Below are 72,089 nucleotides of genomic sequence, written 5' to 3'. Positions count from 1 at the left end.
TGCAGTGATGCACATGTAATCATCGCCTGGGCCACTGGTCCACATGTCTGTTGTCAGATGTATTGTGTGAACAGCACTCTTCTGCAAAGCTGCCCCAATCGCCTGCAGCACATCTTCATGTAGTGCTGGAACCGCAACTCTGGCAAAATAGAACCGGCTCGGAACCTTCCATTTAGGGCAGAGCGTTGCAACTAATTCAAGAAAACCTACCGCTTCTACAAAAGAAAAAGGTAGAAGGTCCACAGCTAGCATTTTAGCCAGCTTAGTGTTATACAGACGCGTCAGTGGGTGGTTGCGTTCATATGGCACGTCTGAAGTAAGCATTGTTCTAATGTTGGCCTGGACCAAGCATTTACGGGCTGATAATGACTTCGTTGACCCAATTTTGCTCGCTGGTGAACTTTTGTGCGTTGGTGTCTCACTCGCTCCAACACTCTTAGTGTGCCTCACATTGGGTGTGCTGCTGAGAGGGGTACTGGGTGTAAGGGAAGTGTTTGACACATCTTCTTCCTGCTCGTCAACATCAGATGAAACATCAACGTTTCCTTGATTTTGGCCTTTCTTGATCGCAGCTAGGTGCGCAAACCATTGGACACCGTGCTTTCTGTCAAGATGACCACTCTGGCCGCCGGTACCATAGTTGCTACCTGGCTTACCACGACTAACTGCAAGCTTACAAAGGGTACAAATGGCAAACCTTGGATTTTTGGGACAAACAGTAAAGAAGTCCCAAACTGGGGACTTGAAGTGTCTGTGGGACCTGGAGGAGGCGGCGATACTGGTGGTGGTGGTGGTCATGAAGCTAATGCCAGATGAAGTGGAGGATCTGGATTGGCCAACTTTTGTACGTTTTCCACTTTCACCGCCACTAATTAAGGTCGAGGTTGACGCAGGTCTCTTCTTGCCAGAAAGAAATATGGAAGCGGGACGAGTTGGTGTACTACTTAACTCCAATGATTGTGGTGTTTCCACTGCCTCCTCATCGACAACATCATCATCATCATCATCACGCGCAGCAGCTCTTCGGGCTAGGGTCAAAATGTCTGTTTGCTGCATGCCCGCTGGGGCTGCAGTGACCTTTATGATGACTGGGTCGTCGTTGGCAGAGTCTTCATCAGCAGCAGTATCCGCCACTTCTTGTTGAGCCTCATCACACTCCATAAGTCTGAGACTTTGGACGAGCTTCCTTTTACGCTTAAGTACCTTTGTTGGATCATGGTGTGCCTCACTCTCAGACGGCTGTGGTGCTGGTTCCCAAGTTTGATCCGTATCATCAGAAGGAGGTGTGCTTGAAGAGGATGTAGACACCACCCTTGATCTCTTCCTTGCTAGGGTTGTGGAAGACAATGAAGGATCATCAGGAGGAGTGGCTTCCTCAAATGATACCTCGCCTTGATTGTCGATTTCCTGATGTGCCCCTACTTCGGGAGGAACAACTATTGTGGGCACTTGTTGTGACCCTCCATGCACCTCTGCATGCGCATCTCCTTGCGCTGCCTCTCCTTCCACATGTACTTGGGCTTGTACTTGCACATGTGATTGTTGTTGCCGCTGTGGTTGTTCAACACTCGTCAGATGAGCTACAACAACCTGTGTTGATTGAGGGACATTGCTGCTGCTTTCTTGCGATGAGCCAACATCACTGGTCGATGGTGATTGAAGAAGTATACTGGCTGCCTCTGCAGCACTCAAGGGCTTGGACTTAAGTTGGCGTGGTGGTGGTGGTGGCACTGAGCCCAATGGAGCGGGGGTGCTGCTGCCAGCTTGGTCCCCAGCAGATCCCGCTGCAGCTGCTGCAGGCATACTTTTTTTTTTACTCACAAAAAAAGGGGCGGGCGGCACACCAGTGTCCTTGGTAACTTGCTTCTTCTGCTCCTTACTGGCACCTTTCTTGCTAGAGGAGCTACGGGTTACTTTTTTTGGGGCCATCTTCTTCAGAGCAGGTCAGCAGGCAGCAGTTGCACGAGTTGCAGAGGGTTCTGTGTCCAGACGTGACGTCGCGTGACGTTATGCTGCACACACCGCTGCAGGACTTCTTCCTGGCACTGGTGGTTCTATTGAGTCTTCTTGTGCACCTAAAAGCAATGGAAGACAGAGGAACATCAGTTCAGTTATACACCCCAAAAAATCGACAAAACACAGAAAAATGAGCACAATCCCATGCCATCCATGATGTTTACATTGAAGACACCCCACAGAAAGACTAGGGACATGCAAGTATGCAACACTCACTACCCCTGGGCATAAGGGATGAAAAGTAGGCAAAATAAGTGCAGGCCTCAGACACTGCCTCTCCTCAAAATGGCCCCCTTACACCCCAAGCACATGTTGCCTGTACCAGCCAGCACTCAAGATGGCCACCACCACCACCCACATGGCCAGTCCACATCAACAGTACACCCCCAAAAAACAGAAAAACAGCCAGAAATCACCACAATCCAATGCCATCCATGATGTTTACATCAAAAAGAGTGAGACAACACCACAGGCACACTCAGTCCATGCACCACCACCACCCCTTGGCAAGCAAAAGGCCACACCAGCAGCCCCCCAAAAACGACAAAAAACAATAAAATAAGCACAATCCCAGCCCATCCATGGCCTCAATTTTGTTTAAATTCAAGAAGACACCCCACAGAAAGACTAGGCCCATGCAACACTCACCACCCCTGGGCAAAGGGCCACACCAGCAGGCCCAAAAAAACGACAAAAAACAATAAAATCTGCACAATCCCAGCCCATCCATGGCCTCAATGGTGTTTAAATTCAAGAAGACACCCCACAGAAAGACTAGGCCCATGCAACACTCACCACCCCTGGGCAAAGGGCCACACCAGCAGGCCCAAAAAAACGACAAAAAACAATAAAATCTGCACAATCCCAGCCCATCCATGGCCTCAATGGTGTTTAAATTCAAGAAGACACCCCACAGAAAGACTAGGCCCATGCAACACTCACCACCCCTGGGCAAAGGGCCACACCAGCAGGCCCAAAAAAACGACAAAAAACAATAAAATCTGCACAATCCCAGCCCATCCATGGCCTCAATGGTGTTTAAATTCAAGAAGACACCCCTCAGAAACACTAGGCCCATGCAACACTCACTACCCCTGGGCATAAGGGATGAAAAGTAGGCAAAATAAGTGCAGGCCTCAGACACTGCCTCTCCTCAAAATGGCCCCCTTACACCCCAAGCACATGTTGCCTGTACCAGCCAGCACTCAAGATGGCCACCACCACCACCACCCACATGGCCAGTCCACATCAACAGTACACCCCCAAAAAACAGAAAAACAGCCAGAAATCACCACAATCCAATGCCATCCATGATGTTTACATCAAAGAGAGTGAGACAACACCACAGGCACACTCAGTCCATGCACCACCACCACCCCTGGGCAAGCAAAAGGCCACACCAGCAGCCCCCCAAAAACGACAAAAAACAATAAAATAAGCACAATCCCAGCCCATCCATGGCCTCAATTATGTTTAAATTCAAGAAGACACCCCACAGAAAGACTAGGCCCATGCAACACTCACCACCCCTGGGCAAAGGGCCACACCAGCAGGCCCAAAAAAACGACAAAAAACAATAAAATCTGCACAATCCCAGCCCATCCATGGCCTCAATGGTGTTTAAATTCAAGAAGACACCCCACAGAAAGACTAGGCCCATGCAACACTCACCACCCCTGGGCAAAGGGCCACACCAGCAGGCCCAAAAAAACGACAAAAAACAATAAAATCTGCACAATCCCAGCCCATCCATGGCCTCAATGGTGTTTAAATTCAAGAAGACACCCCTCAGAAACACTAGGCCCATGCAACACTCACTACCCCTGGGCATAAGGGATGAAAAGTAGGCAAAATAAGTGCAGGCCTCAGACACTGCCTCTCCTCAAAATGGCCCCCTTACACCCCAAGCACATGTTGCCTGTACCAGCCAGCACTCAAGATGGCCACCACCACCACCCACATGGCCAGACCACATCAACAGTACACCCCCAAAAAACAGAAAAACAGCCAGAAATCACCACAATCCAATGCCATCCATGATGTTTACATCAAAGAGAGTGAGACAACACCACAGGCACACTCAGTCCATGCACCACCACCACCCCTGGGCAAGCAAAAGGCCACACCAGCAGCCCCCCAAAAACGACAAAAAACAATAAAATAAGCACAATCCCAGCCCATCCATGGCCTCAATTATGTTTAAATTCAAGAAGACACCCCACAGAAAGACTAGGCCCATGCAACACTCACCACCCCTGGGCAAAGGGCCACACCAGCAGGCCCAAAAAAACGACAAAAAACAATAAAATCTGCACAATCCCAGCCCATCCATGGCCTCAATGGTGTTTAAATTCAACAAAACAGTTGTATCATGCACCCATAACCAACCCTGGTCCTACTGGATACTGTGGCTACCCACAATATAATTTATTTAATTTTCTGAAAAAGTTCCAAAATTGTACTTGCAGCAACTGTAATGCCCCAAACAAACTTACTTGTGAAAGTTGATTTCTAATCCAAAAGTGATCCAAAGACAGTCAAAAAGGCCTCAAATCCAAATATCCAGCAGCACCCACAAAAAGTAATCCTTCCAGCTCCAGATCCAAATGAAAGTGACCAGGAGATGGACAAAGCACTGGGAGGAGCCTGCTGGACAGGAACAGGAAGTTGGAGACTGTGGGGCACTTCCTTCCTTCCCCCCCCCCCCAAAATGGACTCCTTGCAAAAAAAAAGGCCATGCAAATGTCAACCTGAGGAGTGATTCTGATAAAAATCATAATTTTCTGAAGGTTTATCCTGTTTGCTGGTGATTTTCTTGTGTGAAATTGCAAAATCTCTATTTCGCAAGTGCGAGATTGTTCCTTTCCGCCGCAACTACATGTTCGCAATTGCGAACTCTCGCGAGGTGTGCTGTGCAAGGTGGCAAGCCGCGAGTACGTATTCGCGGGCGACAAACTCCCGCGGGAACACGCAGCAAGATCTAAAATGGCGCGTCACTCGCAAAGAAAAACAACTCGGCAAACGCTAAAATGACGGAAAGTGAACGCCGTGCACCACGCCGCGCGCCGCAACCAAGCAAAAAATCCGCCGCGAGCGGATTCACGGATTTTCGACAAATTCGCGAGCGTTCGCGGATTGCGGATTTGCCGAAAATCCGAAAAATCCGCGAGCGGAGCGGATTTTACGCCCATGCTTAGAAATATACAGTTCTTGCCTGCATACAAAGAGAGGGCAATAAGTAGTTAACATAGCCTGGTTATATAGCCATAAATCAAACATATGAATACATTGAAATCCTCATACTACAATGTTGGCAGACCAAAAAGGTTAATGAAAATATCATGAAATAGATTGCCGAAGAGAATAAGACAAAAACTCACTGTTGCACAAACGTGCCCTATACTAATAAAATTCAAACAGCAGGAAGCAGTTCACCAGGCCGTCGGAGGCCCGTTCTCTACTTGACTTACTGGGGTGGGATTCAGTCCCACCGTATTCGTGACGGCACAGGAGGCGGGGTCAGCCTTCCCGACACCTCAAAGGTAACTGCAATGTTCCTGCAGCAGGGGAAGCATTTCACCAGGCTGTCGGATGCCCGTTATCTGTCGGTCTTAGTGCTCATTGGCTGGCTGGGGTTGAAGAAGGCCCCCCAGCATTTGTGATGGCACAGGAGACGGGTTCAGCCCTCCTGGCGAATATGTCTCTATACCCCGCAGTCTTTCTCACTGCTGCGTTGTGATTCAGCATACCATTACTCCGCAAGTTGGAACAACGACTTGCGGAGGGGGGGGGCGCTGGATGTTGGAATAGTATAATTTACTATTCCAACTCCAGTCAAGTCAAGTCAAAGATAGCTTTATTCGACTTTACAAGGCAAGTCATATAAGCATATTTAAACATTTCAGTTACAGACAAATATAAAATCAATTCATTTCATAAAGGGCAATAAAAACAGAGTGATTTAGCATAAAAACCACACTGTAGTAAATACTAGAGGTTGAGAACTGTACAAGATAAACAGGTGTTATAAAAAGCCAACACAGGCCTAAAATGCAAAACAATACGATCAATAAGTAAAAAATACATCATGTACAGTTAGATACGGTATACAGCTGCCGCTCCCTATTGCATCGACAATCTGCATCTAATTAAATATTTTAAAAACTTTGCTGCTACTAAAATAGTCAGATCATCTTGCAGCATATACAACTTAATCAGAGTAGGTCTACACTGCCTCAGGCCCCATGATTTTATAAGGGGTAATAAATATCTTTTTCTTCCCCAGGTAAAGTATTTACAAAAGAAGATAAAATGTATATTGGGCTGTACTGAAACGTCATCACATGGGCAATTAAATAAATTGCGAGTCCAATCATTTATATTCGGAAAAGTTATCAATCTGAAAAAGCTGTCTGTTCTCAACCTAGATAACAGCGATCTAGTATAGCTCGAGTGATCTGGGGATAAATATTGGTGTAGGCCCTGTCCATGTAACACCAGATGATGTTGTGTGATACTAGGTTTGCCTCTCTCTGACAGATCACGTCTGTCTTCCAGTAGGGCCAGGCAGCTTCTCTTAAGAGACTTCTTAGAGATTGATTCGCATGAAATAGGGGAATCAAATAATTCTGGATGACCTAAAGTGGTTAGAAAGTTTCTGACGTAGGACAACCATGTAATATTATTGACCCCCTCTAATTTCATGCAGTCACCAATAATAAGTCTGTTAAAAACTGTGTCTTCTGAGGTCCATATCCTGTGCCACAACATAATTGGGCTAATTTTGATTAGATCAGATATATGGCCCTATCAAGCTCCCTATGACAAATGGTGCTAGAGGTTGACCTCGGAACAGCCAGGAGATATCGGAAAAAATAATTTTCCTTTGTCTGTATCTCTTGGGAGTTCGCCATCCCCCATATGCCAGCGCCATAGGTTGCTGTAGATACACATTTTGCAGCATAAATATCAAGAAGGGTTTGGACCGGTTTGCCACCCAGTTTGTTTGTAAATTGCTTCAATGCACCGATGGCTCAGGAAAAAGCCAGGTTGCGGGTAGATATGGCAGACGTCCATGTACTCCTGCAGTTAAACATAATGCCTAAATATGAAAATGATTTTGTTTGGCTAACCTTTGATTGATTTAAAAAAGTTTTGCATTGGATACTAGATTTCGACGAGCAGCACATGGTGAAGGTCTTTCCCACATTTATCTTTAGGCCTCTTAACCTCATAAAATCGGAAAAACTAGACAGTGATTTCTGTAGGCCTAACTGTGTTCTCACCATGATGACTGCATCGTCTGCATAAAGTAAAATTGGAACAGCACTACCATCTATTTGGGGGTAATCTACATCCAGTTTCATAAGATGGTCAGCCACGCCATTAATATATAGATTAAAAAGGAGTGGCGCCAATATACAACCTTGGCGCACCCCTTTTTTAATGGGGAATTTTGGCGTGCAGTCCCCATTTCTCCCATGTCGCACCCTCGCACCTGCCCCCCTATAAAGCTCCTTTAAAAAATCAAGAATGGTCTTATCAATCCCCAGTTCAGTCAAAGTTTTCCACAAGACATTGTGACTAAGGCAGTCGAAGGCTGAGCTTAGGTCGACAAATGTCATAAAGAGGTCACCTTTCTTAGCTGCCATATATTTCCCTGTGATTAGTGCCAAATTGAGACCTTGCTCAATGGTCCCCAACCCTTCTCTGAATCCGTACTGAAACCTGGAAAGGATACCCACATCCTTGACCCAAGATTGCAGTCTATTCAGGATGATTCGGCCGGCTACTTTCATTATTAAATCTAACAGGGAAATCGGCCTGTAACATTTGGGGTCCTGACGTTTTCCCTTTTTGAAGATGGGCACTACGACTGCCTCCTGCCATGTGGTTGGGAAACCAATGGTGTTATAGCTATTGAAAACGTTGGTCAGTAGCGGTGCCCAAAGATCTATGTTATCTTTATATATATATCAATAGGGACCCCATCTGGGCCTGGGGCTTTAGATTTAGAGCTTTCCTGTAGTGCCAACTCAACCTCTGCTAATGTAAAAACTATCTCTAGTGGGAAGGCATTTACAGGAGCGCCAACTAGTGGAGAGTCCTGATTGGGTGAGTCCGCTGGAATGACATTTTCTAAACTGCCCAGGTCATCTTTCTTAAACAGATCTGTAAAATAATTGACCCAGACAGATTCTTCGATAGCGATCTCGATCCAGTCTGTTTCTCTATCATTAAAAAAAGGGGCATTAACCTCTCTCCAAAACATAGTGGTATCTCTTAGTTCACTAGCCTTTCGCAAGGCCTGCCAAGCCGCTTCCTTAAGTTCCAATTTCCGTTTGTGTAACGCAAGTTTATAGGCTGCTCTTGCCCCCCTGACCTCAATTTTGTCTCTTGGTACCCTCTTCAGTACTTCCTTTAGATGTTGGTGTGCTTTGGTGCAACCAGAACTGAACCAGCCCGCTGTTCTATCCCTGTCACATTTCTTCCTCTTTCTAACTAGATTGCTGCTTATTTTAGATGTGATTTCCCCAAAAGCTGTTACAACCATTGAAGGATTGGGATTATCATCAAGGCATATCATAAAGGGATTGGGGTCGTCAGACACTAGATCATGCATAAACTTCTCAGGGTTGACTTTACACCACTTAATTACATAACTGTTAAACCTTGCCAGAGAAACCCCGTGGCAGTATAGCACCTCTGCCAGGTCCATAGCTTGACTATCTCTGGGGCCCATATCAAAAGTAGCACTGATCGGATAGTGATCACTCAGTGCGATTTTTTCGGTGTTAAAAGACCGAATGCTGTGATGGTAATTAGTAGAGACCAGCATATAATCAATGAGGGAAACTAGGCCCCGGCCAGTAAATGTAGGTTCAAAGTTTACCTGTGGATCGCTTAGCTCATTTGCAAATCCGAGGTTCAGGTCGTGCATCATAGTGTTTAGTAAATGACCAAAAGTAGAGTGTTCCAAATGCGTGCTGGGGTCACCATTTAGATCAACTATGCCACATGACTCTGTCCCATTTTGGGCGCACAAATGACAATTAAAGTCGCCTGTTATAATGCAACATATGTCCGTTTGCTCTGTTTCCAGCCTCTTATTAATAATTCCATTAAGTTCTTCTAAAACCAGCTTTTGCTCCTCTCTTGGGATGTTGTTGAATACATTTATTAGGAGCAAACTCTGAGACCCTATCCCCTTGATGTAAAAGGTTTGAAAAAATTGCCTATATTTGTCTGGGTAGCTTATAGTGTCCAAGTTCGTTACTGTCAAATTAGCCAGATTAGAAAAATGAGTGGAAAGGCCGCCAGAGCATCTTCCTCTGCCCGAATTACACGCCGGTACGGCGTATGTGCTAAAGCCCTCCAGGTGAGTCTCACCCTCATCTCGGGTCTCCTGTAAACAGATCATATCAAACTGGGCCACAAAGCTTAGGAAAGTAGGGTCCTTGGATTTTTTTGAAAGACCCGCGATGTTCCAAGAAAGTAGAGACAAGCTGTGTCTTTTTGTAGGTGGACCGTTTTTTCCCACTCGTAAATTCCTTCTGAACAATGGTCTATCAGACCCCCCAGGAACTTCCCTGTCGTTCTGAAACTCCACTGGTTGAATAGGTTCAGTTTCTCCCTCGGCGGTGGTGGGGCCATCCGCCTTGGTCATTAGAGACCCTAGGCTAACTGGGGTTTTAATAATGGGCGGTTTATTAGGTGGGATTGAAGTTACAGTTGGTCTATTCGTGGTCTCAGGGGATCGGTCATTAGTAGATCTTATGACTGATTGCGCAAGTTTAACATCTAATTTTAATGGACCTGCGCTGTCCTGCTCTATACATGATGATGGTCAATCGACCATTTCTAGGCAATTGTATCTGTTAGAGGTTGGTATACCCCCCCATCCTTCTCTAGGCACAGTATCTCTCCTATTGTTGCCCAGCCAATCCGCCCAATCTCTTCTCCCCTGCCTGTTGCCTACTTGGTTCCAACCCCTGTCCCAGCTGCCCGCTTGATTCCAGGACCAATCTGGGCCTTCGATGTTGCGGGCTACTGGTGGATAGAAGAACGATAAACGTTTGGTGCATATTCTGTCCTCCTTGGACAAGGAGCCCCATGAGCAGATATGATCAACAGCACGGGGATCCTCAAAATTTACTATGATACAGTCACCCATAATTTTTTTTAATTTGTGGCCAATCCAAGGAACCCTGCGCACCATGTTGATCCTGCTGACACAGTTTTGTGACAATGGTCTGTTGATGTTCAGCCAATGCTGTACTTTATTTTTTAAAGACCAAGTGGGCTCCTCAGTGTTGTGACTCAACTCAGGAACCCCCGTCATAATGACCACAAATGGACTTGCTTCGGGAGGGAGATTTATTGGGGGAGTTATGAACTGACTTCCCCCACCCTTGACCCGTTCTCCTATAAAGTGGGATCTCGAGGGTTGATTGCTTGGGGCAACAGTTTTAGGGACAGCTTTGGTAGGAATATTTTTAGGGGCCGGGGTTTTTTGCGGGTCAGGGACCTTATTGGTCCTATCTTGGGAGGGCTTCGGTTTTGGGTCTGTCAATCCGACAGATGAGTTTTTTATATCTTGCCCAGTCGTGGTAGTGGCAATCTTGTTTTTTGTGCCCCCTACAGTGGCAACCCCTCGTCCCTTTGGATTGTTTAGAGTTTTCAGGGTTGAAGTCACAGCTGCTAATTGTTTCTCGATAATAGCAAGGCTCATTTGGATTGGCTGCAATTGGATCGTAATAAATTCTTCAATCCTAGCCAGTAATTGGTTGCTGCCTTCGCCCATAATTTCAATATCTGTGATATTAACAATATCATTGGGGTCCTCGATACTTGAGGGGGAGTTAGTTGTATTATTTTCAGAGATCTGTTCATTCGGCTGTGTGTTAAATCCTGTTGACTTTGATATAGAACTTCCCACCCCCTGTGTGTTGGACAGTGATTTAGCTGCTTTATTATGTTTTCTTTTCTTTAAATTACTCCACTTAGGAATAGCACCCTCCCTTATCCCCCTTAGATGAGCCTGTACAGGATCCACCTGGGCCGGACTCGCAAAAATGACAGGCGTTGCATCAAGAGTCTGACTTATCTGTGAGTCCAGCAACGATGGGTGTTAGAAGCGGCTGTCTCTAGTTGGCAGAGGTATACACTTCTGACAAATAGGGACACACCTTTTCTAGTCAGGGCAAGAGGATCACACACTTAGATAACCCCTGCTCACCCCCTTGGTAGCTTGGCAAAGCAGACAGGCTTATCTCAGAGGCAGTGCGTTAAGCATTTATGACCACATACAGTAATAAAGTGAATACACTACAAATGGACACGACACAGTAGTATTATAAAAATAAGGATTTTTATATAAGGCTTAGCACAAGACCAAATAACGACAAAAATATACCACAGTCTTAATAAATACTCTTGGAAGGAAAAATAATAGTTCAAGCACGGTTTCTTCTTAGCACAAAGTCTTTAGTATCAAAAGCAACTCTTCTTCTCTAAAACACAGTTCTTGGCAACAATGTAACCCACACGGGAGTCACACGACGTCGAGGCAAAGTTAATCCAAAGGTTCGGCGTCGACCGTGAGGAGCGCTACGTCGAGCCCGGAGTCGCACAGACCCCCACAACACAGTACCTTGGAAAAGTGAAGCACTCGATGATCAGCGGCGTCGAGATGTCCGGCGTCGCGTCTTCGGCGTCGATCGGGCCTCGGAGTCGGGGCGATCTGCAGCGGCGTCGACCGAAGTCAGGCAGGAGCAGCGCTCACGGGATGAAGCAGGATACGACGTCGTCGATGTCGATGTTGCAAGAGTGAGCAGCGCTCACGGCGTCGAGAGGGCTCGAAGTCGATGCGATCAGCAGCGGTGCAGACACGAGGTCACTTGGAGCTGGAGCCGAACTCACTACTCACTGGCGTTGCTACTGGCGTCGATCGGGCCCGGCGGCCGGCGTCGAGGAAGCGGGACACTGGAGCCGTTACTCACGATGTCGAGCTGGATTCGGCGGCGTCCGTCGGCGTCGAGATTGCTGGATTCTTTCAGAGGTGCTGGATTCACAAATTCCAGCAAATAGCACTTTAAGCAGATGAAGTCCTTTAGCCCTGTGACTTCAACAGGAGACTGGCACTCTTCCAGCCCTTGGAGATTTTCTTAGCAAAGAGTGAGAGTACACACACAGTTCCTCTCTCCTGGTTCCTTGGCAAAAATAAAGAAGCAATGCAGGATTCCCCCAACAACAGCACTCTGGCAGAAGGGGTAGGCAGTCCTTAGATCAGCAGGCTTCTTGTCCTTGGTTCAGGTTTCCTTGTCAGAAGTGATCTGAATTCTTGGTTCAGGGGTCCTTCTCTTATACCCCTTTTTGGCTTTGATCCCTTTGTCCATGCAGGGGAATTTCCCCCCATCTTGGGTTTGTTGTGGGTGTTGCCAGGCCGAAGCACCTGGCCTATTCACTGGGCAGGGCAGAGTCCTCAGCCGCTCAGCAGGAGCGGAGCCAGCATTGTCACTGGCAGGGGCAGGGCCATCAGCTGCCCGGCAGGAGGTGGGCCAGGAAAGTCCCAGGCAAGCACAGAGTCATCAGTCGCCTGGCAGGGGGGCGGAGCCAACATTGTATCAGGCAGGGCAGGCTATCAGGAGCTACTCTTCCCCTACTCTCAATGTAAATGCCCCACTCATCCCACACTGACTCATTCAGACTCTCTGGAGCCACCCAGCTCCTGTCACACGCACACCAGAACCAGCAGAGACCGGTAGACAGTTAGACAAGAAAACAGCTACTTTCTAAAAGTGCTATTTTCAAACACAGAGTCCAAAAACCATCCACACAAATGGATGCGTTATTAAACCCTGAGTTCAGGGATACCAAACTCGACATTGCACCATGCTCCCCGAGCCCGCTAGGGTTATAGCATTAATAATCCTGGCAGCCCATTCTAACTGATGGAGAGCAGGTTACCTTACAATAGTGAAAAACGACTATGGCTGTAATTCACTATTAGGACATGCCAACCTTCTCAGGCTTGTCCCACCTTATGCTTACAATGCACCCTGCCCGTGGGCCTACCATAGGGGTGACTAACATGAAGTTAAGGGAAGGTTTAGGGACTGTCAAGTAGGTGTACTTGCGCAGTCCTCGTGACAGTCAGACTGCACGTGGTCTAGCAATGGTAGACCTTCAGACATACTTTTACTAGGCCGCTCTTGTGGGTGGCACAACATGTGCTGCAAGCCCACTAGCAGCATTTGTATTTACAAGCCCTGGCACTCCTGGTGCATGCTACTATGGACTGATAGTAAACCAAATAAGCCAAACATGGAAGTAAATCAATACAGCAATTTCACATAGGGAGCACTTGCACTGTGGCACTGATCAGCAGTGGCACAGTGCCCAAAGCATATACCAGCAAAAACATCGTAAACAGAGGAGGCAAACAGAAAAAATGGAGGAGAGACTCATGCCAATGATGCCAGGTCTAACACGTGTCCCCTCCAGCTGAAATGTGGGGAGAACTACCCTTACCCTAGGGAGTCCTCATCACTAAGGCGGAAGAATCTGGACAGACCATCAGCATTGGCGTGATCTGTGCCAGGGCGGTGTTCCACCGTGAAGTCCATCCCCTGTAGGGAAATGGACCACCTCAACAGCTTTGGATTCTCACCCCTCATCTGCATCAACCATCTGAAGGGCCTGTGGTCTGTTTGAACCCGGAAGTGAGTCCCAAACAGGTAGGGTCTTAGCTTCTTCAGCGCCCAGACCACAGCAAATGCTTCTCTCTCTATCGCACTCCACCTCTGTTCCCTGGGAAGTAACCTCCTGCTGATGAAGGCTACAGGTAAGTCTCGGCCCTCTTCATTCACCTGAGCTAGAACAGCCCCCACGCCATGCTCTGAAGCGTCCGTCTGGACAACAAATTCTTTAGAAAAGTCGGGTGCCTGGAGTATGGGTGCTGTGCACATTGCAGTTTTCAGGGTGTCAAAGGCCGTCTGACAGGCGTCATTCCAGTTCACAAGTCTTGGCTGCTTCCTGGAAGTCAGCGAAGTCAAGGGGTGCACAATGTTACCATAATCCTTGACAAACCTCCTGTAGTAACCCGTGAGACCCAAGAAGGCTCTCACCTGAGTCTGGGTTTTGGGCGGTGCCCATGCCAGGATGGTATCAATCTTGGGTTGCAGGGGGGCCACCTTGCCGCTCCCTACTTGGTGCCCCAAGTACACCACTGAACCCTGCCCAATCTGGCACTTACTGGCTTTGATTGTGAGGCCTGCTCTGCGCAGGGCCAACAACACTTCCTGGAGGTGGCGCAAGTGTTCCTCCCAGCTGGCGCTGAACACTGCGATGTCGTCCAGGTAGGTGGCACTGAAATCCTCCAGTCCAGCCAAGACCTGGTTGACCAACCTCTGGAAGGTGGCAGGGGCATTCTTCATCCCAAAGGGCATAACCCGGAACTGGTAGTGCCCATCTGGTGTGGAGAATGCTGACCTCTCTTTTGCCCCATCGGTCAAGGCGATCTGCCAGTACCCAGACGTTAGATCAAACGTACTAAGGTACCGGGCAGCCCCTAACCGATCTATGAGCTCATCAGCTCTGGGGATGGGGTGCGCGTCAGTCTTGGTGACTGAATTGAGTCCTCGGTAATCCACACAGAACCGAAGTTCCGGTGAAGCACCAGGCGCTGCAGCTTTTGGGACCAAGACCACTGGGCTAGAGGACTCAACCACCCCTAAGGCAAACATTTTGGAGACCTCCTCCTTGATGTATGCTCTGACCTTGTCAGTCACTCTGTAAGCCTTGTGCTTCACAGGAGTGCTGTCCCCGGTGTCCACATCATGGACACACCACTGAGTGACACCAGGAATCAAGGAAAACAGATCAGGGAATTGTCCCAACAATTGGCGACAATCCTGCTGCTGTTCAGGGGTCAGTGTGTCAGAGAGGACAACACCATCTACTGACCCATCTTGCTCTTTTGCAGACAGGAGGTCAGGAAGAGGCTCACTCTCCTCCTCCATTCCAGCATCTGTAGCTAGGAGCATGCCCACTTCGGACCTTTCTAAGTGGGGCTTCAAACGGTTGACATGCAGGACCCGTAAGGGGTTCCTGGGAGACTTTAAGTCCACCATGTAGGTGACATCGCTCTTTTTCTCCACAACCTCAAATGGTCCAGTCCACCTGTCCTTGAGCGCACAAGGTTCCACAGGGGACATGACCCAAACTTTCTGTCCAGGCTGAAGCTCTACCAGAGTGGCCTTCTGGTCGTACCACCGCTTCATCTCCTCCTGGTTGGCCTCCAGATTTGCCTGAGCAAGATCTCTGAAGCGCCTAGTCTGGTTCCTAAAGGCCAGCATGTAACTGTATACATCCTGGGGAGGTTTCCTGGGAGATTGCTCCCAGCCTTCTTTGACCAGACTCAAAGGTCCTCTTAACGGGTGACCATACAAAAGCTCAAAGGGGCTGAACCCTAGAGACTTCTGTGGCACCTCACGGTAAGCAAACAGCAGGCATGGCAAGAGGACGTCCCATTTACGCCTCATTGGTTCTTCAAGACCCATAATCATGCCTTTAAGGGTACGGTTGAATCTTTCAACCAACCCATTACCTTGAGGGTGGTAAGGAGTGGTGAACTTATAAGTTACCCCACACTCTTTCCACAGAGACTTCATATAGTTGGAAATGAAGTTGGTGCCCCGGTCTGACACCACCTCTCTGGGGAACCCCATTCGGGAGAAAACACCCATCAGTGCCCGTCACACCACAGGGGCAGTCACTGTTCTGAGAGGGATGGCTTCCGGGTACCGTGTGGCATGGTTCACCAAGACCAGGATGAACCTGTTGCCCAGGGCTGTCTTGGGGTCCAGTGGCCCAACAATGTCAATCCCCACCCGGTCAAAGGGGGTACTGACCACGGGAAAAGGTTGGAGGGGAGCCTTCTGCTTCCGCCCGCTTTTCCCACTTGCCTGGCAAGTTTGACAGGTTTTGCACTGGATGTCACTTGCATCAAACAAGGGCTCCCTGTTTACACAAATAAAACATGTACCCCTAGGTCAGGGAAATAAACACTGGAAGGTAACAACCTAGGCGGAATTTTTTTTTAAATTGCCTACCCAATGGCCACAGGACAAAAATGGGGAAAAGTGCAGTTTCCAATAAAAGTTGTACTATTTATATATATACTAAATAAATTTTATTTTTAAGCAAAACAATATAAAAAATACATATATTTCAATACAATAAAATTACAATTCATAAACAACAAATTAACAATAAAAAACACATAATATTTTCTTTTACGAATTACGAAAGATGGTGTGTCTAGTTGTATGTCAACGCGTTTCGGCGTCCAGCGCCTTTATCAAGACAGAAGACACTTTTCTGAAAATAAAAACATATTTTAGTACAAAATATAAACAGAGTAAAAAACTACTTCCCTATTCCAAAGTTAACCTTTATCATGTTACTACAAATGAAATATTACAATTAAAACAAAGGAAACTGCAAAAAAGCGGATTATTTTGTCCTGTTGTAAAAGGCAATGTTTACACCTCGAAAATGAAGGCAAAAGTTGACGTTAGCCTCTACTTTAGCTCACGAATTCATGTTTTCATAGTTTATTTTAAAAGATGATTCAAGATTTTTGATATATCATTGATGAAACCATTATGTCATATCAACTCAGATACACATTTCATTCAAGATTTTTGATATATCATTGATGAAACCATTATGTCATATCAACTCAGATACACATTTTCATAAACCTTTAGTGCTTTCTGCCTTCTAATTATAGGAGTCGAGTATACAATAGTAATGGGTACAATTTACCAGAGATGTAACATTGTATCAAGTAGATGAAGGCACACATTTCACTAGATCTTCCAATTGACTTTTGCTGCTATCTGCACTTTAGTCAAGGGGAATGAATTTATGTTGTTCAATCAAACCTTAAGCACTCATTGCATTAAATACATATTGCTTAGTGAGTTTATGACATGAAGATTGTAGATATTCTACTTCGGTTAAGAAACTGACCAATACCTAGATAAACAGCACAATTACTCTGAATAAAGAAAACAAATATTTAGATCGAGTGATTTAGAGATTCGTTGTAACAGTATGATTTAGGAGATGTAATAGAACTCTCTAAATAAACAGCACAATAGCTTTCAAATAAGGAAAAGGAAAGCAAATATTTATATCGAGTGGGTTAGAGGTTCATTGTAACAGTGTAATTTAAGAGATGGAAAGGGGCTCTCTAACCATGTTTAGCTCCATATCTGTTTGTCTGTGTAAAAGGAAACTTTTTTTATCTTTTTTAGAGGCTGTTATTTTATATCTAGTAAAAGCACTTCTTATTTATCTAAACATTCAGGTAATCTTTCTGGTTATTTTTTGGTTCCGCTTACCTGCAGCTGTAAACTGCTCACAACAAGTTAAAAGGGGTTGTTGATGCTTTATTCTGTTTAGATTCTTTAAAATGATTTAAGGAATCACGCAATATTGTCAGCGAAATTCTGCATAATTGCTTTAGCTTGATAACTCGATAAACCTTCAGGAAATAAGGAGGGAAATATTCTTAGATTTACATATTATTTTAATTTTTTGTCTCTAGACCTCTGTTTGCTCACTTTTATTCGTAGACAATTTACCTGATTTTAAGACAACCAATGTTCCACCGCCTCCACAGGATATGATGAGTCGCACTGGGTAAAACGTTCAAACTTTCAATTGCACCTATATCGAATTTATATATGGAAAAGTGCATGTCAGTCTTATGAAAGTAAATCGGTTACGGCATGTTGTCAACGTGTATTAAGCTCTTCTTACCCAATTGTTTAACTAATTCTGTTGATATATATAATGTTTAAATGTTTCTCGCGTTATCCCTGTTATTTCAGTCGTCGGGATGTCTTGTTCCCGTTTCAAAAAAAGCCAGCTCTAAATTAGGGGATAAACAGAGTTTAGTGGCGGTGCCCTTAATCGGTAAACGATGCCGCTTTAACATATTTAAAGCAGTCATAGCCCAGTATTGACATACCTCACTAGCACGATTATTCACGCTTCACTTTTTTAACGTTGTCGATGCTGTCTTGTTGTTGACGAACGCCGTATAAACAATATTATCTTTGCTTTGTTTTTCAAGGGGCTCACTACTAACAAACGCAGAGAAAATGGATGTTAAATTCTATCTATAACCCAAAGAAAAATGAAATTAAAGTTGGCTAGACACTGAACTAACACTGATTATTCTAAACTAACAAGTTGTCTAGATGTAGATCGCATTTACGTACCGATATCTTTTCTGATTGTTGCCTGTAGGCGATTATTCTGACTTTGCTTTAAGGGCGTTGCCTCGCTGCTAACAACGGCCGAACAAATGGGTGTTTGAATTTTATCTATATCCCAAAAGTAGAAAAATAAGTTAGAACCTTAACTAACATACGTCTGTTCTAGACCTCCAATCTATCTAGTTTTCGACCGCGTTTACATACCGGTGATATTTTTCGGTGTTGCGCGTGGAGGCGGTAGTCTTCACTGGGCGGGTTTCCAAAGGTGTCTGAAACCTAAGTTAAATCGCGCGCCTTTTTTATGGTAGGTGCGGCCAATTAGGAGGCCTCGCAATGATGAAACGCGAAGAAAGGTTGTAAGGATGGAAACTTCTTGCGGTGAAGCAGGATCTGCTTACCGAGTGTTTAGATAATAAAACACAAGAAAAGACTATACGAATCGACTCAGGTACTAAACCTTGTAATGGTGAAAAGCGAAGAAAGATTGTTTAAGTGAACGCTTACATCGCATGGAACATTAAGCTTTTCCAATTGCATGATGAGGAGCGCAGGGAATGATTCTAAAAGGGGAAGCCTATATAGCCAAGAAAATAACCTTAGATTGGAACTAATTATTTTATACATTTTAACAGAAGATGTTTATAGAGCATTCAAAATGCAATTATTAATTTAAACAATTGCATTTTCCCACGGTATTTCACTGTTTAGGCCTTCATGGAAGGTATTCAATGAAAAAATCCAAAAGACTTCGCGTTTCTTTCGGATGGCTTCACCTCCTTTTTCATCTGGCATATTAATTCTCTCTAATATGCGCCAAGTGAAGTCATTCGGACCATGTCCTTTATCTAAAAAGTGTTTTACAAGAGGTGCTGCTACTTTCTTAGTACGCACTGCTGAACGATGTTCAGACAATCGTGTCTGTATGGCTCGCGATGTCTCTCCAACATACCCAAGTTGGCATGGGCATTTCAAAAAATATATAGCATTTGTAGTTTTACAGTTAGACATGCCTCTGGCAGTCGTTGTATGACCATTGTGAGTGAATGTAGCTCCTTTGTGAATGCTATCACAAGACTTACAGCTGGAACAAGGAAACGTACCTAAGAGAGGGTGGTCTCCAGTCAAGGTTTTCTACGCAAAGGTGTTAGGGTCTGATGAGTTCTTTATTCTAGAACGCACAATGTAGTCTTTTATGTTCTTATTGCGCTTATGTGCGAAAAGTGGTTTATCTAATTTCTCTGTGCCATTGCTATTTAAAATGTGCCAGGATGAGTTGATGACCTGTTTTATTTTTGCATCGACCGTCGAATGCCGCGTGACACATACCAGTTTGTTAGTATTTTCCTTTATTTTTCCTCTTAAGAGGGCATCTCTGTCATAATAACGTGCTCTCTTGTAGGATTCACGCACTAATCTATGCGGGTAACCTCTTTCCAGAAATTTCCTCTTCATCTCTATAGCTTGTGTGTCAAAATCTTGAAGATTTGTGCAATTCCTTCTTACACGAAGGAATTGGGAAAACGGTATGCTTTGTTTCTGATTTCTGGGATGAAAACTCCGAAAATGTAGAAGCGTGTTTCTCGCTGTTGGTTTCACATAAAGATCCACCTTTAGTTTGCCTTCTTCATGAAAGATCCATATGTCTAAAAATTCCAATTTGTGGGTACTTACATGTGAAGTAAATTTTAAATTACAATCACATGCATTAAGCCATGCCAGAAATTCCTCCAAAGTCTGCCTCCCATCGGTCCAGATAAAGAAGATGTCATCAATGTATCTAGACCAATGAGAGACAGACTCGAAGAAGGGTGCCATCTCATTGTAGACATGGCGAGCCTCAAATTCGGCCATGTAGATGTTGGCTACAGAGGGTGCCACTGAAGCCCCCATGCTGACGCCCTTAATTTGACGAAAAAGTTTTTGTCCAAATTCAAAAATATTTTCTTTAAGTACCATTTGGAGGCATTGTAGCAAGAAGGATTTAGGGCATGGTACATTATAAAGATCAATAAACCAGTCAACTGCCTTTATTGCCTCATTTAAGGGGATGTTACTATAAAGAGACTCAACGTCTAACGTTACCAATATGTCTCTTAGGGGATCAAAGCTGATATTTTCCACTTTGTTTATCATAGCACTGGTATCTTTTATGTAAGATGGAACATTTGGTATAAAAGGGCATAAAAAAGAGTCAACATATTTAGAGAGGGCTTCAGTTGGTGTACCGATGGTGGACACAATTGGTCTGTACGGAGGATTTTTCTCATCCTTATGGATTTTTGGAAGGCCGTAAATACAGGCAGTTTTGCCTGCATTGCTGTTTAAAAAATCAAACTCATTTTTGTTAATGTCGCCATTTTCTAGAGCTGCCCGAGTGATTGCATGTATATCTTTGACTACTTTTTTTATTGGGTTGTGTCTCTCAGGCCTATAAAAGGCTTGATCTTCCAGCATTTTTAACATGTTTGTCTCATAGGCAGCGGAATCTATAACAGCTATACCTCCTCCCTTGTCGCAGCTCTTAATAGTGACAAGAGAATTGGAGGCAAGCTCATGTAATGCTTCATGTTCAGATTTATCAATATTGTATAGTGGTTTTGGGATAAAACGAATAGTTTTTTCCAGCTTCTTTAGAACCACTAACTCAAAAGCTGCTACCTCTGGGCCAACCTGATCAAGGGAAGGACTGAACGTAGAGGGCAATCTGAGGGTAGCTGGAACTAATGACTGTGATTCTGTTGGTACAATTTGGAAATATTTCTTAAGTCTAATTTTGCGAAAAAAGGATATTATATCGCTATAGAGTTCAAAAACATTAGTACCACAGTGGGGTACAAATGATAGCCCTTTGGAGAGTAAGCTGATACTAGATTTATTTATGTTGGAGGTGGATAAGTTAAATATTGGAATCACATTCCTGCTTTCCAATATTGTCTGCTCCTCGTCTCTCGAACAAACTGGGGTTCCTCCTGCTGGTATTGGTTCTGGGGATCTTGTTGATAATGATATTGGGGTTTGTAGCCCCCTCTGCTCTGTGGCTGGAACCTCACTCGAGGACGGCCGCGGTTCCCCCCGCGGTTCCCTAAAAAAGGGGTTTGTGCTTGATTACGGAAAATTATTTTCAGAAAAGTGTCTTCTGTCTTGATAAAGGCGCTGGACGCCGAAACGCGTTGACATACAACTAGACACACCATCTTTCGTAATTCGTAAAAGAAAATATTATGTGTTTTTTATTGTTAATTTGTTGTTTATGAATTGTAATTTTATTGTATTGAAATATATGTATTTTTTATATTGTTTTGCTTAAAAATAAAATTTATTTAGTATATATATAAATAGTACAACTTTTATTGGAAACTGCACTTTTCCCCATTTTTGTCCTGTGGCCATTGGGTAGGCAATTTTAAAAAAAATTCCGCCTAGGTTGTTACCTTCCAGTGTTTATTTCCCTGACCTAGGGGTACATGTTTTATTTGTGTAAACAGGGAGCCCTTGTTTGATGCAAGTGATTACCCACAGCCTGTCTGTGTAGGGTGTTCTCTCTTTATATTTTATTTATTATCAGAGCCTCTTGTCAAAATATTAGCTCTTTAAGAAAAATATAGCACTGAATCCTTATTCTCTCATCCTACATTCTTTTCTTGATCATCATCTTTCTACCATTATACTTAATAATTTTTACCAACAAAAAATCCGGAGATGGCACATATTAAAACATTTGGCTTCTCCGATGAAGAATTTGCATTGATGGTAGGTACATCAAATACCTTCTCTAATGCGACAAACGCCTCCGCTGACACTCAGAGAGGGCGTGATGATTACAACAATCTAATAGATTTAAAAAAGAAATTGAGAAGAATGGAGGCCCATGGAGAATTTATGCTGGCATATTTGAAATCAGGCATAATCCCCATGGGTCTTCGAGTAAGAAATATCCCTGGCTTATTTGTACATCACCGAGCTTTTATTGAAAAATGGAGCATGATCGCGAGCCGTTGCTCGAGGGATCTAATGATGCTCATAGTGGAAACGGCTAAAGAACTAACAGCAGATCTTAAAAAGGAAATAGAAACCTTAGAAGAAGCCATTAAACAACAGGGCACTACTGAAGAGGCGCTTAAAAAACTAGAGGAAGCGAACAGAGAAATAGAGTCCTTTGCTAATTATTTAGAGAAACGGAAGAGCGATAAACTTACAAAAGAGAAGAGATTTTACTCGTTAGAATTGGCTTATCCATACTTAAAACCAGATTTCTACAAACAAAATCAATATATGGACACCAATAGGAACCAACAAAAGAGAGTAAATAATTTTTCAGTTTCTTCAGAGTCAGGTGGAGAAACAGACGACGCATTTTATGAGTCAGATGGTAATTATAACTCTGCTCAAACAAAGCGTAATCAAGCACAAACCCCTTTTTTAGGGAACCGCGGGGGGAACCGCGGCCGTCCTCGAGTGAGGTTCCAGCCACAGAGCAGAGGGGGCTACAAACCCCAATATCATTATCAACAAGATCCCCAGAACCAATACCAGCAGGAGGAACCCCAGTTTGTTCGAGAGACGAGGAGCAGACAATATTGGAAAGCAGGAATGTGATTCCAATATTTAACTTATCCACCTCCAACATAAATAAATCTAGTATCAGCTTACTCTCCAAAGGGCTATCATTTGTACCCCACTGTGGTACTAATGTTTTTGAACTCTATAGCGATATAATATCCTTTTTTCGCAAAATTAGACTTAAGAAATATTTCCAAATTGTACCAACAGAATCACAGTCATTAGTTCCAGCTACCCTCAGATTGCCCTCTACGTTCAGTCCTTCCCTTGATCAGGTTGGCCCAGAGGTAGCAGCTTTTGAGTTAGTGGTTCTAAAGAAGCTGGAAAAAACTATTCGTTTTATCCCAAAACCACTATACAATATTGATAAATCTGAACATGAAGCATTACATGAGCTTGCCTCCAATTCTCTTGTCACTATTAAGAGCTGCGACAAGGGAGGAGGTATAGCTGTTATAGATTCCGCTGCCTATGAGACAAACATGTTAAAAATGCTGGAAGATCAAGCCTTTTATAGGCCTGAGAGACACAACCCAATAAAAAAAGTAGTCAAAGATATACATGCAATCACTCAGGCAGCTCTAGAAAATGGCGACATTAACAAAAATGAGTTTGATTTTTTAAACAGCAATGCAGGCAAAACTGCCTGTATTTACGGCCTTCCAAAAATCCATAAGGATGAGAAAAATCCTCCGTACAGACCAATTGTGTCCACCATCGGTACACCAACTGAAGCCCTCTCTAAATATGTTGACTCTTTTTTATGCCCTTTTATACCAAATGTTCCATCTTACATAAAAGATACCAGTGCTATGATAAACAAAGTGGAAAATATCAGCTTTGATCCCCTAAGAGACATATTGGTAACGTTAGACGTTGAGTCTCTTTATAGTAACATCCCCTTAAATGAGGCAATAAAGGCAGTTGACTGGTTTATTGATCTTTATAATGTACCATGCCCTAAATCCTTCTTGCTACAATGCCTCCAAATGGTACTTAAAGAAAATATTTTTGAATTTGGACAAAAACTTTTTCGTCAAATTAAGGGCGTCAGCATGGGGGCTTCAGTGGCACCCTCTGTAGCCAACATCTACATGGCCGAATTTGAGGCTCGCCATGTCTACAATGAGATGGCACCCTTCTTCGAGTCTGTCTCTCATTGGTCTAGATACATTGATGACATCTTCTTTATCTGGACCGATGGGAGGCAGACTTTGGAGGAATTTCTGGCATGGCTTAATGCATGTGATTGTAATTTAAAATTTACTTCACATGTAAGTACCCACAAATTGGAATTTTTAGACATATGGATCTTTCATGAAGAAGGCAAACTAAAGGTGGATCTTTATGTGAAACCAACAGCGAGAAACACGCTTCTACATTTTCGGAGTTTTCATCCCAGAAATCAGAAACAAAGCATACCGTTTTCCCAATTCCTTCGTGTAAGAAGGAATTGCACAAATCTTCAAGATTTTGACACACAAGCTATAGAGATGAAGAGGAAATTTCTGGAAAGAGGTTACCCGCATAGATTAGTGCGTGAATCCTACAAGAGAGCACGTTATTATGACAGAGATGCCCTCTTAAGAGGAAAAATAAAGGAAAATACTAACAAACTGGTATGTGTCACGCGGCATTCGACGGTCGATGCAAAAATAAAACAGGTCATCAACTCATCCTGGCACATTTTAAATTGCAATGGCACAGAGAAATTAGATAAACCACTTTTCGCACATAAGCGCAATAAGAACATAAAAGACTACATTGTGCGTTCTAGAATAAAGAACTCATCAGACCCTAACACCTTTGCGCAGAAAACCTTGACTGGAGACCACCCTCTCTTAGGTACGTTTCCTTGTTCCAGCTGTAAGTCTTGTGATAGCATTCACAAAGGAGCTACATTCACTCACAATGGTCATACAACGACTGCCAGAGGCATGTCTAACTGTAAAACTACAAATGCTATATATTTTTTGAAATGCCCATGCCAACTTGGGTATGTTGGAGAGACATCGCGAGCCATACAGACACGATTGTCTGAACATCGTTCAGCAGTGCGTACTAAGAAAGTAGCAGCACCTCTTGTAAAACACTTTTTAGATAAAGGACATGGTCCGAATGACTTCACTTGGCGCATATTAGAGAGAATTAATATGCCAGATGAAAAAGGAGGTGAAGCCATCCGAAAGAAACGCAAAGTCTTTTGGATTTTTTCATTGAATACCTTCCATGAAGGCCTAAACAGTGAAATACCGTGGGAAAATGCAATTGTTTAAATTAATAATTGCATTTTGAATGCTCTATAAACATCTTCTGTTAAAATGTATAAAATAATTAGTTCCAATCTAAGGTTATTTTCTTGGCTATATAGGCTTCCCCTTTTAGAATCATTCCCTGCGCTCCTCATCATGCAATTGGAAAAGCTTAATGTTCCATGCGATGTAAGCGTTCACTTAAACAATCTTTCTTCGCTTTTCACCATTACAAGGTTTAGTACCTGAGTCGATTCGTATAGTCTTTTCTTGTGTTTTATTATCTAAACACTCGGGAAGCAGATCCTGCTTCACCGCAAGAAGTTTCCATCCTTACAACCTTTCTTCGCGTTTCATCATTGCGAGGCCTCCTAATTGGCCGCACCTACCATAAAAAAGGCGCGCGATTTAACTTAGGTTTCAGACACCTTTGGAAACCCGCCCAGTGAAGACTACCGCCTCCACGCGCAACACCGAAAAATATCACCGGTATGTAAACGCGGTCGAAAACTAGATAGATTGGAGGTCTAGAACAGACGTATGTTAGTTAAGGTTCTAACTTATTTTTCTACTTTTGGGATATAGATAAAATTCAAACACCCATTTGTTCGGCCGTTGTTAGCAGCGAGGCAACGCCCTTAAAGCAAAGTCAGAATAATCGCCTACAGGCAACAATCAGAAAAGATATCGGTACGTAAATGCGATCTACATCTAGACAACTTGTTAGTTTAGAATAATCAGTGTTAGTTCAGTGTCTAGCCAACTTTAATTTCATTTTTCTTTGGGTTATAGATAGAATTTAACATCCATTTTCTCTGCGTTTGTTAGTAGTGAGCCCCTTGAAAAACAAAGCAAAGATAATATTGTTTATACGGCGTTCGTCAACAACAAGACAGCATCGACAACGTTAAAAAAGTGAAGCGTGAATAATCGTGCTAGTGAGGTATGTCAATACTGGGCTATGACTGCTTTAAATATGTTAAAGCGGCATCGTTTACCGATTAAGGGCACCGCCACTAAACTCTGTTTATCCCCTAATTTAGAGCTGGCTTTTTTTGAAACGGGAACAAGACATCCCGACGACTGAAATAACAGGGATAACGCGAGAAACATTTAAACATTATATATATCAACAGAATTAGTTAAACAATTGGGTAAGAAGAGCTTAATACACGTTGACAACATGCCGTAACCGATTTACTTTCATAAGACTGACATGCACTTTTCCATATATAAATTCGATATAGGTGCAATTGAAAGTTTGAACGTTTTACCCAGTGCGACTCATCATATCCTGTGGAGGCGGTGGAACATTGGTTGTCTTAAAATCAGGTAAATTGTCTACGAATAAAAGTGAGCAAACAGAGGTCTAGAGACAAAAAATTAAAATAATATGTAAATCTAAGAATATTTCCCTCCTTATTTCCTGAAGGTTTATCGAGTTATCAAGCTAAAGCAATTATGCAGAATTTCGCTGACAATATTGCGTGATTCCTTAAATCATTTTAAAGAATCTAAACAGAATAAAGCATCAACAACCCCTTTTAACTTGTTGTGAGCAGTTTACAGCTGCAGGTAAGCGGAACCAAAAAATAACCAGAAAGATTACCTGAATGTTTAGATAAATAAGAAGTGCTTTTACTAGATATAAAATAACAGCCTCTAAAAAAGATAAAAAAAGTTTCCTTTTACACAGACAAACAGATATGGAGCTAAACATGGTTAGAGAGCCCCTTTCCATCTCTTAAATTACACTGTTACAATGAACCTCTAACCCACTCGATATAAATATTTGCTTTCCTTTTCCTTATTTGAAAGCTATTGTGCTGTTTATTTAGAGAGTTCTATTACATCTCCTAAATCATACTGTTACAACGAATCTCTAAATCACTCGATCTAAATATTTGTTTTCTTTATTCAGAGTAATTGTGCTGTTTATCTAGGTATTGGTCAGTTTCTTAACCGAAGTAGAATATCTACAATCTTCATGTCATAAACTCACTAAGCAATATGTATTTAATGCAATGAGTGCTTAAGGTTTGATTGAACAACATAAATTCATTCCCCTTGACTAAAGTGCAGATAGCAGCAAAAGTCAATTGGAAGATCTAGTGAAATGTGTGCCTTCATCTACTTGATACAATGTTACATCTCTGGTAAATTGTACCCATTACTATTGTATACTCGACTCCTATAATTAGAAGGCAGAAAGCACTAAAGGTTTATGAAAATGTGTATCTGAGTTGATATGACATAATGGTTTCATCAATGATATATCAAAAATCTTGAATGAAATGTGTATCTGAGTTGATATGACATAATGGTTTCATCAATGATATATCAAAAATCTTGAATCATCTTTTAAAATAAACTATGAAAACATGAATTCGTGAGCTAAAGTAGAGGCTAACGTCAACTTTTGCCTTCATTTTCGAGGTGTAAACATTGCCTTTTACAACAGGACAAAATAATCCGCTTTTTTGCAGTTTCCTTTGTTTTAATTGTAATATTTCATTTGTAGTAACATGATAAAGGTTAACTTTGGAATAGGGAAGTAGTTTTTTACTCTGTTTATATTTTGTACTAAAATATGTTTTTATTTTCAGAAAAGTGTCTTCTGTCTTGATAAAGGCGCTGGACGCCGAAACGCGTTGACATACAACTAGACACACCATCTTTCGTAATTCGTAAAAGAAAATATTATGTGTTTTTTATTGTTAATTTGTTGTTTATGAATTGTAATTTTATTGTATTGAAATATATGTATTTTTTATATTGTTTTGCTTAAAAATAAAATTTATTTAGTATATATATAAATAGTACAACTTTTATTGGAAACTGCACTTTTCCCCATTTTTGTCCTGTGGCCATTGGGTAGGCAATTTTAAAAAAATTTCCGCCTAGGTTGTTACCTTCCAGTGTTTGCACTGGATGTCTGCATCCCTTCTCATCTGAGGCCAATAAAAATGGGTGACAAGCCTGTCATAGGTCTTGTCCTGCCCCAGATGTCCAGCTAACGGAACGTCATGAGCCAACCCCAGTAGGAAGGCTCTGAAGCGCTGGGGTACCACCAGCACACGGGCTGACCCAGGCTCAGCAGCCTTAGGCTCGCTATACAGGAGGTCGTTCTCCCAGTAAACAAAATGTGACCCTGACTGATCACCTGAGGTTTGGGCTGAGGCCTGCTGCCTCATACCCACAAGAGAAGGGCACACTTTCTGTTCTGCACAAAATTCTTCCCTGGAGGGACCACCATCCTGCTGCCAGTGGGTCGGCTCAGGCAGGTCTCCCAGTTCAGCAACTTGTTCACCTGTGGGTTCCAGGGCATACCCCTCAAGGTCTGCCTCCTCCTGGACCACGGGAACTACGGGGGACGGTTTCCCGCGCCCCCTGCCTCTTCTCTTCACAGCTGGGTCCTGGGCCATACTTTCAGGCTCCAGAACCCCATCAACACCCTTACTTGCTGTCATGGATCGAGTGGTTGCACACACCCACTCTGGCACACCCAACATTTTCAAATGTGTCTCCCTCTCCACCTTAGCCCAAGGGGAGTCTTCTAAATCATTGCCCAGGAGACAATCAACAGGCATGGCGGGCCTCACAGCAACCTGAAGAGTACCTGAAACTCCCCCCCATTCAAAGGAAACTTGAGCTACCTCACACTCTCTCTGGGAGTTGTCAGCAGCTATCACAGGGTAGAATGCGTGGGGAACAACCTGCTCTCTGGACACCAAGTGACACTTGACAGCTGTCACACTCGCTCCGGTGTCTCTGAGAGCTTCCACTCTATGGCCATTAATGGTCACCCACTGCCTATATTTCTTAGTGTTACTAGGCAGAGGGGGTGGAGGGACCAATTCCATGTCTCCTAGAGAGACCAGGGACATCACTGCGGGACCCTCCCCACCATGGGCAACCATCTCCTCCCCTCCCAGGGCTACACTCGCCAACTGACGGGGGCGGCACGTGGTGGTGCACTGGGTGGTGCACTAGAGTTCTTCAAGGGACACTGAGGATCATAAAAACGGTGTCCCACCTGCTTACAAGCGAAGCAAGTCATGGGGCCCCTACGAACAGGTTTACCTGTCGGGGCCTCTGATTTCTTATCTGGGGGAGGCTGGGAACCCTTCCCTTGGTTCCCTTGGGGATTACTTTGGGGCCCTTTCTGGAACTCCTTCTGTTTACCCTTGTCCCCCCCACTCTTCTGCTGGGGACCCTGCCCACCTTTGGCTGAGTCTCCCACTGGACCCTTGTGGACCCTGGTACTGACCCAGCGGTCCGCCTCTTCAGCAAGTTTTCTAGGGTTAGATATCTTGCTATCAATAAGGTGCTGGCGCAGCTCTGGAAAACAGTTATTAGACAAGTGCTCCCAAGCAAACAAATCATAAAGAGCATCATAACTTTCCACTTTGCTGCCCTTTACCCAACCATCCATGGCTCTGCAAAAATATGACACATACTCCACCCACGTAGTACCAGGCAACTTCTTACATTCTCTAAAGGCCTGTCTGTACTTTTCTGGGGTTAGGCCATACCTTAACATTAAAGCATCTTTCATATGAGCATAAGACATCCTATCCTCAACAGGCATGTCTAACAGGGTATCTCTCCCCTCATTCACAAAGCGACCCCACAACGCCGCTCCCCAATCCTTCTCAGGGACCCGGTGGGCCAACAATGCTAACTCATATGCTTTAAACCATTGACCAATATCCTCATTCTTCTGAAAATCTTTGATCACATCTTTAGGAAAATAAAACCTACTTTCTGCAGGCACAGATGGGATGCTGCCACCAGAGGGATTCAATTCTAACTTTTTAGCTTGGAGCTCCAACTCCCTCAACTTGGTATCACGCTCAACAGCTAACTTCTCTCTTTCAAACTCTAACCTTTTGATCTCCAAATCAGCTTCTCTCCTGCCTCTTGCATTCTCTAACTCCAACTGCCCATTTATCTTAAGTTTTGCCATTTCCATGTTGTATGCTCGCTCCTTCGCCCTTTCTTCTCTTTCTTCAGGAGAAAGACCTTTGGAGGAAACACTGCTGCCAGGAGGGGATACAGGCCCATTCACGGGCACTTCCTCCTCCCCTTCCTCTGTCGGTACCACCACCGGATCAGAGGGATCTCTGGCCTCTAACCAGGCCTGCAATGCTTTGAGAAATTCTGGTTTGTTTTTGCAGCCTGTGGTAGGAACTTTAAATTGCTTGCAAAAGGATTTCAGAACCTGTAACTTGTAATCCTTTATCTTGCTCCTATCAAACTCCTCCACAACAACAACAGGGGCAGTGACTCCGGCGTCACTCATGGTCAAAACTGGCAGTTTCAAAAATCAAGCTTCAGGAAATTGGAGAACAAAAATAGAATATCCAACCAAAACAGATTGTGGCTGCGCTATGGTCTGCTTTCACTATGTAGCGCACACTAATCACTGCACATGGGTCATAAATGCAAAGTTCAAATCCCACCGCTGACCCACCAATGTTAGAAGCGGCTGTCTCTAGTTGGCAGAGGTATACACTTCTGACAAATAGGGACACACCTTTTCTAGTCAGGGCAAGAGGATCACACACTTAGATAACCCCTGCTCACCCCCTTGGTAGCTTGGCAAAGCAGACAGGCTTATCTCAGAGGCAGTGCGTTAAGCATTTATGACCACATACAGTAATAAAGTGAATACACTACAAATGGACACGACACAGTAGTATTATAAAAATAGGGATTTTTATATAAGGCTTAGCACAAGACCAAATAATGACAAAAATATACCACAGTCTTAATAAATACTCTTGGAAGGAAAAATAATAGTTCAAGCACGGTTTCTTCTTAGCACAAAGTCTTTAGTATCAAAAGCAACTCTTCTTCTCTAAAACACAGTTCTTGGCAACAATGTAACCCACACGGGAGTCACACGACGTCGAGGCAAAGTTAATCCAAAGGTTCGGCGTCGACCGCGATGAGCGCTACGTCGAGCCCGGAGTCGCACAGACCCCCACAACACATTACCTTGGAAAAGTGAAGCACTCGATGATCAGCGGCGTCGAGATGTCCGGCGTCGCGTCTTCGGCGTCGATCGGGCCTCGGAGTCGGGGCGATCTGCAGCGGCGTCGACCGAAGTCAGGCAGGAGCAGCGCTCACGGGATGAAGCAGGATACGACGTCGTCGATGTCGATGTTGCAAGAGTGAGCAGCGCTCACGGCGTCGAGAGGGCTCGAAGTCGATGCGATCAGCAGCGGTGCAGACACGAGGTCACTTGGAGCTGGAGCCGAACTCACTACTCACTGGCGTTGCTACTGGCGTCGATCGGGCCCGGCGGCCAGCGTCGAGGAAGCGGGACACTGGAGCCGTTACTCACGATGTCGAGCTGGATTCGGCGGCGTCCGTCGGCGTCGAGATTGCTGGATTCTTTCAGAGGTGCTGGATTCACAAATTCCAGCAAATAGCACTTTAAGCAGATGAAGTCCTTTAGCCCTGTAACTTCAACAGGAGACTGGCACTCTTCCAGCCCTTGGAGATTTTCTTAGCAAAGAGTGAGAGTACACACACAGTTCCTCTCTCCTGGTTCCTTGGCAAAAATAAAGAAGCAATGCAGGATTCCCCCAAAAACAGCACTCTGGCAGAAGGGGTAGGCAGTCTTTAGATCAGCAGGCTTCTTGTCCTTGGTTCAGGTTTCCTTGTCAGAAGTGATCTGAATTCTTGGTTCAGGGGTCCTTCTCTTATACCCCTTTTTGGCTTTGATCCCTTTGTCTATGCAGGGGAATTTCCCCCATCTTGGGTTTGTTGTGGGTGTTTCCAGGCCGAAGCACCTGGCCTATTCACTGGGCAGGGCAGAGTCCTCAGCCGCTCAGCAGGAGCCGAGCCAGCATTGTCACTGGCAGGGGCAGGGCCATCAGCTGCCCGGCAGGAGGTGGGCCAGGAAAGTCCCAGGCAAGCACAGAGTCATCAGTCGCCTGGCAGGGGGGCGGAGCCAACATTGTATCAGGCAGGGCAGGCTATCAGGAGCTACTCTTCCCCTACTCTCAATGTAAATGCCCCACTCATCCCACACTGACTCATTCAGACTCTCTGGAGCCACCCAGCTCCTGTCACACGCACACAGCCACCCAGCTCCTGTCACACACACCAGCAGAGACCGGTAGACAGTTAGACAAGAAAATAGCTACTTTCTAAAAGAGCTATTTTCAAACACAGAGTCCAAAAACCATCCACACAAACGGATGCGTTATTAAACCCTGAGTTCAGGGATACCAAACTCGACATTGCACCATGCTCCCCGAGCCCGCTAGGGTTATAGCATTAATAATCCTGGCAGCCCATTCTAACTGATGGAGAGCAGGTTACCTTACAATAGTGAAAAACGACTATGGCTGTAATTCACTATTAGGACATGCCAACCTTCTCAGGCTTGTCCCACCTTATGCTTACAATGCACCCTGCCCGTGGGCCTACCATAGGGGTGACTAACATGAAGTTAAGGGAAGGTTTAGGGACTGGCAAGTAGGTGTACTTGCGCAGTCCTCGTGACAGTCAGACTGCACGTGGTCTAGCAATGGTAGACCTTCAGACATACTTTTACTAGGCCGCTCTTGTGGGTGGCACAACATGTGCTGCAAGCCCACTAGCAGCATTTGTATTTACAAGCCCTGGCACTCCTGGTGCACGCTACTAGGGACTGATAGTAAACCAAATAAGCCAAACATGGAAGTAAATCAATACAGCAATTTCACATAGGGAGCACTTGCACTGTGGCACTGATCAGCAGTGGCACAGTGCCCAAAGCATATACCAGCAAAAACATCGTAAACAGAGGAGGCAAACAGAAAAAATGGAGGAGAGACTCATGCCAATGATGCCAGGTCTAACAATGGGGATGCCGACAAATTAACCAAGTTGGGCAAGCCATGGATTTCTGCTCGTGTTTCTGTTGCAGGGGCCCTCTCCTGTTGACGAATAGGAGTTTGTGCTTGAGCCAAAGGTCCTACAGAGGACCGTTTTGCATGGGCCAAGTCGTGTGAAACTCGACGTCTTGCTTGGTCCAGGTCGTGAGAAACACGTCGGTCCAGGAGCAATATGCCTTGGTCGATAGCTTCATTTGCCCTGGAAATGAACTGATCAATCGGGCCAGTAACCTGTGCCAGACTTAGTGCGGTTTTGCTCCTGGTACCCCTGGGTGACATGATTCGCAATATACAGTAGCCCCATTAGTACAAACTGCACATAAATAAAATTGGTCCTGGAGAAGTAGTGTTGTGATGACAAATAAAAGCACAGGTATGCAAAATGAAGAGGTAGACAAAGTAAGTAGATATGAACGTAAATGTTAGGGAGGTGGCCCAGTCCAGTCTTACCCGGGCTTTCACGGGCTTAAACGGGCCCGCCCTTGGCCCGGGCTTCTCCCGGTGTCCCGCGGAGCTGGAGTTGCGCTGTATTAATAGCGCCGCGGGTGCCGGGAGATGACGTTGGCGGCTCCTCCTGCCGTTCGGCCCCCTGGGTGATGCAGTCCTCCGCTCGGCGGCCGCTGATGGAAGTAGTGGCGGCGGGAGGACTGCTGCAGTGATAGAACTGGTTCAGGAGCGGTAACGCTGGTTAGGGCAGGCAGTGCTCCACTGTTAGAGGGGAAAGCCACGGAAGAGTCTCTCGAGCCCCAAGAAACAAACAAGAGTGAGACACCCGCTCCGCCGAGATTGCGCTGTATTAATAGCGCCGCGGGTGCCGGGAGATGACGTTGGAGGCTCCTCCTGCCGCTCGGCCCCCTGGGTGATGCAGTCCTCCGCTCGGCGGCCGCTGATGGAAGTAGCGGCGGCGGGAGGACTGCTGCGGTGATAGAACTGGTTCAGGAGCGGTAACGCTGGTTAGGGCAGGCAGTGCTCCGCTGTTAGAGGGGAAAGCCACGGAAGAGTCTCTCGAGCCCCAAGAAACAAACAATTGCGCTGTATTAATAGCGCCGCGGGTGCCGGGAGATGACGTTGGCGGCTCCTCCTGCCGCTCGGCCCCCTGGGTGATGCAGTCCTCCGCTCGGCGGCCGCTGATGGAAGTAGCGGCGGCGGGAGGACTGCTGCGGTGATAGAACTGGTTCAGGAGCGGTAACGCTGGTTAGGGCAGGCAGTGCTCCGCTGTTAGAGGGGAAAGCCACGGAAGAGTCTCTCGAGCCCCAAGAAACAAACAAGAGTGAGACCAACTCCAACGGCCGGACACTAGGGAAGGTGTTGGATTTTAAATCAAGGCACCACCCGTGACTCTTTTTGGTGCATGTCACCAGGGCTATACATAATTAAATTATTCTGGTTGAGCATCGCCTATCGCTGGATATGGGGATCTTACTGCACCACATACAGATCTTAACTCATGCAGTGATTCTGGAGATATCCTAATTGGAAACTCACCAAGGGCTGAAATAGCAACTGAGGCCCTGTTACTTACACATTCCAATAGCCTGCTCCACCAATTATCTTCGTGAGCGGCTGGGCCCTCTCTAAAATGGTAGAATAAAGTGAAACACATGGCATCAACTCAAGGAACAAGTACCTGATATAAAAAGAAAACTCTGGACACACAACAGCTTTGGGGGAATCTAAATCTACCTCTGCCTACCAACACACCGAAGCCTGTGACTTAGAACCCTCACCCTACACTACAGCTAAAGATAGGTTTGGACATTATGATGAGAAGATTCAAGAGTGTATTGGCCAATAGCCTTTCTCCAATATTAGATAGACTCGGTATATTAGAGGCTACTGTGTTAGCCCCCCAACTATCTATTATTAATACTAGGACTCGAGAAGGACAAGCGAGGCCTGCGGTAATGGAACAAAGTAATTGTGGGGGGTTGCAAGGGGAAAATGTGTCAAACATACAGAAAAGAAAACAACATAGCACAGCTGCATTGTTTACCTTACCAGCTACTGTTTGCAGTAGGGGTTCTTACTTACTTCTGAGCAACTTTAGCATAAAATTATAAAAGTAAAAAATGTATTATGATCCAGTTTATGATAAAAATGTAATTTCATTTCAGGACTTATAGAGTGCACTGTCACTCTACGGGCATCCTGTCGCTAACATATGTGTGCCCAACTGGGCTCATGTTATGGGGGGGGTCTTACCAATTCAGTAAAGTCATGCCCTAGGGTAAAGCCATGTCTTCAGTCTCTTCCTAAACAGAAACAGACCTTCCAGCTGTCTCAACTCGAAAGGAAGATCATTCATGAGTGGTACAGCAGCTGTGCTGAAATCCCTACCTCTTGATTTTATTTTTTTTAATCTTGGTACCTTCACCATCCTGGCGGAGGAGGAGCGAAGGCTCCTAGCAGGGGCCAATCCAACAGTTTCACAATTTTTGAGTGTCTGTTTTCTATGTTTTGGGTACTATCAAAGTTAAAATAATCCAGTTGGGACCAATTGTTTCTGTACTAACTCAGATCCTTCAGCAGGGCTGAGAGCAATTCACAATAACAACAAGTAATTTGTACCAAACACTTGCTGAATTAGATAATCTACACTGACTCGTGATGGACAACACCGAAACCGAGAAGATGACTGATTTAGACTTATATAGTTGTCCTCAGAGGGTTAGCCTTAATAGTAATAACCTGTCCATCAATCAGCAACATAGTTTAGCTTCCGCACCAGCCCAATATGGGTCTGATAAAACCTTAGGCAGAGATAAGGCATAAGTTAGCTAACCTATTCGGAAAGCCCAGGTGACGAGCACCAAGTCAAAGTCATTTTGTAGAATGTTGCTGGGCCAAACTGGCCGATGCTAATTGGGGTAAGCTGGTGGACAGACAACACATTGTCTGTTCTACAAAACCTGAACACCTGAGCCAACTCACAGGGTAGGGTACACCACTTTCAGTGTTCAAGCCAAACCAGACCAGGCCAGACCATCGCCAGTGGCTTGTAAAATAAGTAGCCTTCAAATTGGTTCACCTGATATATTGGGCCTTGATTTAGTATCTCTTAAAGGGAAGTTTAAACTGAGACTAATTATTATTTATAATCGTTTTAGTAGTCAGCATAAGGTCTCAACGCTATCCAATTTTCTTTAGAGTTCTGGAAGGGAGCATTATCTCATAGTTGCAGGGGTTACTTATGAACCCATAGATTATGTGCAGGATATCGCCCGGGAGGAAGAGTTGCCCAGAGGCCTAAAATACTGCAGATATTCCCTATTAAAAGATGTGCAAAGGTTAGTTTGTCTTTTACACTTACTCATGGGGTCCGCGCTTGTAATGGATGGATGCCATCAAATCAAGAAGCAACCATTACTTTGAAAAGGGTGAAAGTGCAGTGACTATATAGTGATTGACTTAGACCTATGGCCAAAAGTGTATGACATGGCTGTCATAGACACACAGGATAGTGACCATAATGCACTGGTCATGGGGCTAGTTGGCACTCCAATCCTGACAACCTATATCAGTGTCAATCCTTGTGGTAACCACAAACAATACCAGGAGACTCATATGGCCCTAAGTAATCTCAGATGAGAAGACACTAGCTGGTATATTTTCATTAAGAAGCATAAAACACCACTTCTGCAGCCAGCACCAAACTAATATAAATAGGTGGGGTGATGTGGCTTGGTACAATGAGAACTGTCAACAAGCAAGAACATAGTTAATCTCTGCCATTAAGAAAGGAATTAGTGGAGATATTGCAAAGGGAAGAAAAGCCTATAGCTAGTCGCAGGCGGAGGTAAAGATAAACTGGGAGGAAGAGAATTGACGAACCTAGTAGAGGCACCCGAATTGAAAGACTGCCAGTTATTCTGGCATCTACTCTCCTAAGGAACAAGCAATTTGGTCAAAGAGGAGGACCTCTTCATCCATTCACATGTCAGGGAAGGTCATTTCCAGAAATTATACACTGAGCAGCGACGGCCCGTGTAGGGCGTTACACCGGGCGGTGACATGGGGTGGGGGGAGGTGTAAAATACGGGAAATGGACGATTACAGGTTAGTAACGTAAAAAATAAATAAAACGAATTTTGTTGCGCGCCCTGCATCACATTTGGCGTTGCAGGGCACGCAACGAAATTTGTTGTATTTATTTTTTACGCTACTTACCTGTAATCGTCTGTTTCCCATACTTTACACCCCCCAGCCTGCCCCTCCCCCTCCCCAAGTCACCGCCCGGTGTAACGCTCTACACGGGCCGTCGCTGACACTGGGGATGACTGGGAATCTGACAAAGATAGGATCATGGTTATAATTGATTGGTCTTTTGAGCCAGCAGTAGAGGATTTAGTCAATTTTACCATGGACGAGACTGTGACTGCAATTAGTACATTGCAACCTGGAAAAGCCCCAGGGATAGATAGAATACCCAGAGATCTATACCATTCTCAGACAAATATATGGGCCCTTTTCTTCACTTAGTTTTTAAGGCTATCGCTCGAGTGAAGGATATCCCTGGTACCAGGAAGGGCGCTGAAATAATTTCCATATTTAGAAAAGGGGAAAAATGGGACCCTTCAAATTACAGGCCTATTAGCTTCATAGACACGGCAAGAAAAGCGTTCCGCAAATTAATCCTGACTCATTTCCGAACTTGGATAGAGGAAAATAACATTCTGTCCCACTTGCAAGCTGGTTTCAGGGCATCCACAAGCACTTTGGACCAAATGGTTTATTTCTTACTGGTTATATGGAAGAAAGTTATGATTAAGAAGTGATACCTGTATGCTGTGTTTGTGGATCTTAAGTCAGCTTTGGTTCCATCAATCATGCTAAACTATGGACTGAACTTAGGGATCTTTGGTTGCCTAGTGGTTTATTTCCACTTTTAGTGTGACTACATCAAGATAACTATGGCCAAGTCAGATGGAGCTCTGGAGGAGATCTATCCAAAAATGTAAGTGTAGTAAAAGGGGTACGACGAGGTTGCTTTTTGGCCCCAACCTTGTTTACCCTTTACATGAACGGACTGATCAATGTTTAATATGACTGCGGGGTGACCCTCCAAAATTAGCAGGCAGACTAATTCTCACCCTTCTCTTCGCAGACAATATGCTGCTTATCACCAAAACCCGAATGGGCATCCAAAGTGTTTTAAATAGGTTTGTAACAGCATGTAATGACCAGGGACTTGAAATCAACCGTTCTACCACAAAGTGTATGGTTTTTAAACCACAAAAATCTTTTAAAGGTAAATTGAGGCTGCGTCTAAATATCTTAGACCAGGTTAAAGTTTTTCACTATCTGGGAGTTAGATTAGCTAGTAATCTAACATGTCCATCCCAGACACAAAAAAAACCTATAGACTTCAGCATGTAGACAGTGCAACTGTCAAAAAAGTATCAATCTGCGTTCCGCCAAATTTATCCTGCAATCAAAATACATCATGCAAGAGGTTTGGACGCTGCCCTTTATGTTGCCGAATTGTGGGGAATGGAACACTTGAAACAATTAGAGGTGACGGAAAATAAATATATACTATCAATCCCTAATCTACCAATAAGTGAGCCACTACTCCTGGTACACATAGACTTAAGGCTAAAGACCATCTCAAGTACTGAAGTTTTAATGGTACTAGTATCTGGGTAAAACTGTGGACCAGTAATACTCAGATCACAGACAAGGAAACTGTAGATGAATTACTAACCCTCAAAAAACAAGCTGGGTGATTGGGTTGGTTTAAGAAGATTAAGCAGTAGTTGCATAAATTGGGGCTGGTGGGAAGATCCAAACCCCAACAAAAAAAAAGATTTTCAGACTATACTGAGCTCAAATGTTTTAACTATGTTGCACCAGGCACTTTAAGTGATAGATTTTTAGATTTGAAAAATTGCTTTCAGTTTGAAATTTTTATGGATGAAATTGAACCTCCTCATGCATGTGCACTTTATTTACAATTTAGGTTTTGCCAAATGCCTCTCTTCTTTTCGTTTTTTCAAGGTAAATTCATATCCGAGCAACACATCTACTTTGGGTTCTTCATTGCAACATTTCTTTGTTGTGGGCGAAGGAAAAAGGAAGGGTCTCAGAGGTGCTATTTCCCTTTTTAATTCCTATAGTGAGCGTAATATAAATGAGTGCCTGAGAAGAAGTCACCATTTACAGTTTGAAACTGTCCAATGACCATTGTATGGATTCTCCAAGCAAGGTGTTGTTTGCTTGGAGTCAACCCTAAAGGAATAGTTCATTGCTATTGCAGCAAGTGGTCCTAATCTTCATCATGTAAGGTTGAAGCTAAATCTGATTTAAATTCCTCAGTTAGCATACATTCTGAGTCACTATAATTGCTTTGCAAGAATCGTTAGCTTCACCATGCTTCAAGAATGGCCCTGTGAGACATACAATTGGGATTTAATTATACACTGACCACTATCAATTATTGGTATTTGAATTTACAGGACATCCATCTAGTTTTTGATCTGAACATTTTTTGTGCTACAAGGAAATCCTAACATTGTGAAGCTTTTTCATCACATATGACGAGAGCAACCGTGATACTCTTGCATTCATTTATGTGATTTTGAAGCTCAAAACGAAAATGTTGTAACCCAGCAAAATGGATAATGTTTCTTTCATATGAACAACATTGAAGCCAATAAGAATTTCAAAGTGTTAGGTTCATTTGATAGTCTTTGGATCGCTGATGCATTCATTTCAAGACAAACCTGTAACATGTGTGTTCTACTGGTGTGATTTTGGGCATTGTATCTGTCAGGGAACAGCTCTGGTCCCAGGCCTCACCATTTTTCATTTGTACATACCCCCTAGGCTCCTTGGTTGCTCATTTTTATTATCCTTTATGTGGTTTTAAATACTGCTTCTACATTCACTACTGCAGGATTCTATTGTTTGTAGCAAAGCCTGTTGAATTCAACCTTTAAATGTCAATGCTTGTTTATTTGTAGCAATGGTTGTTGCACTGTCTTCATTCTGACATTCAGAACAATTTATAATGGTGTGTCCCTGACAGAGAAAACAAAATGACTAAAAGGGTCATTGTTGTTTTCGAAGCACTAGAAAGTGACTAATCTTTAAAAATTCATATCTCCGGTTCCCTACAGTAGTTTTTTTCGTTTTGGTGTCATTTAAAAGATAAAAATATTACCTATTTTTATAAATTAGTGTTGGATTTTTATTTTGTGTTGTGTCTTAATTATTTAACTGAAATGGTGTTTTTAAATGCTTTACATACCTGTCTTTGAAGTTAAGCCTGTCTGCCCGCAGCCACATTACCAAGGGTTGAGCATAGGAATAATTTTCTAAGACCTATGCTGGGTCCTACCATGTGTTAGTGGCCTTAGTGCCAGTGGCAGACATACATTTGCCCCTACTAATAACCCACATTCCAACATCCTCCCACTGAACAAGTCTTCAGCACCAAACAATGACCCTTGTAGCTGGAGGCAAGAGTGATGCCCCGTCTAGCAGGCCCAAGGGGACTAGTTCAAGTAATTTGCACTTGAGCGAAGCTGAACAACCTGGGTGGGCAAAGATCCAAGTCAAGATTGCTGCCGAATTGGGTAGTAGCTGTCTGAAATGTAACTTACTAGTGGCAGTGTGACAAGAAAAGACATCAGATCTGGATAGCGGCACGTGATTGCAGCGCTTTCTCCCTCAGCACATAGGATGCAGCGCTGTATCCTATGCACCGGGGCTGCCCTTTGCACAGTGATCGAATTTTTCTTTGCTAACTGTGCGCAACCAGATGCGCAGACTTATTGCAAAATAGCTTTAACTTTATTAATGGGGGTCCGATCAGTTGTTTTGAGTTCAGGAGTCCGGTTCAGCACACGATTCTTCAATTTCTTCCATTCAGCAAGCCAAAACCATGCACAGGGCCCAATCTCACTTTGTTCACTTTTCCAATAGTTAACGTAAGTTTTGCCCGATCAAATAGTGGAGCAACAATTGCTTCATTTAATGTAACGTTTGCCTTTTTATTTGGTTCACTTGTAATGTTCTCATGTACCAGTTCTGTTCCTATTGTGAAGCGCTCTGACACCTTCGGGTAAAGTCCGCGCTATATAAAAATGCACAAATAAATAAATAAATAAATAAATAAATAAATAAATAAAAAAGGGAACCTTTTCTAAGCGAAATAAATTATTTTGAAATGGCTGATTTTTGTATCCCAGCCCTTACTTCATGGATAGAACACACACGTATCATTAATACGTTTTTAAGGCATTAATAACGCACAGCTAGTGGAAGGCAGGGGCCTCCTTTTAATAAATCCTCTGAGGACTGAAAGGCGCCGGAGGCCTCTGGGATGCCGAGGGTTTCGTCTTCCTGGGACGGACGGAGGTCATCGGAGCCTTGGATGCGCTCTGCGCTTGTCACCCGGCGCCGGGCCCCGGAAATTCCAGTCAACGGGCAATAAATACAGCAGAACAGCGGCTATGCAGACCTCAAGGAAGGAAACGGACCCAGACCCCTGCCCGGCGCTAACGGGGCCTCGGCGGGGAGTGAAGCAAAGCGGAGCAAATTCTGGGCCAAGGAAGGGGAAGTGCGGCTGCTCGGAGGGGGTGTCTGGCTGCTCGGAGGGGGTGTCTGGCTGCTCGGAGGGGGGTGTCTGGCTGCTCGGAGGGGGTGTCTGGCTGCTCGGAGGGGGGTGTCTGTTAGTTCGGAGGGGGGCTGCTCAGGAGACCTTTCTGACTGGTCTGTTAGATGCTTTAGGTAGTACCCAAACAGTGCTTGTTGCAAACCTCGTTTACCACCGTATTGTGGAAGCAGATGAGTGGATGAGGTAAAGTGTAATAAAAAATGTTTGTGCATATTCGTTGTTACATTTCGGTGTCAGACACTATGATGTTTTTCTGCTGCATCATTGCATCGGGTCATTGGGCTGTTGTACCGTGTACTGTTGTTATGCCTTCTGTTTGTTTTAACTGAGTTATCATGGTGTGCACTGTTATGTTTTTGTTGCGTTGTTATTTGATTTGTATTACTTTTTTCTTAGTTTTTTTTGCCAAAGGGCATCAGAGCGCTTTACATGAGCACCAGTTACATACCACCAGGTCAGATTGTTTTTTTTAGGCACAGGAGCATAACATGATTTGTTCACAATGACAAGATGTTGAGCCAACGCCGGTGTTCTCCGGCCCCAGTTTAAAGTCAGCAGCTGTGGCAGTAACACCCCATTGTGTAGTGTTCTGTTTCGCTATCATTACTTTGGTGAAGTCCAGCCAAACATGGCACATTATTTTAAAGTACCACTGGCAAACATTCACCACTGTCCAATGTGGAAAAGTGCAGCTAATCCAGCCCTTCAATGACTAAAGACCACATTCAGCCCAAAACTGTGTCACAGACCTGTTAGACGAGCACTTCCTGTGCTTAATTTACAAGACCCCCGCCGCACAGTATTAAAATTATTACTTCCGGTTTTCACGAAAGTGAGACAGTCCTTATTGTTTGCACCCAGTACTAGTATTCTGAGATTCCTAAATAACATTGAAACCAAATTTGTTCCCAATGCAAACTACTGATGCACAGTGAGGTATGAGGCTTTCGCTGATCTCTTTCTCTCTACCAATTTTATTTATTTATTTATTTAAAGAGTTTTATATAGCGCTGGCTAGACCCGGAGGTATCAGAGCGCTTTACATGAGAATCAACAATGTAACATAAAAAGTTCAACAATTACACAATAAATCCCCAAAAATAGGCAATACAATTAGGAGAGGAGAGAAAGGAGAGAGAAAAGTAGTGGAGGGGGTAGGGGAGGTGAGAAAGGGAGGAAAAGGAGAGACAATACAGAGAGACGGATAGAAGTCGGTCTAAAGACCGACTGGGTAGGTGAAGACCAAGGAGGAAATCCACGGCCCATCTCACCTATAGCTAAACCAGGTAGCTCCATCGGGCATCAGACAAAAAAGTTCAGTCTCAGTACATTGAGAGGGGGAGAAGGAGAGACATAAATAGAGGGAGGATGCGGGAGGAGACAACAGGAGGGACGAAAGGAAGTGAAACAATGTGGTTTAACAGTATGACAGAAAAAGATCAACAATTACACAATACATGAAACAATCAGCAATACAGTAGGAGAGGAGAGAAAGGAGAGAGAAAAGAAGTGGGGGGTAGGTGAGGTGAGAACGTGAGGGTAAGGGAAGAGACAACCGTAGAGACGAGAGGAAGTCTGTCTAAAGACCGACTGGGTAGGTGACGACCAAGGAGGGAATCCACGGTCCATCTCCCCTATAGCTAAACTTATCATGACATTTTTATTGCTGTCTGAAAGTAGGAGGCACAAGGAACTCTGCAGCAGATGCTTTTAGATCATAAGATACTGCTAAACAGAGTGCCACGCCCCCTAGGTCAGTACCCCCTCCAGGTCAGTGCCCTGTGTAGCAGCACCGGTCGCACTGCCCTAAAGCCGCTCCGATGCAGCACATTATACCTCATTCCAAGCAGAAAAAATGACAGGCTCTGATTTTGTACTGATAGTGAGCTTCTAAGTGAGATGTGAGAATTTGGCTGGGGCAAAACCACTCGATGGTAAATTCACATCACTTGGTATAATCCACTTAATCATACTATACCACAGCTGGACGTGAGCATTAGCATCACTGCTTCAGCTATAGATTCAAAGTAGACATTGGTACCTTATACCAGAGGCCAAAACCCCACGGCAGAATGTGTTCTAAGGCAGCCAGTGTCCAATGAGAGCAGGTGTCTAGTTCCGCCATATTAGATATTGACGTACATCCGGATCCATATCACATTGAGTGAGCACTGCAAGTCCTAATTTAAGCCATGATCTCTACCACTGTTGTGACTGGCTGTTCTCTTAACACTTTGAAGAGCTGAAGCAGGGCTAGGTACCACCTGGGACAGCAATACATGGTTCCTATTCTTAGGAACTTTAAAGACAGGTGTGTTTTTGGCTGGTAACGGGGCAGCATTTGCTTACGTAGCTAAAGTAGAAAACGCAATTACTACATAGGGCAAAAAAAAACAAAGAGGGCAAAACAGGACACAATACAACACAACATCACATTGCACCAATACCACACAAAAACAAGGCATCACTAAAAACAACAGAACATATTACCATCACAACAAAATCACACCCACAAATATACACAAATATTTTTCTCACACATTACTAGCTCTACACCTGCTTTTTTAATACAGCGGTGAAATGTGATTGAACCCAGCACTGTCCCATTTTACCACCAAGAGTATCAGTCAAAAACTAAAAAAAAAAATATCATAGTGACGTGCCTAGGCATCTGGTCAAGCATTTTCGCTGCCAGTATCCCTCCTGACACAGTCTTGATTTGGCAACAAGAGAGGCTGACTTAAAGAGGTGCATTCTTGAACCCTACTTTGATGACCAGCTGTTTTTGTTCCAGTGTCCCACTACACTACCTCCCAATAAAGATCCTCATAAAAGTGTTATTAATTGCTTCAACCGCCACCAGTAGGAGTTAGAAAAATCCCCATAATAGAGTCAGTATTACCATCTCAAACGGTATATAGGGCCAGAGAGGCTCCCAGGGTTTTATTATATATCATACATGCTTATTTTTAAAACATGGGGGAATATTTATAAGGAAATGGCTCATTGTTGCGCTGCGTCAAAGTTTGCAGCGCCACACTGCGTCATTTAAAAAAAGTAGGGATGTGCCATACTTACAAGAATACGGCATACCCCTGTGTTCCTTAGCACTGGCACTAAAAATAGCTGCACAGCACCAACACAGACACCATAGTGTAAGGGTGCCTGAAATTGCAGGGATGATTGTTTATGTGCAGGAAGGTATACCTTCCTGCTCATACACAATAATTAATGGTGATTTGCTACTTCTATCTGTGCTGCACCTTGCAGCACAGATAGAAGTAGCAAATTGCCATAATGTAACTATTTGTTTAGGCAGGAAGGCGTCCCTTAATGCAAGAAAATAATCATTAATGGCATTTTGCATCAAAAGCAATGGGTGATGCAGTGCAAGGCTCACAGCAACACCCATTGCATGCCCCTTTAACACAGATACCTGCGTGAAAGGGTACCATATTTACAAAGCTATGTTAAGCCATGCAAAATGGCTTAACGTAGCTTTGCAAATACGGGGCTGGGCAATGCACCACAGGAATGTCAAAAAAAGTGACGTTGCAGTGGCACAATCCCCTTGTACATATGCCCCATACTCCTAAGGATTATTTTAACATACTGAACAAGCTCACCGTTACAATGCATTTGGATTTAAGGCCATCCCTTCATTATGTGAAACCTTAAATCAGTACATTAGTTTACCAGTTGATGTTTTATGTAAAGTTTAATTTCTCATAGACAGTTCTGTAACCTTGAGAGCGAGACATTCAAGCTCATTTTATTAGATTGTTCCAAATTCCACAATCAGAAGATACAGTTGTTATTCCGTACCCAGTGCTTTTGAAAACATACTCTTGACAAAAAAAGCATGTGCCTTATAGATAGATGTACATAGGATAAATTGATGGAAATAATACAGTTCTCTCAAGAGTATAATAAATCAGTGTTTGATAATCCTGATCATTTTATTATATGTGTCCGTTTCATAGCCTTTTTAGCACATTTATAAGATTTGTGCCAAACAAGAATAAAGATCCATTACTCATTAAATTGAACTACAATCATAGGATTTCCCTGCCCTAAGGACACCATCTCTCCTTGAACTAGTCTTGTTGGCTCTGAATAGACCACACCCTCCTTTGCTTGCACAGATCACTATGAGAACGGCCCTCCAAGGTGCATGAACCAAATGCAGAGAGAGATCTTGTGTTGGAGAATTAATATAATTGATTGGACTTGACAACCAAAAATGTTAGTTGACATGCAATAAGGGCTAAATGAGATCCCTGAAGTCTTAAGAGTTCAGTGGACACCGCTGCTAAGAAAACTGCAGAAAACATATAGAAATCAGCACAGTAGGTCAGATTTACGAATGTTATTCCCCCAAATACCATAATTCCTGTTACACCTCTACCCTAAAAGTTACCGGGATCCCTGATAATGGGTACCTACGCCCCCCCTAACTGGACCTGGCCACCGTCCCTGAAGAACAGGAAGATCCTTCCCTTACCTCACCGCCAAGACCTGGACCACCCTGCCTCTCCACCTCAAGCAATCTCAATCCTTAACCTAATTCAGGAAGAATTTAAGGACCGTCGGGCATATTACCAAGGGGGGCGATAGGCAATTATCACCGATTTATCGGCCATTTTTGGCCGCTAAGCGTCGATAATTCTATCACCCTATTAGCAAGCTGTCGCTAACTGATGTTAGCGACAGCTTTTAGGCGATAGCGAGCGGTTTGGGGCCCGCTTTGCATGTCAGCGATGTTTATCGCTAATGACATGCAAAGTGGGCGTACCCAACCAGTTAGCCACTGAAAGCAGTCACTAACGTCACTATTGCCTACTAGCAAGGCAGGCGTAGCGTTGGAAATATTCACGCTAAGCGCGAATATCTCCAAATACTAACACCTGCCCAGACCAGTTCTTAGCCATGTCATCCAATGGGAGGTGGATAACATGGCTAAGAGCATTTAGTCGCTAATGCGTGAATATCGCTGTATTCTCAGCGATATTCACGCATTTCTCCGCTATCGCTGTATATTTTAGCACAATGGAGAAAAAGGTTGCTAATAGCATGTTTTCTCCGCTAACATATCCAGCGATAGGCAGCGATAAAAAAATCGCCGCCAAGCCTATTTAGCGATCAATATTGCTACTTGTTGGTAATATGCCCTCTGGTTCTTCGACTTAACCCCAGCAGCCCGTCCTTCCCCCCTAAGCTCCCTGAAAGCCTCACTGGTGAGTAGCCGCACTCTATAAACCCCTGATTGATTGATTGATTGATTGGTAGATCTGGGGAGAGGATGATAAGGGCCTTGTGTGATTAGTGCACAACAGTCCTTTTGTCACTAGTGAACGTCTTGCTCACGTCCTGGAAAAAAAGTTTTAAAGCAGGATACAAAATTGTTTATTTCCTATTACGTTAAAGATGTCTGTCCAATACAATTTCCCTCCCTCTCGTTGATGTCGGTTTGGTCAGTTGCTGCCTGTGCAGTTGAGATACGGGGGATTTCTTATTTATTCTAGCAGATAGCCTTGAGCAGGATTGGAATAACTACTAAGCAAAATAGGCACATGTTAAGGGCATCAAGGGAAGGGGGGTAACACAGAATGTTTCCATTTCCGGATTTACCATGGACCATATGATGCAGAACTACAAATGATGCAGGTGGACCAATACATTAAGTGGAAGTATACAAAAATAAACATTATTTTCCATCTTACTGTACGTTTTGCTTCATTTAGAAAAATAAAATTTTACTTTGCAGTATATTATTATTTTATTTTGAATTAGATATATATGGGGGCACCAAATTCTATTAAGTGCTTAGGGCCTATATCGGTCTTAATCCAACCCTGGCCTTTAGTCCCAAAAAAACTCACACATTTACCCCACAGGGTATGCATACATATGTCCATTCAACTCATGTGTCTTTTCCATATTTCATATTGTATTTCCATCCTTATTTTGAGCAGTCAATCCTGTTTATGAGCTACGAAGCTCACAGCCCTTTCCAGTCTTGTGCAGCATTTAATTAGCAATTGCCAAAAGGCATCCCACTTTGATCTGGAAAGGCAGATTGTATGTATGCAAGAAATGAAAAAAAAAGACAAGCACATTATGCCCATTATAACAACGTCTAGAGGTTTAGAGAGGTGGGACCATTCACTTACTTGAATTCAAAAACATTAGGTCTAAGTTTACCTTTGTGATTCAGGCCACCAATTTGTTGAATGATAAGTTAAGTGTGCATCTCAAATAAGTGTCTGCTCACAGGAAGTTTGAGGCTTGTTGATTGAGTACAAGCTGTGTATCTCTGATAAAGGGCATGGGCTGTAATACTGCATGCTGGCCAATGGATGGCCTGGTAGATATGAATTTATGTTTCACCTGACATATGGCATTATTAGCGTGTCTGCATGGAATTTTATGACAGGAATAGGTTTCAGACACAAAGTAAAGGAACAGAAATTCATTAGAAAAACACTTCAGAAGCATGGAATTGCAGGAGCCAATCCTCAATCACTCAAGATACTATGACCTGGGGTAATCTTGAGATATTTCAAGGTCCCTCAATACATTTTACTCTCACAGGACATCACAGGAAGCTGGCAGTCATAATATGGGGAAGGGGGAGGTAGGTAGAATATTAAAGGTCCCACCACGTACTCAAATTGTCATCCACTTACAGGTCTTCATTAACTCTGCACACAAATTTAGTTACGCTGGAGTAATCAGTCATTTTCGTAATTCCCAGTTACTATTGTGGATACGCCCATTTGTGTATTAAAGAGCAATTTAGGGTAAAAACCTACCACAGGAGCACAGCAGCAACAACCGTATAGAGTGCGAGCATTTGCTGGCCACTGCTGTTCATGATCTATTACATACAGTGCTATTTGTCTCAATGCAAATATGAATCCTCAGTCCACCTCAGTCGATTCTGGATCCAATGTTGCATTTAGAGGTAAGAAAACAGCACAACATGCTGGGTTATAAGCCAAGCATTACTTCTGACAAAAAAATTATTTGTAACCTTGCTTTTAGGACCCATGTGACCTTAGTGTAATTGTCTTGATTTAGTCTCTACATCTGCATGAAGATTCAATGTCACATTCTGACATTTTAGAATGTGCCAATGTTTTCTATTACGCACAGTGTCAAATCCATGTTTGTGATCCATAAACCCTTTATTATTTCTACAAATTAACATCTCTCAAGAATAGATGATGCAATCTAAAATTCTGGTCAACCATGCTAAATTACTTGGTATAAGCCTGATGGAAAGTTAAAAATAAAATAATTCATTACACAACATCCTTTCTTTTGGCCACCCTAGAAGCATTTATCCATATATTATCCAGAGGTAACCTACAAGTCTTCAAATGCTGTTAGGTCATAAGGACTTTTCTTGTTCAAACTCTTTTGTCCCCTGAATGTGTCACCATTAGAAGCCTTCAATAAAATTGTCACCAATTAGCAGCAACATATATTTGGTTCACATATCAGATTGCAATCTTTGCTAGTTCTTGCATTTGTCTAATCCTATTGTAGGCAATACATGTGACACATGGGGCATTTGCACCGTTAACCTGTGTCATTCCTATATGACATATAGATGTGTCTAATCCAAAATCCTGGTCACTCAAGATATTAACTAAATAATTGGAATGATAAGAACACTGTGCATTGCTTATAGAGCATTAGCATTCTGCAACTCCCCATTATGCCCTCTAAAATGTGACCAAAACTTTCAATGACTAGTTTGTTTTCCATGTTTGAGGATTTTCTATTGTGATATTCCCATCTGTTTTCATGTATAGCCACCGTGTCACTTTCTGTGGCATCTTCAGCAGTTCCAGTAAGCTTAGTAACATGGAACCGGCTCTTAGCCACATCAGAAGGGACCATGCAAGGTTTTGTGAAGATCTGAACAACTTCACCAAGGCCAGCTTAGTAAATTTTATCATGTGAAATAGGATTTATTGCATCTTCTTGAACACATTATTAAGCTGGGGCACCACAGAGGCAAAATTTGGGACCATATTTGTTAATTCCCATCTAATTATCAACACTATTTGAGCTGTCCCGAGATCTGGTCTTGAGCAATGATCAAAGAACGAGTATCCAGCAAAGGTCAGGATTATGGCTCATGATCACTCTCTATTCATGCATTTAGTATCATGGATTGCACCCTAAGCCAGTGTTCACGATTTAACAAAATATAGTTTATGTTAATATGTTGTTGATTTTAGTACGTTGTTAAAAGTTATCTGTAAATAATGATAGTAGATAATGTCTCGGTCCTGAACTTTGGGCCAGATGTATGACCAGTAATTTTGCGACTCACAAATTGCGTGGCAATTGTGACTCGCAATTTTTGATTCACAAAACTGGATGTACAACAGTGTGTTTAACACTGTTTGCAATTCACAATGGGGTCGCAAATTGTGAGGCTCATGAATAATAATGAGCAACTGGCAATTTGCGAGCCCATTTGGAATGGCAGGCACTCCCAGGTATGGTGTCCTGATGGGCTCAACAGACCACCATGTCTGGGACTGCTTTTTAATAAAGCATTTTTTTTTAAGTTCAGCCTATTTTCCTTAAAGGAAAGGGTGGTAATTTGCAAGTTATTTGCAACCGCAATTGCGGTCACGAAACATTCGTATATAGGTTAGAGTGTCACTATTTGGAAGGGAACGCCCCTTCGAAATAGCGAGTCTCTAAACACTTTATTGCAAGTTGCAATTCATTTGTGACTCGCAAAATTGTGTTAGTACATGGCCATACCAAATTTTGCATTTGCAAATGGGTCACTAACCCATTTGCACATGCTAAAATTGGTCATACATCTGGCTCTGAGTTTTTACCTCAAAATCATAAGGTGTCTCTATCTCTTACAATAGATTACCGTAATGCAATTTAACTTTGAGAGTACACATTTTTTCACTACATGAAGGTTTCACAACTAGACAAATTTTATTTTGATTTATAAATCATATCAAAACTTGATTACATTCATGAAGCTGACTCTGTTCAAAGCATTGCGCTCTGCAAACCATATCCAAATATATCTGTGCACTGCATACTAGGGTACATTCTGTCACGTGCATGTATTGCTCACTTGCAGGTATAATTACAAATGCATGCTGTACTATTCATTTAATAGACTTTGAGGAGTTCAGGTTTCTTACAAATACATCCTTGGAATATAAGGGACCGTTTAGTATTAGGAATTTAAACAATTTTTCTGAAACTTGGATTCATTGGTTGAGTGAGTTTCACTGTGCAAAGATGTGTGCCCAAGATTGTCCTATAGAGAGTGCTTCTTGTGACTGGTAGACTGAATCTTCCTATGATGCAATTCCCATGGCTTTAACTTTCTTTTTTTTCTTTAAGGCCTTAAAAAAAATCATCATGATGTACACCACAAACAGAACCTTTGATCCTGCCTCTGAATTTGTGCTGATTTGCTTTAAAGGGATCGAGAGCTGGATTTCCATCACTCTTGCTTTGCTCCTTCTCGTAACACTCACAGCCAACATCACTCTGTTAACAACCATCTACTCAGCACCGAGTCTACACCATCCAATGTACTATTACCTCTGTCTGCTGGCCTTGGTGGATTTGCTTCTTAGTTTAGCAATTTCTCCCAAAACTTTGTTTATCATCTGGCTTAATATGGAGACCATCAGCTCTATTGCCTGTTTTAGTCAAGTATTTTTAACAAACTTTTGCCAGGGTATGGAAGCAGGCGTTGCACTATTCCTGGCATATGATCGCTACATTGCAATTTGCAATCCCCTTCGTTACTCCTCCATTATCACTAACAAACTGAGTGCATATGCAGCAGCAATAACATTTGCAGGTAATTCTATTTTTATGTTGCCTTTTCCAATTTTAGCTTCAGAACTCAACTACTGTACGCGGAACACCGTATCTCACTGCTTTTGTGAGACCACATCAGTGGCAGAACTTGCTTGTGGGGACAGAACTGTGGTATATATGTATTCCCTTGCTATTCTCATTACTTTTATGGTCATGCTTACGATAGGCTTGGTCTTCTCATACACTATGATTGTTCGCACTGTCCTCAGATTGGGCCCAAATGAGTCCAAGAGCAAAGCGTTCAACACCTGTAGCTCTCACGTGGGTTCACTAGTAATTGTATACTGCATCATGATCATGACAACCTTAGCCTCCAGGATAAGCAAGTTACTTCCGCGTTATGCACATATTCTGATGGCATTGCTGAGGTATCTTGCTCTTCCAGCTTTCAATCCAATTGTGTATGGTATTAGGACACTAGAAGTCCGTCAGGCTCTTAGTCGGCGGCTCATGAAAGCTATGCACAAGTGGAGTCACACCTAACCAGAGAATATTGGTAATGTGAACTAGTCCTACTGACCTTGGTAAATAATGGCAGTTGTGTGTTTGACAGCTCGAGAAGATACACTTCAATTGTATTTTTGGACCAAGAGTTAGAAGAAGTTACTGACAACTGTATTGAACCAAGCAAATGTATGCCATATTCTCTTTAAAAATGTAAACATCAAAACATGTAGCTTTGCCCAGATATGTGTATGTGTGTGTGTGTGTGTGTGTGTGTGTGTGTGTGTGTGTGTATATATATATATATATATATATATATATATATATATATATATATATATATATACATATACACACACACATATATATATATATATATATATATATATATATATATATATATGCACATTTATATATATATATATATTCACTGAAAAAACACAGGTTTCAGTGACGTTATAGTTAGTTGGACATTTCACTCGTACACACCCAGAGACATTTGGACGTTGTAGTTAGTTGAGCTAACTATATTTTGCCCCCACACAATGCACTGCTGATGATGTCACATATTACATAATTCATGACATGGTCAGTGACATCACTGATGATATCACTGATGACATCTCAAATTACATCACTAATGACATCATCCAGTGACTGTGTGTTTCTGTAAAGTTTAAATATGTTTCATATATATATATATATGCCAAGGTATATGGAAGAATGAGTGGGTGTATAAGTGTTTGAATGTATAATTTAGTAGGCGCGTGACTGACTGTATAAGTCAGTGATTAAACATATCTTACTGAATACATGGGTTAGTGACTAAACTGTGTGAATGTCTGTATCAGTCTGTCAGTTGGCGTTTAAGCGGCTGCATGGGTTGGTGAGTAGCTACATGAGTGTCTATATGGGTTATTGATTGGTTGCCTGAGTACCTGTATGGGTGCCTGATTGTCTCTATGGGTGGGTGGGTAGTATGTGACTCTGTGCATGATGTGTGAGTGGGTGATTCACTGGGTGTATGGGTTCAAGAGTGCATCTGTGAAAGGCTGTATGGGTGGATGAGTGTGTGTATTGGTATGTTGGTGAGTGAATTGACGTCTCAATGATACATGTATGAGTAAATACATATGAGTGCAAATGATAGTGCTGTATTGATAAGTGACTGCATGTATGAGTGATTGTATTGGTGAATGAGTGGATGTGTGTTTAGACCTAGGAATTAGTGAGTGGGTATGTAGTAACTGGTATTGGTGTGTCTATGGTTTTGAAAATGGTAGTCTGTAGTTTGCAGTGGGTGTTTCAATGGTTATATTAGGGTGTGAGGAGGTGCATCAGATTATTACGTGGATGATGCCATCAGAGATGTTATTTGAGATGACATCAACGATGTCATCAGTGATGTAACTGACCATGTCTTGAATGATGTAATATGTGACATCATCAGCAATGCATTGTGGGGGCGCGAGATATAGTTAGCTCAACTACCTATAATGGCTGATATTTCTCTGGTTTTGTACAAGTAAAATGTCCAACTAACTATAACTTCACTTACACATGTGTTTTTTTTGTGAATTTCAAAGGCTTTTTAAATACTAATTTCTAACTAAAATGTCCCTGAAACCTATATTTTTTTCAGTGAATATGAAAGGTTTTTTAAATGCTAATTTTTAACTATAATGTCCTTGAAATATTTGTTTTTTTTAGTGATTTTCAAATGGTTTTTTTAAATACTAATTTCGAACTATAACATCCCTGAAACCTATGTTTTTTTCATTGAATTTCAAAGGTTTTTTACATGCTATTTCTAAGTATAATATTGAAAAAACACTTTTTCTTAGTTTTAAAATTTTTATAAAAATAATATCATGTTTTCTCTTTTCTAAAAAATAAATGTACCGATAGTGTACCATTCTCTATAAATGCACGAATCAAAGAATTTTGGTACCATATTGGTAAAGACGTATAGGATGCGCATTTGATATGCGAAGGGTGTGCGGTTCTCAGCCCTGCGTAACGTCAGACACGTATTTCCAGGGGTCGAGTTAGGGTCATGAATCCACCGCAAATTTATATGTTTTAAAAGTATATGTATATAACTTTTATATTTGTATTATACCAAGAGATTATTTAACATGATTGTACATATCATATATTTGTAACTGGAATAAAGATATATTATTGTTAAATATATTTTTGGCGAATCGCTTCGGGTGCGCACTGGTTGCTCATCTGATGCCCGAATCCCATGTGACTTCAAAAGAAAGCATTTAATATGTTAAGAAGATTTTTATTCTAAAACTAACAGGACCCTACCCACATTTTTAATTCTTCCAAGAACATCTTCAGAAGACACAGCTCTTGTGTTTTCTGTTCTTCGTTTTTACATTTTTTAGGTGTTTTTTTCAATCCACTGTTAAATAGCGTCTTCAATTCCACCACATGACAGTCCTGGAGAAGAAGAAGTTTTGGAAAAACCAGTTAAGCAACGTTATGAAAGTGGTGTGTGGGCTTTTTTGTACAATTCCAGCAGACGAAAAAAAGGTGAATGCACGCAAGGTGAGCTGCACTTTATGTCCAAGGGTCCTCTCCCGGGGATCCGAAAAAAGTACTCCTGTGGGACTTCATCTATGATGAAACTCCTCCAAACAATGCATTCACATCTTCTTGCATGAAAGCAACATAGCCGAAAAACACAAAAACAAAGTCAGAAAGATGATCAGTTTGCAGGGCCTAGCACCTTGGCAGGTTCTTCTGCATCAACTGAAAGAGACCAAATAATCCCTGAGTGTGCTGGACTTGAGCAACGCTGCATTAAGTGCAAGAAAGTTCATTGTTGTGGCATGCAATCTGAGGATGCTGTTGTGGTTGCTGCAAAAAACACAGTTGTTAATTTTTTTGTTTGTTTTTGCAATGAGTTTTTAATTGAAAAAGGTTTGGGAAATTGTTCTCAGTTTATTCTGTTGCTTTTTACATTTAAAAAAATACATAAAAGAGTTCAAAAACACAAAAAAATTCAAAAGAAAAAAGAAGAAAAAAATTGTTCTTTTTAGAACCTCCAATGTGGTTAAAAATATACAAACTTCTATGTGTTATATGAAGTGCAGCAAGTGTAATATATGGAGGAGTGCATGGGTAGTGTGTGAGTGATTGCATGAGTTCATAGGTAGTGCCTGGGTGATTGCATGAGTGCAAGGGCAGTGCTTGGGAGATTGAAGGAGTGCATATGTAGTGCCTGAGTGATTGCATGTGTTCAGGGGTAGTGCCTGGGTAATTGGAGGAGTGCATGGGTAGTGCATAAGTGATTGCATGACTGAAGGGGTAGTGCCTGGGTGATTGTAGGAGTTCATGGGTACTGCTTGGGTGACTGAAGGAGTGCATGGGTAATGCCTGGATGATTTTAGAAGTGCATGGGTAATGCCTGGATGATTTTGTAAGTGTATGGGAAATGCCTGGGTGATTGCATGAGTGAAGAGGTAATGTTTGGGTGATTGGAGGAGTCCTTGGGTACTGCCGGAGTGACTGAAGAAGTGCATGGGTAATGCCTGCATGATTCCATGAGTGCAGGAGTAATGCCTGGGTGATTAGAGGAGTGCATGGTAATTGCCTGAGTGATTAAAGGAGTGCATAGATAATTCCTGGGTGATTGCATGAGTGCAGGGTTAAAGTCCGGGTGGTTGATGGAGTACATGGGTAATGCCTGGGTGCAAGTAGTACTGCATGGGTAGTTCCTGGTTGATTGGAGGAGTGCATGAGTAGTACCTGGGTGATTGCATGAGTACAGGGGTAGTGCCTGGATGATTGGAAGTCTGCATGGTTAGTGCTTGGGTGATTGCATGAGTGCCACAGAAGTGCCTGAGTACATGTGTGAGTACATGGGTAGCACCTGAGTGATTGCATGAGGGCATGGGTAGTGTCTTCATGTTTTATAAGTGTATGGGCACTGCTTGAGTGATTGAATAACTGCATGGGTAATGCCAGGGTGATTGCAAAAGTGCAGAGGTAATATCTGGGTGAATGGAGGAGTGCATGGGTAATGACTGGGTACATAGAAGAGTGAAAGGGTAGTGCCTGGGTGCATGGATGACTGCATGGGTAGTATTTGGGTGCATGGGTAATTCCTGGATGATTAGAGGAGTGCACGTGTAGTACCTGGGTGATTGAATGAGTGTACGGGTAGTGCCTGAATTATTGGAAGACTGAATGGGTAGTTCTTGGGTGATTGCTTAAGTGCAGCAGAAGTGACTGAGTGCATATATGAGTGTATGGGTAATGCCTGGGTGATTGCATAAATGTAGGTGTAATGTCTGGGTGATTGGAAGAGTACATAGGTAGTGCATGGGTGATTTTATAAGTACATGTGTAGTGGCTTGGTGATTGAAGGAGTACATGGATAATGCCTGGATGACTGGAGGAGTGCAAGAGTAGTGCCTAGGTAGTGTCTGGGTTTTTGCATGAGTGCATATGTAGTGTATTCATGTTTTTATAAGTGTATGGGTACTGTTTTTAGTGATTGAAGGACTGCACAGGTTATGTGAATGCATAAGTGCAAAGGTAATGTCTGGGTGATTGGAGGAGTGCATGAAAGAGTGCATGGGTAGTACCTGTGTGCATGGCGGAGTGCATGGGTTGTTCCTGAATGATTGTAGGAGTGCATGAGTAGTACCTGGGTGATTGCATGAGTGTACAAGTAGTGCCTGGATGATTGGAAGACTGCATGGGTAGTGCTTAAGTGATTGCTTAAGTGCATCAGAAGTACCTGAGGGCATGTATGAGTGCACGGGTAATCCCTTGGTGATTACAAAAGTACAGGGGTAATGCATGGGTGAATGGGGGAGTGCATGGGTAGTGCCTGGGTGATTAGAGTAGTGCATAGGTAGTACCTGGGTGATTTTATAAGTGCATGGGTAGTGGCTGGGTGATTGGAGGAGTACATAGATAGTGCCAGATGACTGGAGGAGTGCAAGGATACTTCCTTGGTTATTCCGTGATTGTATAGGTAGTGCCTGGGTAATTGCATGACTGCAGGGGTAGTACCTGAGTGATTGAAGGAGTGCATGGGTAATGCTACATGATTCCATGGGTGCAGGAGTAATGCCTGGGTGATTGGAGGAGTGCATGGTAACTGCCTGAGAGTTTGTAGGAGTGCATAGGTAATGCCTGGGTGATTGCCTGAGTGCAGGGGTAATGTCTGGGTGAATGAAGGGGTGCAAGGGTAATGCCTGGGTGCATATAGTACAGCATGGGTAGTGCTTGGGTGATCGGATGAGTGCTGCATAAGTGCCTGAGTGCATGTATGAGTGCATGGGTAGTACCTGAATGATTGGAGGAGTGCATGGTTAGTGTCTGTGTTATTGCATGAGTGCATAGGTAGTGCCTGGGTGATTGCATGAATGCATAGGTAATGCCTGGGGGATTGCATGTGTGCATAGGTAGTTCCTGGATGATTTTTTAAGTGCATGGGTACTGGCTGGATGATTGGAGGAGTGCATGAGTAGTTCCTGTGTGGTTGCATGATTGCATAGGTAGAGTCTTTGTGTTGTTATAAGTATATGGTTACTGCTTGAGTGATTGAAGGACTGCATGGGTAATGGCTGGGTGATTGCATAAGTGCAGAGGTGTAGTCTGGGTGATTGGAGGTGTGCATGGGTAATGCCTGGGTGCATGGAAGAGTGCATGGGTAGTGCCAGGGTACATGGAGGAGCCCATGGGTAATTCCTTGGTGATTGGAGGAGTGCATGAGTAGTAGCTGGGTGACTGCATGAGTGTACGGGTAGTGCTGGATGATTGGAAGACTGCATGGGCAGTGCTTGGGTGATTGCATACGTTTCACCAGAAGTGCCTGAGTGCATGTATGATTGCATGGGTAATGCCTGAGTGATTGCATAAGTGCAGGGGTAATGTCTGGGTGATTGGAGGAGTGAAGAGGAACTGCCTGAGTGATTGAAGGAGTGCATGGGTAATGCCTGGGTGAGTGCATGAATGCAGGGGTAATATATGGGTGCAAGGAGGAGTACATGGGTAGTGCCTTGGTGATTAGAAGATTGCAAAGGTAGTGCATCGGTTATTCCATGCATGCATAGGTAGTGCCTGGGTGATTGCATGACTGCAGGGGTAGTACCTGAGTGATTGGTGGAGTGCATGGGTAATGCCTGTGTGAGTGCATGAGTGCAGGGATAATGTCTGGGTGACTGAAGGAGTGAACGGGTAATGCCTGCATGCTTAGAGGAGTGCATGGGTGGTGCCTGTGTGCACGTAGGACTGCATGAGTAGTTCCTGGGTGATTGGAGGAGTGCATGAGTAGTACCTGGGTGATTACATGAGTGCAGGGATAGAGACTGGATGATTGGAAGACTGCATGGGTAGTGCTTGGGTGTTTGCATGAGGCACGCAAACAGGTAGTAATGGTGCTTATTGCCTCCAGACTGGACTATTGCAATGCACTATATTTTGGCATTAGCAATGGTCTGGTCCAACGCCTCCAGACTGTGCAGAATGCGGCTGCCCGGTATGTTGTGGGTGCCCCCAAACGCTCCTCGGGTACAGCCATCAGGAAAAACCTGCACTGGCTCCCCATGCAGGCGAGGATTAATTTTAAGGCCTTATGCATTACACACCGGGCCCGTAATGAGTCCGGCCCGGAGGCTATTTGTGCTCTTGTGGCCTATTATACCCCTGGTAGAGCACTTCGCTCTTCCAGTAAAAGCTTACTAGCTGTCCCTCGTATATCCAAGGCCAGATGGGGTGGAAGGTCCTTTCGCTTCCTTGCACCCAGACTCTGGAATACGCTCCCCAACGACCTGAAGGTGATCCCTTCCCACATTCTGTTCCGTAAAGCGTTCAAGACCTGGCTATTTCAAGAAGCTTATCTCTAATCCTTCTTTGGGTGATTTTGGAGTTTTCAGCCTACCATCTTCCAGCGCCTTGATGCTTACGGGTTTAGTTGCGCTACCTACACATTTCTTTTAATAATAATAATAATAATAATAATAACATGAGTTCAGGGGTAATGTCTGGGTCATTAAATAAGTGGATAGGTAATGCCTAAGTGATTGCATGAGTGCAGGTGTAATGCATAGGTAATTGAAAGAGTGCATTAGACGTGTGTGACTGATTGCATGAGTGCAAAAGTTATGTCTGTGTCAGTACATGACTGTACTGGTAGTGTCTGGTTGATTGTAAAAGTGTATAAGTAGTGCCTGGGTGAATTAAGTATGGGCACCAGTACTGAGTGCATCAGTAGGGCCTGTGTGATTACATGAGTGCATAGGTAGTGTTTGCATGTTTTTATAAGTGTATGAATACTGCCTAGGTAATTATATGCTATTGCAAGTTCATTGGAAGACTGCAAGGGTAGTGACTGGATGATTGAAGGAATACATGGATAGTGCATTGCTGATTGGAGGAGTGCACGGGTAATGCCTAGGTGCATTGAGGAGTGCATGAGTAGTGACTGTGTGATTGCATGAGTGCATAGGTAGTGTCTGTATGCTTTTATAAGTGTACAAGTACTACCTGGGTAATTATATGAGTACAGCTCTACCGCCTGGGTTATTGGAAGACTGCAAGCGTAGTGACTGGGTGATTGAAGGAGTACATGGATAGTTCATGGCTGATTAGAGGAGTGCATTGGTAATGCCTAGGTGCATCAAGGAGTGCATTAGTAGCGCCTGTGTGATTGTACGAGTGCATAGGTAGTGTCTGCATCTTTTTATAAGTGTATGAATACTGCCTAGGTAATTATATGAGTACTACGCTACTGCCCAGGTCATTGGAAGACTGCAAGGGTAGTGGCTGGATGATTGAAGGAATACATGGATAGTGCATTGCTGATTGGAGTAGTGCATGGGTAATGCCTAGCTGCATTGAAGAGTGCATCAGTAGTGTCTGTGTGAATGCATGAGTGCATAGGTAATGTCTGTATGCTTTTATAAGTGTATGAGTACTGCCTGGGTAATTATATGAGTACAGCGCTACTGCCTGGGTTATTGAAAAACTGTAAGGGTAGTGACTGGGTGATTGAAGGAGTACATTGATAGTGCATGACTGATTGCATGGGTAATGCCTATGTGCATTGAGGAGTGCATTAGTTGTGCCTGTGTGAATGCATGAGTGCATAGGTAGTGCCTTGATGAATTTATAAATGCACAGGTACTGCCTATGTGCATTGAGGAGTGCATTAGTTGTGCCTGTGTGAATGCATGAGTGCAGGGGGTAATATCAGGGTCATTGGAGGCGTGCAAGTGTAATACCTAAGTTATTCTGTGAGTACAGGGGTAACGTCTGTGGCATTGCAGGAGTGCATGGCTAATACCTAAGTGATTGCATGAGTGCAGTCATAATGTCTGGGGAATTAGAGGAATGCATAGTTAATACCTCAGTATTAACATGAGTGTAGGGGTAGTTGCTTGCTGATTGTAAGAGTCTAGGGGTAAGGCCTGGGTGATTGGAAGAGTGCATAGGTAGTGCTGAGTGATTTTAAAACTTGAAGGGTTCTAGCTGGGTGATTGGAGGAGTACGGGAGTAGTACCTGGGATATTGGAGGACTGTATAAATAGAGCTTGGGTGATTTTATAAGTGTATGTGTACTGCTTGAAAGAATAGAACATTGTATAGATACTGCCTGGATGATTGAAAGAGTGCAAGGGTAGTGTCTAGGTGATTGCATCAGTGCAGGGATAATGTTTAGCGGATTGGAGAAGTGCATAGGTACTACCTGAGTGATTGGAAGAGTGTACGGGTATTGTCTAGCTGACTGTATGTGTGTACAGATAGTGCCTGGGTGATTGGAAGAGTACATATGTAGTGTCTGTTTGATATTATAACTGTATGGATACAGGTTAGTTGATTAGAGAAACACATCAATAGTGCATGGGTGATAGGAGGAGTGTGAGAATAGTGCCTAACTGTATCGATCAGTACATGAGTAGTGTTTGAAAAAATGTATAAGTGCAATAAAAGTGACTGTAAACATGACTTCATATTATTTTTCTTGTTCCAATATTTCAACTTATCTTCTTTATTAAAGTAGATACAAAACTCAGTGAAACTATTTTACAGGAGTTTTGTTGTAAACTGAATTTAAAAATTGTTCAAGCTTTAGTATTACTTTCTGTAATAAAAAAGAAGAAAAACTGTTATTACATATAATATTATAGTTGTAAGAACACAACATAATTTTAGAATTACATAACATAATAACATATTCAGTTTCCCTTTTTTTACTGTTTTCACATTCTACTTAATTGTACTTTACACAGTGATTTCAATGTAGATCATCATATAACAGTGGGGGAAAAAATAAAATCAATGAGTTTGTAGAAAAAAAAAATCTGCTACTATCTGTTTACCTATCTACAGTTTTGAAATTACAGTCTTCAACTACATGAAATCATTTATTTCTCTGAAGTACATTTTCTAAAATATACACTCTCATTTATATTGCACAAAATATAAAGATCAAATAAATAAACTTCTTCTTTGAAACACAATTTTGCAAGTGCAATAAGAATGAGCACAAAGAATAATACAAACAGTAATTGTTCACATCTTCCCAATAGGCCAACTAATGTTTCCAAATCCATTTGCGTTGAAAATATCCAAAATAATTTGGCGCTGAAACCAAGATCATGGTTTATGCCAATGACCTGGCCGTGGTGACTCTTGACCAGGAATCAGCCACTAAAGCTTTGGAACAGGAGGCTCAAGAATTCAGGATGGTATCCGGCTATGCACTCAATAGGGAAAAAAAGCAGATTATCTTAAATGAAGGAGTCTATTGGGAGGACAGTAGAGATGTACTCAAAGCCAAATATTTGGTGGTTACCATCGTTGCTGATATTGACTATTCTAAAAGAAAATCTGATCCCGCTGGCTGCGGGAACAAAGAGGGCATTAGCCTGATTGATAACCTGCACTAGACCATAGTATGACGTTGAAAAGTTTTGAAAATTATCTTTTTCCTCAATTTGCACTATTTCTTCAGGACTACCCCTCTAAAGTTTCATAAACTTATGCTTCAAAAATTTGAACAACTCTTTTCCCAATACATTTGGGCCTATTCTTAGCCAAGGATGGCCTTTAAGCTGCTTTCTCTTCCTCTGGACCGAGGGGGATGGGCGCTCACCAATTTAAGATTGTATTATTGGGCTGTGGTACTACAATATTGTACGGAGCTGCTACATGAACATCCAGGTATGCCCTCCTCGGGACTCCCATCTCCCTTTACTTTACTACTTGGTGAAGAGGTTCGGGGGTGTCTTTCGTGGCAACTTGAATTTGGCTACTATAAGTGGATTGGATTCAAGACCCTATTGAGTGCATATTGGGTATTTTCTAATGTATGCAGACTCTTTGAGCTAGGCAGATTACATTTCTACACTCCCATTAGCAAAAATACTAATTTACCAGCTATTTTCAGGACAACATATCTCCAAAATTGTTATAAGGCAGGAATCTCAAAGCTCGGAGACTTCCTTCCAAAGGAGTCTGGCTGTTTAGCAACCTTAGAGCACAATTTAATCCAGGCGCTTCACCGGCACGAGATTGCTCCTGGGAGATACCACGTGCCCGAAGCTGCCCAGGGGTGGACATTCTTTGAATGCCACCCCCAAGCCCCCCATTTTCATAAACTTGACACAAAACACAATTTGCGCCTCATGAAAGAAAGACTGAATAGCATGTGGGTCTCTTGTGGTCGTTCGAGTTTCATTCTATAAACCCTGTTTAAAGTCGGTTCTCAGCAAGTACTCTCAGAGTGAACCTTACAAGACAACAATAGTTAAGAATGATTTCCACTAAAGCAGCTGGTTTAGACTGCACAGTTGCGAGGAACTGAAATGCAAATTTATACACACGTTACAATTAACAACGGGCCTCATTTATGAGAAATGACGTTTGCTGCGTGAAAGCAGCGATGCGACACTTATCAGTGCGCACTCCTTGCGACATACCTGATGCGTTATATTTAATGTATGACTTATCATGTCGCAAGGAATTACAGATACGTCAGTATTTCTTACGTATCTGTAAGCGCAAAGTGACGCATTGCTTGAGTGTGTCACAAATGTGGCGCAACTCCAGCAATGCGTCCTTTCACACGGGGCAAGCCCCATGTGAAAGGGCCTGCGCCAGTCTTACGCCTGCTGTGAGGCAGGCGCAAGATTTTGACGCAACGGCGTCCTAGAAGTAACACAGTGAAATCTCATAGATTTCACTGCGTCACTTCTATGAGCCTTTTTGCGGGGGAACGCCCCCCCTGCATACATTATAACTGACACGGGTATAATGTATGCGTCACAAAAAGTGACGCATCGGAAGCGCAAAACTGACGCAAGTCCTCATAAATGAGGCCCGAAATCTTTTCTTTCGTGGAAGATTTTTTTTTGCACTATATTTTCACGTACACAACATTTCACAAAAGGTTTACCCTTCTTCATACTGGAGTGAAGACATTGTTGGCCCAGCACACGGGCTTTCTCTAACGGTTAGTCATTGAAACGCTGCTCTAACCCGTGCACCGCTCACAGAAGCAACACCCAACAGATGCGCTCCAAAAAGCAAACAGAAAGCCCGGCAATCAGAAAGGCGTCGTGACCCTTCCTCTGGCACCCTTCTGCCTCTCTCACATTCTTCGCTTTGGGGGCGAGGGGCGTGTGCTGTTAACACAGCAAACTAGTGAGTTATGAAGCAAATGGTCTGGGTCTTTCATCAATGCCAAGAAATGGGTGGTGGAAAAACAGGTTGCGGTCCAGAGTTATCAAGCTGTAGCATGTCCGGTGTGAGCAATTTATTGAGCGATGGGTTTTCTCTTCTTTATGCAACTTGCAGTTTTGCATTTCCTGTTTTAGAACTATAAGTAGAAAAACAAAGGAAACAATTATAGGATAGGATTACCTACTCATATCTGACATGAGCATTCGAGAAGATCTCGGAGCAGTCAGAATGAAACCTTGAAAATGTAATTGTTTTTGTTCTCGTTGAAGATAAATACTTACCTGGAACCCTCTAAGCCGTTCTATGACGAAGGCACTATATTGAGCTCAGCGGCAAGTGGCCCTATGTCATATATGGCAACTCCAGCCCTTCTAGCTTTTTAGTCAAGCACATCCACATGCTTGAGTTTTCAGCTAATTTAGTATAATGGTAAAAGCCAAACCACGGGTCCCAGAATGTAAATCTCAGCTTGCTGTAAAGCATGCAACTGGCTATACATGTCCCAACTAAATGGCCACTTTACCACTGCTGACAACCTATCCCCTTTAGGTTTTGGGTGGCATGGAAAACTGAAATAATTATTACAATACAAACCACAAACCACAAAGCATAGTTTTAGATTTATTAACTAATACAATTTGTGAAAGACCATTAACGTGGGTACTACTAAGCAAAATATTAAACTACTGGCTGAGCAAATGTTACATGTTTGTGGTCAAACTGTCAAAGAGTCTCTGCAACAGAATATTGACACAATCTATATACTTGTTGTGGAGGCATAAACCAAATTGCCACCGGCTCTGACGGTACAGATTGCCTGAAATGTAATTTACACAACGTTGTCAAACAAACAGTAAATATCGTGCCAGTGTCTTTTCTCTTTTTTGAATGAGCTGGTCCCACAAATCATTTAGGGCAAGATGTTCATAGGTTTGTGTTTGCGATTACTTAACAGCGAGTTTTGCGATTCGCTATTAGGTAACCGCAAACAGTGATGTGCACACATTTAGCAATTCACAGTAGGGTGCAAATAGACCTGCCTCATTATTATTCATGAGGTAGGTCTCAGTTTACGGCCCATTGTGAATTAAACAAGCATTGGTATAGCCAATAGATCCTGCCTTTGGGACCTTATCAGTTTTTAGTTATGCAGCAGGTCCCAAAGGCGAGACATATTGGCTATACCAATGCTTGTTTAATTAGTATTGTTTATGTTTTTTAATATGTGTTACATTTTTTGTGGTTATTAAATTTAATTTAATTACATTTTGGGTTTTTAGCTCCATGGTGGGTTTTGGGTTTATAGGGGAATAGGGTGGAAAGTTATATAACTGTAATACATTAATGATTATTTTTATTAAATAATATTTATTTGATTGACATTTAATTGTGTTAATTGGGTTTTGAATTGTTGTGGATATATTTTATGTGTGGGTTGTGGGGTTTATAGGGGTAAAGGGAGGGAAGTAATTTAATTTTAATAAATAATTGGTTGTTAATTATTATTAATTCTTTAATTAATAATTAGTTATGTTAATTGTTTAATACAAAAATATCAGGTTCAAGTTTTGGGTTTACTGGGTAAAGGGTCTGGAGAAAATTAGTTTTAATTTATAATTAGTTGTTAAATATTAATAGGTATTTAATAAAAAATGAATTCTATATTTTTTAGGGTTAACTTTAGCTGCGGGTTGTGGTAATTACAGGGGTTAAGGGTGGGAAGTTAATGACATTTAATTAATTATAATTTGTTTTTTAATTATTCATATTTTTCTAATTGCTAATTAAATATATCGATTGTGCAAATATTTTTCTTTTAGATTTTAGATGTTGGTTGTGGTCTTGTAGGGGTATGGCGTGGGAAGTACATTTAAGTAAGTTTAAGCAATGAATATTTATATTTAATTAATTTTAATTATCAATGTAATTATTAATTATGTTAATTGTGTAAATAACTTGTTGCTAAATTTTATGAGTGTGTTGTGTGGGGGTATATTGTGGGAAGTACTTTATTACACCTAATTAATAATTTAAAAAATAAATGGAAATATGTTTCTTGATGACTAATTATATTGATAGTGTAAATAATAATTTAGGTGCAGAAAGTTAGGTTTGTGCTGTCATAGAGTGGGAAGTAACTAAACTAAATGTATGTAATAATTATGTTTTGTTAATGAATAATCTCTAAATAAAAATATTTATTTGTATGAACAATATTTTGTTGTTGTATTTATATTAATATGTGTAGGCAGTTGTGTTATATTTAACATTCTAATCTGTTTTTCTTTTTTAAACATGTTAACATAAAATCTACTTTTATTTCATTTCTCAACATATTTTTTTACTTTCACAAGTTTTTTATATTGGTAGTTTCCAAAACAGAACAAAAACATACAGTTAAAAAAAATACAGTAAAAAAAAAAGTATAAGCTACAATGATGAGAGTGGATATTATGGTACTGGATATATTAAGTAAATAAAAGGAAAAAATATCTGCATGGGGAGTGACGATCACATAGAGTCAAAACAAAATAATACTAGAACTAATGAAAGAGCAATGATTGGAAGAAACATAGTATCAGCACATATAGTATCTACACAGCAGTAGTGGATATTGGTATGCAGAGATCAACCTTCCCTGGGAAGGATTATCTAGAGTAGGCAAGAAAGTTATTGAGTAGGCTCGGTAATAAGCATATATGGTCATGTGGGCACGAAGGTTGGGGGGTATGGCGAAAAAAGTCACGGGGGCTTATGTAAGCTGAAGTAGTTGTCGAGGGAAGACCACATTTGTCTATGAGGTGGACGCTATGGAGTGTTTTGGAGTGAGATATTGTCAATTTAGCCAATGGTTAAAGGGGGCTTTACGGGTGTCTTTCCAGTTGTTCAGGATTATTTTCACAGCAGCAGTGAACAGAAGGTCAATTAAGGTGCTGTCATCCTCTGACAGCAAAACCGCCTTAGTAAAGCCTAGTACTAAGGTAGAAACAAAACTCTCTGTTGGGGGAGAAGGAGAATACTTTAGCGATGAAAGCAAAGACTTTGTCCCAGAAGGCTGTAACACATACACAGTTTAGTAAAAGGTGTTCAAGGTTGCCATCTTTCTCGTTACAATTCCAGCAAGTGGCGTTGTCTCTAATGTTATGTGGAAAGAGACGCGCCGGTGTCCAGAAAGCTTTGTGGAGGAGCCAAAACTTCGTCTGGGAGAGTGTAGGGCTTATTTTGTGTCTCATGGCTGATTCTGAGGTTTTGGCCCACTCCACATCCGGAATTGGCACCGAAGAATATGTTTCCCAGAACTGCCGGAGATCTTTATAGAGACTGGACTGTTGTGGGCCTAGTCATTTGTAAAGTCTGGAGACCTGGTGGCCCAGCCTATTGAGGGCAGATAAGTAGCTTGGGAGGGAGGGCTGCTTTCTGGTTAGTTTTGCTTTGGAGATTGCTGCTTTAATATTCAAAAAGCTGTAAAATTCTATTACTTCTAGATCAAATTTGTTCTGGAGTTCTTTAAAAGAGAGCGGGTAAGAGTCACTGAACAGGTGTGGGAAGAATATATCCTTTTTGATCCAGGTGTCATTTTACTGACTGAAATGGGAATAGTAAATTGTACCCCTCCAATATCCAACATCTTCCCTTCTGTTGCTCCTATTGGAGTGTGAATGATTGAATGACTGCACCACTATTGCATAGATGTCAAAATGATTAATTGAATGAGTGCATGAGTAGTGCATGGGTGATTCAATGAGTCCATGAGCTCCATATAGATAATAGAATGAGTACATGAGTAGTGTATGAATGATTGAATGAGAGCATGAGCGGTACATAGATGAGTGCATGTGTTCATGAGTGCTGCATGGATGATTGAATGAGTATATGAGTGCTGCACTCATGTTAGAATGAGTGCATGAGAGGTGCATTGGTGCTTGAATGGGTGCATGAGAGTTGCATGCATGGTTTAACGAGTGTATAAGTGACACCTGGATGATTAAATAAATGCAACAGTGGTGCATGGATGATTTAATGCATGGTACATGAATGATTGAGTGGTGCATGGGTGATTGAATGAGTGCATGAGTGGTGCATGGATGTTAGTATGAGGGTTGGAGTGATGCGTTTATGATTAAAAGAGTGCTGCCTGCATGATTGAAAGAGTACATGAGTGCTGAATGAATGTTAGAGTGAGGGCATGAAAGGTGCATGCATGCTTAAATGAGCATACACGTTACTGGCAGGGGTGGGGAGGGCTGAAGGGGGCAGGACGTAGGGGGTTTTGTTCATAAAAAGGCATGAGTACCACTGACTGTGATACATTCTGGAATTGACAAATATTGATGTATTGTACTACATAATATTCCCTTTGGGTAAAACTGCCAATAAAAACTGTGTTTACAAAAAACAAAAAGAATGAGCGTACACGTGATTTATGGATGAATGCATGCTTGCATGAGTGGTGCATGGGTGATAGAATGAGTGCATGAGAGTGTAGTATCCTTGCACTATCCCCTTTTATTATAGAATGTTCTGGCTATGATGCTCTGTGGAATGTTGGCAATCTCTGGGCTCAGGCTAGTAGTTGGCTTGGGGCTGAGCATCATGCTGGATGTTCCTGTTGGGGTCTTTATTGTTTATACCATCTTATCTACCTAACATCTAATAAACCATTTATCTACATTACCTGTCTAAGGACATGATTACTACAATATTTATGGCGACGAGGATGGGTGCATGGATTATTCAGTGGAGTGGAGCAAGAGTGATTGAATGAGTGGTGCATGAATCATATACAGATAACACTCAGATAGTTATATCTATCTCGTTGAGTGTTGAAATCACAGCTGCCAATTTCCACAACTGTCTGAATTCCATTATGGGATGGATGAATCTGAATTCCCTCAAGCTTAATACAGATAAAACAGAGGTCATAGAATCTGGGAAGGGACCACCTATATGGGACTAAGCAATATAAGCAGGGAAGTGCTCCCTTCCATCTGCCTAGGAGAGAAACCTGGGAGTGATGTTCCACAACAAGTTAAACTTCACCGCACAGATTAATCTCCTGACTTCCTCATGCTTATTCTTATTGAAGATCCTATGTAAGATCCTGCCTTTCATTCCTCAGGATCTCAGAAAAATGGTAATGGGAGCGCTAATCCACTCAAAAATAGACTACCGTAACTCATTGTTTTTGGGCATTGAAAAGTACTGGATAGCTAAACTACAGTCACTGCAGGATGCCACAGCACGACTGCTACTTGACATTCCTAAATACCACTCCATCTCAGGGAGCATAAGGCAGCTCCATTGACTTCCGATTCAACATGTTGAATTCAAAGCTTTCTGTGCTGGACAGAAAAGAGGAACTAGCTTACGCATAAAAACTTTTTTGAAACGGCGCTTCAGCAGCCACTAACCACTCTCAATCCATCCAAAGTGTAGGGCTGAAGTATCAGTATTACGGCATTTAAAACACGCATTTGCAATGCAAGAGGTCTCACATTTGCGAGAATTAGAGTTATTGGTACTGTAAATTACAATGTTTTTATCTACGTGTTTCGGTTTGGATTGTAGTGGATGCATATGTTGTGGACTGGAGTTATGTTTGTTTTATTGGAATTGTTAGTTGTGGAATTATGTGGGTTGGAGTGGCTTTGTGTAATGGAATTATGTGGCCTGATGGATAGATAGGGGTGAGAGCTGCACAGAATCCATTGACAAATAGTGTGTTGTGTTGTAATTTGCTTTGGTCCCATAAATGATAAACGTGTTGGGGCTTTGGATTTCGATGGTGGCTCATATATATTTGTGTAGAGATTGTTTGAAAGAAACAGGTCAAGGCACACATGCAGACACTAGCTGCTCAGTTGTTTGTTAAAGTCCAACAGGTGTGTTGACTAATTGTGGTCTGAGCTCATGGAGTTGCAGTACGCAGAATTCTATGGAGTTGCATAGTTCCACTCTGCCCTCCCCCCTTGGTCCCCATGCACTGAGGCAACTTGCACTGCCCACTCATACTGCTCTCCGTCCATTAATTCACTAAAGCAGTAAGTTTACATCTGTGCTGCATCTGCAAATCTGCACAAGCTTCACACTGCTCTCCGCCTGCCTCGACTTTAACCCCTCCTGTTACTGTCAGCTAGTTAGTGCGCATTGCCTTTAAGCATATGAAGTGCTTCCACTAGCCCAGCTGGTTTCCTTATCACCTCTTTACCGGAACCATCCAATGTCCATGCAGTCTTCCTTCAAAGCCAGCCTGACTGCACACTCCATGCTGCAAGTGGGCACCGGTCCCTTCAACGGTCCTTATGATGCCACTGCCAGGCCTTCTGCACTACCCTGAAAGTGAAACCCCAGCTTGGATAATTAACTACAGCCTAGGCGGCTGCCTGGCTGTACCAGGGCAGGGAGAGCATGTGTCTTAAAACCTGGGAGCGCATCCTGCCCACCCCAGCTCTGACCCTGCTCAATGGCATGCCCAGACTTCAGAGGGTGAGGGTTTCAGGGGCTCTAAAGCATTCTGAAACATTTGGTTTTGCCTCTGAGCTCTCCTTCCTCCCCATCAGCTAATGCATTTGGTACAGTCAGAGGCCGCAGTGGTAAGGGTGTAGCGTGAGCTGGTGAATTGATTGAGGAGAGAGGGTTATACATAACATTGGAGTGCTTGGATGTGTGAAGAAATAAACTTTCTCGCAAAAAACAATCAACTTGCGTACAGGAAATCAGCCTCCTATAAAAAGCTAATCTAAGTAATGCTGCTATCAATCGGACATTGCTGCAAATAAAAGGGCTGATTAAAAAGAACATAGCACAGGCACCAACAATGTCATCACAAACTGGGATGAATCACACAAGGAAGACACAAAGTGAACTTGAGACACAATGAGGTCCAGCATTAACAGTAATCCAAAGGGAGAAATTAAGAAGGAACCATGCGCCCTCTGGCATTTCACACGATTGGTGGAGGAGTAGGGATGAGAATGGCACACTACTCACGGTGGGCACAAAGAAGCCCCCAAAGTAATATGAATGCACAAAGGCTCTAGGAGTTTCATATGGACTTCAGGTGGGCAGTGCCAGTCAGGATCAGTAAGAGCAGGAGAAAGAGAACTTGCAGGAAAGTTTGAGGTGGTGGAACTAGTGGTGGCATATATTTACTGTTATCAACCCATATCCTGAGTCTGGTTAAGTTAACCCTAGATAGTAGGGTACCCACAGTTGGTTGATGGTATTTTGGGAGATGATTGCATTCTCTGAAAAGTAGGGGATCATCTTTTGCCCACAGAAGGCGCACAGGATGCAGCTGCAAAGAGCACTTAGGGTTATCTGGAGCTCAGTCGGGGGGCTGCAGCCTCTGCAGTACACAAAGCCCAGAAAACAGCATCCCATTCCGGGCGCAGGTAAGGGCAGAAGCAATTAAACCGTCAGCCTGGGACTTGGCACTAGATCCCGGTATCTGGTCTTATTTAGACAGCTCGGACGGGTGAGTGGTTGCTGTCAGCTTCCCATGAGGCCCCTGTTGGTTTACAATCTAGATTACAAGGTCCTACAGTGGGACAGAACCCCAACACTCCAAGGAACCCAAGTGTTACATGCCCAGAGTGTCTGCAACCCGTGCTGGGCAGTTCTTGCTTTATTTCAGGCCATTGCCTGTGTGCTCCCCACCAGGTGGTTCTGTGTTGGAGAACTTCGCTATGCTCTGTGGGAGGTGGATTAGTTTGCCGAACTCTGTGAACAAAGAAGATTACGGAGCAGGGGAAACTTTGCAAGCTCCACCAGTGTAGCGGAGTTCGCGGCACACACTTAGTTTTGACGTCGGAGAACTGTGCTGGGGGCAAGAATGATTCCACTCACTGATTAGGTATATTAATATATTAATATATATATATATATATATACAATCCACCTCCAGGGAAACCGAAGGAAGGAGCCACACGCGGGGATTATAAGAAGAGGTTCTTTATTGATAAGAGCAGATAAGGCGTGATGCATTTCGGCGCTTAGCCTTCCTCAGACGCCACTGCCCGACTGTTGGAACATGCGCCCAGCTGTGTCATTATCTTCGCAGCACTCCTTGATTGATCGGTGCACGCCTACCCCAACCATGTGATCGTTATCTGCAGTGTCAATCTGCTGGCACTGCATCTCCCAGCATACTTCGGTCCGGTGATAATACGTGGGGAAAACCAAAGGACATTTTTGTATTTTCAGGCGTTAGTGCTGGGCGAATTTACAACAGTCTGTTAAAACCGAGGAACCCCTCAAGTCCCTGCAATACCGTTTAAACCTCCAGAGAACAGGTCCGTCAGGTCGTGGATCGGCAAAAGTTCACCATTTCCATGTGTGAAGTCACACACTGCTATTTCATGCAGCGTCCCGTGCTTCCCTGTTACGCTGTAGGTGG

This window comes from Lissotriton helveticus, chromosome 8 (assembly GCF_964261635.1).
Source record: "Lissotriton helveticus chromosome 8, aLisHel1.1, whole genome shotgun sequence".
NCBI classification, from domain to species: Eukaryota; Metazoa; Chordata; class Amphibia; order Caudata; family Salamandridae; genus Lissotriton; species Lissotriton helveticus.
The sequence above is the reverse complement of the archived record's forward strand: the minus strand, read 5'-3'. Positions refer to the sequence as shown.